This window comes from Sorex araneus, chromosome 6, assembly GCF_027595985.1.
Source record: "Sorex araneus isolate mSorAra2 chromosome 6, mSorAra2.pri, whole genome shotgun sequence".
Taxonomy (NCBI): Eukaryota; Metazoa; Chordata; class Mammalia; order Eulipotyphla; family Soricidae; genus Sorex; species Sorex araneus.
In genome coordinates this window covers 103,744,397-103,816,485 of record NC_073307.1, presented here as the reverse complement: position 1 = coordinate 103,816,485, position 72,089 = coordinate 103,744,397, and the positions used below count along the sequence as shown (strand labels likewise).

General features: G+C 39.3%; 5 protein-coding genes across 5 annotated transcripts; 4 read left to right on the top strand and 1 right to left on the bottom strand.

Annotated features, from left to right (window-relative positions):
• Positions 1-6,923: 6,923 nt before the first annotated feature.
• LOC101549849 (olfactory receptor 51F2-like) lies at positions 6,924-7,868 on the bottom strand. The gene has a single exon (XM_004618296.2). It carries the CDS (start codon positions 7,866-7,868, stop codon positions 6,924-6,926), a length of 945 nt encoding a protein of 314 aa, XP_004618353.1.
• Positions 7,869-21,668: 13,800 nt separating this feature from the next.
• LOC101549584 (olfactory receptor 51F2-like) lies at positions 21,669-22,619 on the top strand. The gene has a single exon (XM_004618295.1). It carries the CDS (start codon positions 21,669-21,671, stop codon positions 22,617-22,619), a length of 951 nt encoding a protein of 316 aa, XP_004618352.1.
• Positions 22,620-34,005: 11,386 nt separating this feature from the next.
• LOC101551601 (olfactory receptor 51E2) lies at positions 34,006-34,995 on the top strand. The gene has a single exon (XM_004618227.2). The coding sequence runs from the start codon at positions 34,033-34,035 to the stop codon at positions 34,993-34,995; it is 963 nt and encodes a 320-aa protein (XP_004618284.1). The 5' UTR covers positions 34,006-34,032.
• A 14,472-nt stretch (positions 34,996-49,467) lies between these two features.
• On the top strand, positions 49,468-50,430 carry LOC101551333 (olfactory receptor 51I2-like). Its single transcript, XM_004618226.2, has one exon. It carries the CDS (start codon positions 49,468-49,470, stop codon positions 50,428-50,430), a length of 963 nt encoding a protein of 320 aa, XP_004618283.1.
• A 15,704-nt stretch (positions 50,431-66,134) lies between these two features.
• LOC101549318 (olfactory receptor 51I2-like) lies at positions 66,135-67,097 on the top strand. The gene has a single exon (XM_004618294.2). It carries the CDS (start codon positions 66,135-66,137, stop codon positions 67,095-67,097), a length of 963 nt encoding a protein of 320 aa, XP_004618351.1.
• The last annotated feature ends 4,992 nt before the right edge of the window (positions 67,098-72,089 follow it).

The following is a 72,089-nucleotide window of genomic DNA, read 5'->3' as shown; positions in this document are numbered from 1 at the left end:
CCCCTGAGCACCGCCAGGGGTAATTCCTGAGTGCAGAGCCAGGAGTGACCCCTGTGCATCGCCGAGTGCGACCCAAAAAGAAAAAAAAAACTCACAAATTTTAGTTAAATCTTTATCTGTTTTTGTTTGAGGACAGCATCCACCAGTCCTCAGGGCTTATTCCTATCTTGCTCAGGAATCATTCCTGCAGGGCTTAGGGACTACGTGTGATTTGGGGAGTTGAACCTGGGTCAGCCACATGCAAAGAAAATAACCTCTCTGCTGTACTATGACCCCAGTCCCTAAATCTTACTTTAAAGGAAAAAGAATACTAATAAAAACTAATAAATATGCCCTGCTTCTATATCTTATCTATCTCCACTGTTCACTCCTGTCATGATCTGACTGCTAAGCCTAATTTACATAACACTTGCTATTAATATCTTCTGTACAAGTTCCCTTCCTCCTCCGCAGCTGTGATTTCCCAAACTTTCTTTATTCTTTTCTTATTCTGGTGAATTCTTGTAATTTTTTCTAAGACAATGCTACTGCCTATCTTCTCAAATCAACTTTGGATGTTAGTATAAAATTAAATAACAAAATGTATACTATAAACCAGACTCTCATGTTATGGAACCAAATTAGATGTGGCACTCGCCTGCAAAGTTATTTAGGAAAGACATAATATCTAAGAAAACAAACATGTAAGCAAACAAAATGCATTATGGACCATACACTAATGGGATACAGTATCAGTAGTGTAAAATAGAAGTTGTGGGTAATAAGAAATTAGTGGAGGAAAGTTTTAGAAACACTTTATTGGAAGCATAAGGATTATTTTTGTTGTGACCCTCAGTAAGAAGTTGTAAAAATTTTTAAGCATTTTCAAAGATATATAGTTTCAGATATATTAGAAATATCACTGAAGTATAAAATAAGAAGTACTGAAATATATTTAAATGTGACTGGGGAGAAATATGAAATTATACTGTAACCTTTAAAGGGTAAGCAATGGGACCAGAGAGATAGTAGAGGAGTTTAGGTATGTCCCTCGCACACAGGCAAGCCTTGTTTGATCCCTAGTACCACACAGTCTCCCAAGTGTGGCCCAAGCAACAATGCCCCCCAGACCCTTGCATTCAACTGCTGACATGGTCCAGTTGGCCTAGAATTTCCAGGAGGTGTTCCCAGGACCCCTAAGCACCATTTGGGACACCAACACTTCCCAATGAAATAAAAGCATAAGAAATATGGACATTCCTAATCACTGGGAACAAAATCTATGTGGTAGATCTCTTTGTTTTCTTGAAAATAGCCTCACTAACTCTTTTGTCTTTTAAAATTTATGTTCCTGCTCATCTGTATTAAAATTGCAGTGCTTAACTATTTTAAAATCTTCCTCTGTCTAAAGATAATTTAAATTACAAACAAAAAAAAAAGAAAAAGAGAGAGAAAAAAAATGCCCAGACTCCCACTGAAGGGAAGGTATCTATTTCCTTTCTTTCACCACAACTTTCAAGGACAACAAAAGAAAACAACGGAGACTCTCTATCAGCCCAGTCTCCTTTTCTTCACCAACAATTTATCTACCCTCAATAAAAACAAGGACTGGAGTGATAGCACAGCGGGTAGGGCCTTCGCCTTGCACGTGGCTGACCCGAGTTCAATTCCTCCGTCCCTCTCCGAGAGCCCGGCAAGCTACCAAGAGTATCCCACCCGCACGGCAGAGCCTGGCAAGGTACCCGTGGCATATTTGATATGCCAAAAAAACAGTAGCAAGTCTCACAATGGTGCCTGCTTGAGCAAATCAATGAACGATGGGATGACAGTGCGAAAATGCTACAGTGCTACAATAAAAACAAACAAAACAGCCCAGACTCCCTTTTATGAGCTCAGACTCCCTCGTGATGGGAGGTATCTCTTTCCTTCAAGAACAACTTACTTCCCCTCAACAACAACAAAAATAACAGCCCAGATTCTCTCTTATCAGTTCAGTTTTTCTCCTTAAGGGAAGGTACCTCCTTGGATTCACCAACAATTTATTCCGCCCCCACCTCCCCATCCCCAGCCCCCTGCAACCATATCTTTTTTTTTTTCTGAATAGGGATTGTGAGGTGGAGAATTTTGTAGATTAAAAAAAAAAATTCCCATATATGTAGAGCATACCCCTTACTACTAAGCTACATGCTTGATCTTTGTCTTTCCCATTTCCCTCCTTAACAGCTCACAACTATAGGTGAAATCACAACTATAGGTGAAATCCATTTAAATTTAAAATGAAACATATTTTCCCTAGTTATCGATTATTGAAGTAAAACCTATCACAGATTCATGATTTAAATCAAGATACATTCATTATTTAATTTTATGAATTCATGTTTGAGTGCAGAAAAAGTAGAATATATGTTGAGAATCTCAGTGAATTCTGTTCATTACCAACAAATAAGTAGTATGAGTATCTGTGTATGAGTGTGTGTGTATGTGTATGAGAGAGAATGCTGCATTTTCAATTGATAAAAGACTGTCCTAGAATTGTAAGGTACAATTTTATGTTCTTGTTTCCATTGGTTAATAATAACTGCCTCCATAAACAAAGACAATAGCTTAAACTTACGGCTAGAATACACTGTTGATTCTTTGCTAGATTGCCTTTAGCTATCCCTCTTCAATAATTATAAAATGTCAATAATTCAGCTGTAAGACCAGTCAAACTTAGGCTCAAATACTGGCTTTGTTTCTAACTGACTAATGTTCTCCAAATAAGAATTTCCAATTCAAATCTGTGAAACCGGTGGCTTTAAAACAGCATGAATTTGTAAGAATTTAACGGGATAACATTTGTAAAGAATTTAGTCTGCTAACTAGAACATAAGAGGCATTTAATAATGATAAATGAGGAGGAAGAGAGGAGTATGTTGAGGTGGTTGATGGCAGTGGTGCCAGCAAGGGCCCTGCACAATGATTTTAAAGAGCAGCAGAGCTAGCCATCTGCAAGGGCACAAAGTAATAATACTCATAATCATAGACCAACAGAAACATATGGACCAGCAACATAGATTTCCGTAAAGAACTTTCCATAACTTTCCTTAGACACCCATGAGAGCTTTTTGTAGTTACTAAGATCTTCCTTGTTTTGAATAAACAAGTTTGTATGAAGTCTGATGTTTTCCCTCAATGCATTCTTACTTACAAAGTATGGAGTAATGTTATTTCCTGTCCTGTTTGCCAGCTGGGACCGAGTAGCTGAGGAGGTTTGCTATTTAGATGTTGGTGACATATATAAGGAGCCTCTAGCTGTGGGAAATCTCTTAATTAGTAAACTCCTGGTAGATATGTTTGTGCCCTCCAGAGTATAATATTTCCCTTAAGTTTATTCTGCCTCATGCTTCCTTCCCATTCTACTTCATTACATTTACTTTCCTCATTTCCTTACAAGACTACTAATATGGTTCTTTGAACTTACATCCTGATGAAATTTTCTTAAAAGTAAATATGTGAAAAATTTTTCCAAAGAATATCTGCTATATCCATGTACTTATTCTCACCACCCCCCAAAAGATAATAAATGCATCAGCCTCCAGTATCATTGGGTGAATTTGGACTTTTGGGCTTGGGGCATTTTATTTTCTGGGGGAGAGATCACACCTTACTCCTGACTGCTGAGGGATCACTCCTGACATAACTCAGAGATGCAAAGTCAAATGCATCAAATTAACCTTGGCACTATCCATCATGCTTTGATTAGGGATATTTTAAAGCAATCTTTCCATTGGGAGGGGGCAGAAAGCCTCATTTTTTTTAAATGAAATAATTCTGTTCTAGAACATTCACTCATTAGAGCTTTATATTAGTAGCACGGAAAATAAAATTGTCTTTTCCCTCCAAGAGCATAAAATTCAGTGAAAAACTAGACAGAAAACTCAGTGGCCACAGCAGGATATGTTTATTATGAAAGCATGGAAAAGCATATATTTATCCCATAGAAAGTAAGCAGAAGATCTATAGGGAGACAATGTCATCTAGAACACATGAAAAATAAAATAAAAGTGAGTGGTAACAGTCAGCCTGTATAGCTTGGGTACCAATGGTGGAGTTAGGAACAAGTTAGACTAAATAGGGAAGCAGAATCTACTTCATCAAAGATCTTTAAGCCATTCCAAACATTTTAATCTGAGTAATATAGTATAGTGCTAATTTAAGTAATATAATATAGAGTGCTCATTATGTAGTTTTTCTTGGGCAAGCAAACACATTTCTACAAAAACTGGTGAAACAAGTGAAGAATTCAAGCATCTTCTTTCAGTTCTATAATATATTTTAAACCCTGCCAATATGTAATCCATCTAAATAATGAGAAAACCACATGTAACATCTTCTCTCTAAGCTGCTATATACCAGTTATATAAAAATATTAATTTAGAAAATATTCTCAAATGGTTCCTTATCAGCTCATTTGGTCCCAATAGAATACTCTTTCAGAGTTGTTCTCCCATTCTAAATCACATGAGTCAAGATACTGTTTTGAGCATTGACTCAGTACATAGTGCCTACAAATAATAGCAAAAATATTAAAAATGGAAAGGTCCCTGTTTTTGAGGATGTTGAATTCTCAGAAAAGCACAGCTAATAGGAGAATAAAGGTATTGCTTATCCCTAAAGGAAAAAAGTATATTGCTTTTCCCTAAAATTGAATAAAGCTGACCTAGGTGATTTTCTGTGAATAAAATTATTTACAAAAGTGTAAAAGAAATATACTTTTAAATGGATTGTATTAACATACATTTGGCTAGCTAGACTAAGTTGTGGCACTTCATGAGTCACCTATGAACAGTTTACAGCATAAACTGGAGTTGTAACTTTGATGAGAACATTCTTTAATGCATTTACTTGAAAACATACATAACAGGGTAATAACAAATAGCCAAAGGCAATAGAGCCTGAAAATTAGTCTACAGAATTAAACTTACCATGTTGGGACATGGGAGCATTAGGTTTAAAGGGGGAACATTCTGGTGGAGGGGAGTGTTGGAACGTGAAAACCTGTTACTAACAGAATTGTAAATCACGGTGTGCAGGGGCCGGAGCGATAGCACAGCGGGTAGGGCGTTCACCTTGAACGCAGCCGACCCGGGTTCAATCCCCTGCATCCCATATGGTCCCCCAAGCACCGCCAGGAGTAATTCCTGAGTGCAAAGCCAGGAGTAACCCCTGAGCATCGCTGGGTGTGAACCCCCCCAAAAAAAAGCAAAAAAAAAAATCATGGTGTGCAAACTGAAATTTAAACACAGAAACACTAAAAATTTAGTTGCCCTGTCTTCAAAAGTTTCCATTTCAAAACTATGTCTGTGTATCAATGATATTAAGTCATTTTATTTATTTAACTGCTTAGATTTAAATATGGACTATACAAATTTATTAAATAATAAATTTCTAAAGGTCAATTTTTTTCTCATGAAGTTTTTTCCTGGTTAATAGATTTCCCTTTGTTATTCTAAGAAAAGAAGGAATTTCTAACTATGGGAACCCTTTTAGTATCTTATGTGTACACAGTATAGTTCATAAGAAATTGACTAAAATGTGATTTCAATTTAGGAGGCCAGGGCGATAGTTAACACAAGGATCAGAGATCATGCTTTGCATGTTCAGTGTCCAAATTGTTCCTGGACACAAGCTGGCTCCCTAGGCACCACTAGGTGTAGCCCAGACAAGTGTCATGTCTTACTGGGGCAGTCCTGGTGGTCTCTAGCAAAGCAGGGTTCAAGCAGTACCACATCCTTGGACTCTAGTACTGTGACCCAGTTGACCAACTATCAGTGGGAGTGCCCCCCAAAATCTCTGAGAACTATGCCTTTACAATAATATATACATATAAGTGTACATGGGTATGTGCCTGTGTGCATACTCACGTAAATTAAATATGCATACAGAAACTAATACTATGTACATGAATCTGTCTTTTTAACAATATATTATTTCTTTCTCTTTCAGTAGTTAGACTGTTGCATGATAGTTCTTTCTTTTGACTTTTGGATCACACCCAACAATGCTTATACTCTACTCCTAGCTTGGGGTTTCTCCTTGGTAGTGCTAGGAGGACCATGCAGTACTAGGGGATCAAACTGAGTCTTCTATGTGCCAGATGTGAGCTCTGTTTTTGAGCTATGACCCTGACACTTCAACTTTTTTCCAATATTCTGAAGTAATTTCTCATTGTAAGGGATAATGATGCATTTAGTATCACAACACATCACTGCCTTTTCTCCTATGTTCTCTGTTTAGACACTTTTTTAATAAGTGAATCCCCAGATAATGCATAATTAAGATGACTACATTTACCTCAGGGTTTGAAGACTAGTGCACATACTCTTCATGCAGGAACTCTGGTTGATTTCTAGCACTATGTGGTCCCCTAAGCACTTCTAGTAACAAACTCTAAGCATCCAAGGTGGAGGAAGGAGAAAGGATTAAATAAAATATTAAAAATTAAGAAATTACTCTTTCCTTTCATATTTCTTATTTGTTCTGCTTATTAATGCTCTTTAGTCATGAATAATCCACTGTGGGTGATAATAACATTACCAATAATTGTTATCATTACTGAAACATAGATTTTTATACCGATCTAAATTATGCAAGACATACCTTGATAGCAAAATATACCAGAGATGGTATTACTAAATCCCAATAAATGATTCTATTCTGCATTTTGTAGGCACAGAGCTGAGGCCTTAATTTCTGGCAGACACAGTATTTGTTATAGAATTAAAGATTTAAGACATAGTCCCTGCCCACAAAGAATTCAATCTAGAATTCTATAAATAGAAAGTTGTATCATCAAAATAAAATGAAAGCTTACAGACTTCTTCAATGTAAAGTAGTAAAGGAGTAGCAAATAATCAAAAGTCAGAGAAGACTATGTATAGAAAGAATACACTTAAATTTTCCTAAATTGCCTTAGAAAGGAATATTTTGAGTATGGCCTTGCGAATTTGCTTTGTCTTCACACTGTAGATGATGGGATTCATTACAGGAGGGATAAGCAGATAAACATTGGCAATGAGAGTGTGCACAAGGGGAGGGGCATGCTTCCCAAATCTATGCACCAGTGACAAGCTGATCATGGGAATGTAGAAGATGGCAACAGCACTTATATGGGAGACGCAAGTACCAAATGCCTTTTTCCGTTCTTCTGGGGAGGCAATGCTAAGCACAGAGTGGATGATCAGGACATAGGAAAGGAGGATCAAGACAGAGTCCAAACCAGCAGTGGAGATGACAATGGTTAGACCAAATGCACTGTTGATCTTGGTGTCCGTGCAGGAAAGCTTCATCACATCCGGGTGAAAACAATATGAATGGTGCAGAACATGACTACGGCAGAAGGACAGACGCTTTAGGAGCAAGAGTAAAGGCACTAGAGCTGTGGTACCCCGAATAATGATAACAAAGCCCACTTTGATGATCCTTGAAGTAGTTAAAATGGTGGCATATCTCAGTGGGTTACAGATGGCTATGAAACGATCAAAGGCCATTGCCAAAAGTACCGAGGACTCCATGAATGTGAAACCATGAATAAAGAACATTTGAGCAATGCAGGAATCAAAGCTGATTTCTCGAACGTTAAACCAGAAAATACCCAGCATGGTGACCAATGTGGAGAAGCACAGCCCCAGGTCCGTGAAGGATAGCATGGAGAGGAAGTAGTACATGGGTTCATGGAGGCTTGACTCTCTAATGATGACAAACAAGATCATACCATTCCCAGATATAGCAACTGCATAGAGACAACAGAAGGGGATGGAGATCCAGGCATGATAAGCTTCAAAACCAGGGACACCAGTAAGCAAAAAGAATGCAGGGTGGATGATACTTTGGTTGAAGGACAGCATGATACGTGTAGGAAGCTGATTTCCTGAAGAGAAATGACCATGCCCTATAAAAAGTAGGGAAGAAAAAAGTTTTCACTTTTTTCAAAGGCATATGATTTAGGATTATTAGCAAACCTTGTCCTGTTTGTCAACAGAAGTGGATATCTAGTTTGGGTTTTTTTTTTCTCATTTGGAGCTGATTTTGAGTAAACTAAGAAAAAGGCAGGGTAAACTATATGAGGACACCAGAGTTTCAGTTAAGGTTCAATGTAAATTAATAGAAATTGAGTCTATATTGAATCAATGAACTTCAAGATATTTTCATAGATGTTTGTAGAAGAGGAGTTCAGATTAGATTGTGGTAATATATTTCCCACATCTATAAGAATGTGAATCTATGCTCATGGGCAAATAAGACATTTCTGCACAAATATATGACTACATATAAGCCATTCAATCCAACTGCTTCTCTTCTCAATTTTCAAGATAAAAATTTGAGTTTAATTATTTGTGTACTCAATTAAAGGGTGGTGGGGATATTGGTGGGGGATATTGGTGGTAAGAAATGTGCACTGGTGGAGGGATGGGTGTTGGAACATTGTGTGACTGAAACTCAATCATTTTGTAATTGTATTTGTAATTTTATCTCACGGTGATAGGTGATTCAAAAAATAAATTTTTTAAAATAGTAAAAATGATATGAAAAATTTATAGTAAATTACCTTTTTTAATAAGCACATAATAGTTACTGAAAAGGATTTAAAAACTAGAAAAGAAACAATACAATTTATACAAATAAACCACTTTGGAAAAATAGGTGATAAAATGTTTATAATGGTAATAGCTGTTGACCTAGTACTGTTCTAGAAAAGTTCTCCTGTGGAAATGTGGCCTAATCAACCTTACCACAGTAACATGACAAAGAGCAGAATTATCTAAGTAATTTCTTTTTTTTTCTTTTTGGGTCACACCTGACAATGCACAGGGGTTACTCCTGGCTTTGCACTCAGGTGGTGGTGCTCAGGGGACCATATGGGATGCTGGGAATCGAACCCAGGTTGGCCGCATGCAAGGCAAACGCCTTACCTGCTGTGCTATCACTCCAGCCCCAATTTCCTAAAATTTTATTTTTTCAAAAGAACATTGAAAATTAAATGAGGGGCTTGAATTTTGGAGTGTAGCCTCCCAGAAACCCTCACTGAGACTGCCTCTCCATTTAAATGATTGATTCATCTTTCAGAGATCTGAGTATACACTAATCCACATCAAGAAATCTATAAAATTGAGAGTCAGAGATAATAGATGAGCAGCAAAGTCTTGCATGTGTGAGATCTTAGGTTTCATTCTATATACCAACACATATTTATACAGACACACACAGGAATACCTCCCAACACACACACACACAAGTTTATAGAATAAATTATCACTGTATCACTGTCATCCCGTTGCTCATCGATTTGCTCAAGTGGGCACCAGTAACATTTCTATTGTGAGACTTGTTGTTACTGTTTTGGGCATATCAAATATGTCACTAGTAGCTTGCCAAGCTCTGCCATGCGGGCGAGATACTCTTGGTAGCTTGCCGGGCTCTCTGAGAGGGGCGGAGGAATCCGAACCAAGGTCAGCTGCATGCAAGTAAACACCCTACCTGCTGTTCTATCACTCCAACCTAGAATAAACTAATTTCCTTTATATTAGTTCTAATCCTAAATTTTTGAGACATCCTGTTTTTATCTATATAAACAAAGGTTGATTTTGTTGTTGTTGTTGTTGTTTTTGCTTTTTGCTCTTTTGGGTCACACAGTTATGCTCAAGGCTTACTCCTGGCTCTGCACTCAGGAATTACTGCTGACGGTGCTTCAGGGATCATACAGGATCCTGGGGATCAAACCCTAGGTTGGTCCATGCAAGGCAAATGCCCTAATTACTGTATTGTACTAATGGTGGATTTTAAAACCAATATTGGATTTTTAAAGAATACATTCCTCTTATTTTTTTCTCATTTATGCATATGTTCTCTCCACCAATATGTAAATACTTACAAACGTTGGTATGCGTAATGGGTAGAAACAGAATTAGACCTGATATTTACAAGGTCTTACATGATTTTTGGAAAATAAAATACTTGAATGTAAATCTATTTAGTGAGTTCCATTTCCACCATTAAATGAATAGGCAATGCCTTCAACTTTAGTGAGAATAACTGGTCACAGAAAGTATGGTGAAGAGGACATTTGAAAAAAAAAAAGGGGGAGGGAAATGCACAACATAAAAATAAAAAACAGTTGTTTCTTACTCACCTCCCTCCCCCAAATTGAAAACTTGTAAGATTTTCATTCAGATTTAATACTTAACCAACAAATTCCATGGGTTTTGATTTAACCACTGCACCTGAGTTGGATGACAACCTCACTTTTCAGCTTGTCACTGACATGTAGGAATTGGAATACTGTGCCCTTGCCTCTGTGTTCCCAACAAAGTGATTCCTGCCCTGAGAATACCTACAGCTGTCAAACTGGTCTGGTCACAGTAACAGTGCAAAACTATCTTGGAGTAAATAGACTCAAGGGGAAAGAAAGTATAAAAATGATGCCCGAAGAAGTGTAGTAGTAAACCAGAGCTGCATCTACTGAATCTGTGGAGACATAAATTCAGGGTAACAAGGATCTCCCCAAGAGAATGGGACTCCCACTCAGGTTTTCTCAGATTTCTAACTTCAGGGTCAGAAAAATACCTTGCATAATAGTACCTAAAGAGTGTATATTGAATAAATGAATGATTTGAAGCTAATAAAAATAATAAATCTTAAGCATTTGTTAACAGGTATATGATGTGATTTTTGATATTTTATTCCCTCAAGTTAAAAATAAGGTTTGGTAATCACATGCCAATAATAAATGAGATCAACTATTTTCCTGCTAGTCTCCTAGTAATTAGGAGATATACTACATTTTTATAAGTAAACACAATTAGTTTTTATATTATCATATATTCATTAATTCATTGGTGGTTAATGATGAATGGTCCAAATCAATCCTTATACTAGGATTTTGCTCAAAAATAATTCTAGTAGTAAAAACAATTTTTTCCCAGATGAAGACACAAGGATCTTTTAATCATATCCTCATTTTTGTAAAGATAAGGAACTGGGTTCTGGACTCAGTTCTCATATTATTGCAAATAAATTAAGAGATGTCACTGGGTTATCTAAGTGTTCAAGTTACTCTTCATTTAGCAATGGTAATAATTATTCAATGACTATCAACTAATTTGTGACATTCTCTTTTTCTCTCTCCTCTCTCTTCTCTCTCTTTTAATCCTTGTATTCACTACTCTACGTATTTTTTATTTGTATCATTTTACAATTCATATAATCAAAGAAAAGTGGTAGTGTTACTCCAATGTAGTGAACTCCATTAATAAAATTTGTAAGACAGAACTAGCTTTTTTTAAATCAGTGAATCTTAAGCATCCTTGGAGGTTCTTGCTCTAAAACTAATGAATAAATATTAGACAACTATTTTAGGAAATTATTTTGGGATGCAGGGATGAAGTTTGGGAGTGGTGGTTGTTGTATGCTACACCAGTGTCATTCCAGGGATGAAATAAACCAAGTTCAAAGCAAATACCATAACCCTAAACTATCTGTCACTGGAAAGACATTTTCACATGTCTTTCTCCATGGATAAGAACTATGACTTAAACATCCAGCGCCAAATTAATATAATAAGAAATGAATAATCATACCTACAGTCTACACTTTCATAACTCTTTTAACAATATGTTAATTTTTGAAGTTTGCAATATATAAATACACATTCTATATAGCTATAATCTTAGTTCACCTATTTTCTCTAACTTAATCTTGGTTTCTTTTTTTAACTATCTAAAATTTATACATCCCTGATGTGTTAAAAAGACAAATGAACTTCTATATACTGGAAATATCATCCAAAGAATTTTTTAGTCTGGAAAGAAAGAATTTGATCCTGATTCACTGATTGATGCTTTCATGCAGGGGGTGGTGGGAGTGGCATAAGAGAGCCAGAGAGAGAGAGGGGGGAGCAAAGAAGATTGATAGGGAGGGGAGAGAGAGATAGATAGAGAGAGAGAGAGAAAGGGAGAGAGACTTTGCCAACCTCACCAACTTACGGGCAAACCGGTCCTTTTGTCCTAAGGCTACAGATACAGTCTCTGATCAGCCTTGCCCTTTTAAACCATCTTCAAAGAGTCTTTCCCCCATTAGGAGAGGACACCAAGAGTCCTTAGGCATGGGGAACACTCTCAGATTGGAGGAGGAAAGCCTTTATAAGGCTTTTAGAAGCTGCCTAGTGAGAATAATTTAGCCAGAAGATAGGTAAATTCCTAGGAGAGAACTCTATATAGCTGCATCCTGCTAACCCTTTGTGCCTCAAAGGACAAACAGCAAAGAGCATTCCTTTCTAAAAAATTCACAATAATTAGCATTCAGGGAAAATGTGGATAACAGTGCTAAGTGTTCATAGTTTTATGTGCCCTTTTACCACACCTCAAGATCTCCAAAACTTGACCCCACTTTTCTTTTTTTTTTTTAATTTATTTATTTTTAATTAGAGAATCACCGTGAGGGTACAGTTACAGATTTATACACTTTTGCGCTTATACTTCCCTCATACAAAGTTTGGGAACCCATCCCTTCACCAGTGCCCATTCTCCACCACCCGTAAACCCAGTGTCCCTCCCACCCTCCCCAATCCCATCTCCCCCCCACCCCACCCTGCCACTGTGGCAAGGCATTCCCTTCTGTTTTCTCTCTCTAATTAGCTGTTGTGGTTTGCAATAAAGGTGTTGAGTGGCCGCTGTGCTCAGTCTCTAGCCCTCATTCAGCCCGCAACTCCCTTCCCCCACATGGCCTTCGACTACAATGTAGTTGGTGATCGCTTCTCTGAGTTGACCTTTCCCCGGAACGTGAGGCCAGCCTCGAAGCCATGGAGTCAACCTCCTGGTACTTATTTCTACAGTTCTTGGGTGTTAGTCTCCCACTCTGTTATTCTATATACCATAGATGAGTGCAATCTTTCTATGTCTGTCTCTCTCTTTCTGACTCATTTCACTCAGCATGAAACTTTTCATGCCCATCCACTTAACTACAAAATTCTTGACCTCCTTTTTTCTAACAGCTGCATAGTATTCCATTGTATAGATGTACCAAAGTTTCCTCAACCAGTCATCCGTTCTGGGGCATTCGGGTTTTTTCCAGATTCTGGCTATTGTAAACAGTGCTGCGATGAACATACATGTGCAGATGTTGTTTCGATTGTACTTTTTTGCCTCTCTGGGATATATTCCCAGCAGTGGTATTGCTGGGTCAAATGGGAATTCAATATCTAATTTTTTGAGAGTCGTCCAAATTGTTTTCCAGAAGGGCTGAACCAGTCGGCATTCCCACCAGCAGTGAAGAAGGGTCCCTTTCTCCCCACATCCTCTCCAACAGCGGTTGCTTTTGTTCTTTTGGATGTGTGCTAGTCTCTGTGGTGTGAGGTGGTATCTCATGGTTGTTTTGATCTGCATCTCTCTGATGATTAGTGATGTAGAGCACTTTTTCATGTGCCTTTTGGCCATTCGTATTTCTTCCTTGGTAAAGTTTCTGTTCATTTCTTTGCCCCATTTTTTGATGGGGTTGGATGTTTTCTTCTTGTAGAGCTCAACCAGTGCTTTATATACCATTGATATCAACCCCTTATCTGATGTTGACCCCACTTTTCTACTCCAAAGGAGAATTCTGGACATGACTTACAAGTCCAATTCTCTTTCAAAAACAATTTTAGGGGGTATGGTGCCACCATCAGGTAAACCTGCACCTGTGGGGCAAGCGCATCAGCAGCCCGATGGTGCCTTCAGACTTCCTGATATCCCAAATTTGCTGCTATGCCTTTGGCCAGACCCCAACAACATGGGGCCAAGCTTACCAAGAAATTAAATGGCCAGAAGTTAGGTATGTGGGAGACACACCCACAAACCGCCTCCAGCTCAGCTATATAAGATCATTTGTTGGCCTTATCTCAGTGACCCATAAATCTTTATAGAGATCGGAAGATGCAGTTAGGGTGAGTAGCACAGAGGTAGGTGGGAACCCATGACTGAGAGCCCCAGGCTCACTTGGATCAGGACTCGGCCTCCTCCCCCCAGGTCCCCAGTTTTCCAGTAGCTTGGCCATCACACCCACCTGGCACCTTGTAATCTCATCAATGGCTAAGACACAGAGACTATAAACTAAAGCTCCTGGAAGAGAGTGCCGCAGAATATCCTGACCACGGTCCAGGATGTCTTCATCACGGAACCTCAGAGGGGAGCAGGTTGAGTTTCCCTCCCCTCCCTGCCCCAAGCAAAACCCCAGCAGCTGAAAATCTCCAGAACCCAACCACCACCATACCCAAGGCCACGCTCCACATGCTTCAATGAACCTCACCCTGGAGAGCATGAGCCTCACCCAAAACGAGATGAAGCTCACCAGAGAGCAGACCGGCAGGAAAACCCAGATAAGCAGGAACCCATGGCTGAGATCTCCAATCCTGCTTGGATTGGGGCTGAGCCTCCTCCTGCCATGTCCCCAGTTTTCCAGAAGCTTGGCAGTCACACCCACAAACTGCTCCTGGCGCCATGTAATCTCATCAATGGCCAAAACCCAGAGACTATAAATGAAAGCTCCTGGAAGAGAGAATTTCCTGGACATTATATTCTATCCATAACAAGCAATACAAAACAAATCATCTAGCGTTGCCTTTTCGGTAGGTTTGAATGGTGGTGAGCCTGGTGTCGAAATACCGAATGTAACCAAAGTAGAAAGAGAGTATGGGGGAAATTGTCCTCCACACAGGCAGGGGAAGGGTTGGAACGAGGAGGGGCGGGGATACTGGGGATTTTGGTGGTGGAAAGTGTGGAGTGGTGAAGGGATGGGTGTTTGATGATTGTATGGCTGAAGCTCAAACATGAAAGCTTTGTAACTGTATCTCACAGTGAATAAAAAAAAAAGTGGGGGGAAAATAATAATAAAAGAGTTAACATTCAGAATAGAATAAAAAAATTAATGTGGAGTTCATGCCCAATTCAATCAGCTAAATCAATGGCTCAATAAATGGCAGCACTCCTACATTAAAAAAAAAAGAAAACAATTTGGGTAACCATGATACAGAGCTTTGGACTTGAGACAAAAAAAAAAAGGAAAATTAGATGTTAATGAATCTCCATAATTTCCGTATCAATCATTTGCCAGATTTGTGGCAATCATAAAACAAAGAGGCAAACTAGGGAAGGTATCACTGCGGTAACAGAGATAGTATAGAGATTAGTGTTTGCCATGCACACCGTTGACCCAGTTAGATCCTTAGCATCAGGAATGATCCCCTAAGCACTGCCAGGAGTGACCCCTGAACACAGAACAAGAAACAATCTCTGAGCACAGAGCCAGGAATTAGCTCCAAGCACCTCCAGATGTTGCCCGCAAAAAGACCTCCCCACCACCACCAAAAAGAAAGAAAAAGAGAGGTATCAATAATTACATTCACTGAAACTACTGAAATTCTATATAGCTTAATGCTTAGGTCTTTTCCTGAGCATTGTAAGTATCTTGGGAATTACAGCTAATTAATTCATAAGCACAGAAAATAACACAAAAGTTAAGTGGCTTCAACAAATTAGCAAATGAAAACGTGCTTCACATGATATGTTATAGGGAAATGACAGTTAAAATAACATGATACTACTACATGCCAATTATAAAAGATTAAATCTCAAATGTTGATAACACCAAATCCTAAACATTGCTGGGTATGGCCCAAAAAACAAAGGGGGGGAAGCCTGTATTTTTTAAAATATCTAACAGTATGATATTTGAATATAGGACTGTTGGATATCATTGGTTTGTCCTGCTCTCCTTGCAACTAGGAGCTTAGGTTTATCAGTCACACCCATCAAAGTGCTCCCGAGTCACTCCCATTCCTTTGTTTATCTGTAACCATTCCTACCAGTTTATCTGCTCTTCCCCTAATCTGACTCTGCTAATTTGTAAGGTCAGAACTTCCTAGGACACTGAATATTATAATATTGCCTTTCTCTCCTCTTTATGCCTTTTGAATAATTTACTTTAAAGCTATGTCTTTTTTGTATAGACACAAGAAGACAATATTATGTTTTTGTAACTTGGGACTTAATTGGCCTCGAATATCATTCTCTCCCGGGCATCTACTTTCTCCACTTAAGCCTCAGTTGCCCTCAGTTCCTAGCACCCCAAAAGCAGGGTCCCAACGAGGGACAGGAAGGATCCAGGGCAAGCGGTGCTACCCTGGCATCAAGATGGGCCTGGCCAAAGTGCCTAATTCTTAACTGTAAGTTAAGAGCTTCATCTTAGACAAATGCTGTCATGATCCAGAAGTAATGATGAGACTAGGACCCTGCTAGGGATAGGAAAGACTGTTCTGGCCTGAGCACTGTAGTCTGAGATTGAGATGGCCCCAGGAGAGCAATTCTATAAGCTCTAATGCATCTCTTATTGTGTCCATACAAAATGATTAATATTATGAATTCTTATATGTTTGCTGGCTGAGGAGAAGAGAAACACATTCATGGGACTCTGCCCTTGGGTGGATCCTCCTGCTGAAAGAGAATTAAGTCCTAGGAGAAGCATCCCCTGAGGGAAAGAAACCTTACCCTATTGCTGACCACACCTATGTGTATGCTCCAACCCCCTCATGCTGTGGAGATTTAACTAGGCTGTAAGAGTGGGTTGGGGGCCAGATCCACAGATCGAGAGAGAGACCGAGCTCTCCCCCTCGGCGAGCTTTAGTTTTTTACATAGGACACACAAAATATTTTCTGAAGATATATAAAAAGAATAAAAATGTTTATGTAAGAGCATAGGTAATCTAATGAAACAGGACTTCTGTGAATAACATATGTTAAGAAGTTATAGGGTGGGCTATGAATTACAGTCACACTAGGAAATGCCCCTTAGCAATTTAGCTTTTTTTTTTCTTTTTGGGTCACACTCGGTGATGCACAAGGGTCACTCCTGGCTCTGCATTCAGGAATTACCTCTGGTGGTGCTCACGTGACCATATGGGATGCTGGGAATCCAACCTGGGTCGGCCGCGTGCAAGGCAAATGCCCTACCCGCTGTGCTATTGTGCTATTGCTCCAGCCCCAACATATTTTATTTTTAAAAATCTTTTTCAGAGAGACATCCAATGGGTATATTTGGGTTTTATTTTGGTTTGGGTTTTTTTTTTTTTTGAAAAAAATTCTAAGATTACACTTTGATGATAGTTGCCACAATACCTCTGAGAATTGACTACAAATTAGTGACTCATATACTTCAAACAAGTGAATGCTAAGGTACATGAATTAATTTCACAACAGTTGTTGTAAAATAATTCAAAGAGCATAAGGACAAACATAATTACACCAGTCTATAAAGCACATAGCCATAAAAAGGAATCACAAAATAGAACAGATATAAAAAGACTCTGAGGCAAAAGAAGTCTTCTGGGAACCAAAAGGCTCTGGAGACACAGTACGTGCCCACAGCCAGGAACTGACCCCTCGGCTCTGCGCCTGCCTCGCCAACCAGGTTGCAATAAGTCTCCTTCCTCGCTGACCTTCCTCTGGAGTCGGAATTCTCCTCTGCCTCCTGAGCCTGAGTGAGAAAAACAGAACTGTTTCATGCACTCTGTAAGTAAAAGTATTTTATTCCTTCAAAACACTCTGATGTATTGAGCTGAGATTTTAAAATATTTTTTGAATTATTTTTTAGCAGAGGTTTGAGCTACACCTTTCAGTGACTGCTCTGTGCCTGGGGAAAAATGTGCCTAGTTCTTTGAATATCTTTCTGGTCTGAGATTAGACTTTTATCCACAAGGAAAAAGTTTTCTTACAAGGTACATAATAAGATTAGATTGTGAGATATGGGGGTCGAGGTACATGGTACAATAGGTATATAGGAAACTATAGCTAGTGCATAGTTTGTTCTATCCTGAGTGAAAAAAATCTATGTGTTTTTTAAAATCAAATAGTTTAATCAGTGTCATACTTTTATCAAGATTAGTGATTTGGTGCTTGAGGAATACAAAAAAAGGTATCAATGTCTGAGAAACTGAGAAACATCTTTCTATGCCCAATTTAATTAATTGAAATAAATGTAATTTAATTAAAAGTAAAATGTACTGGGCTGAAGCTATAGCACAGCAGGTAGGGCGTTTGCCTTGCATGTGGCCCAACCCGGGTTCTATTCCTCCACCCCTCTCAGAGAGCCTGGTAAGCTACTGAGAGTATCTCGCCTGCAAGGCAGAGCCTGGCAAGCTACCCGTAGCATATTCAATATGCCAAAAACAGTAACAAGAAGTCTCACATTGGAGATGTTACTGGTGCCCACTCGAGCAAATCGATGAGCAGTGGGATGACAGTGATACTGTGATAAATGTACCAATCTGAACATCTACTACACACCAGGCATAGTACCTATTAACTTTAGAGATACAGAACCTAGATCATGAAATGGTCACATTACTTCACTGTATCACTGTATCACTGTCATCCCGTTGCTCATCTATTTGCTTGAGCAGGGACCAGTAATGTCTCCATTGTGAGACTTGTTGTTACTATTTTTGGCATATCAAATACACCACGGTAGCTTGTCAGGCTCTGCCCTGCAGGCGAGATACTCTTGGTAGTTTACTGGGCTGGAGTGATTACATTATTTATAGATAAAAATATCATTTTTGAAAGTATGAGCATTAGGAATTTAAGGCCTGGGTTTAGACTCGAATTATAATGATAACTAGTTGTGTGATATCCTGGAAATATTTTAGAATATGGTTGATAATCGAGTTATGTATATAAAAAAGTTTACTTAAAGCAAATTTAAAAATATAGTTCACAACATTTTATGGTAAGAATTTTAAAAATTCGATGCTTGCAAAATGTTTATAACATTTATATAAGTTGCAACCAATGACTGCTATTGCTATGAGAAATTTGGGGTTTTTTTAGTTGTTGCTGAACAAGGTCTAAAAACTAATACAGTATTTGAGCAAGGATATGAATCCAGGTCAGTCATACAATATACCATGCCATTGATCATGTATTGAACAATATTGATAACGCCCTGTTTTCTGTTTCAGAACTTAAAGAAATAGCTTTACAGTTCAAGTTCAGCTATAGTTCATAAAAGTGATATAGAAAGTAGCATTATTATGAGACCACTAAATCTAAAGTGGTCTCATGCACATGGCAGTTATTGCTTTATGTTCATGGCAGTATTACTTTTCAACTTTATGTCCATGGCAATATTACTCACACAATAGCCAAAATGTGAACAATGCCATAACAGATTATTAGAAAAAAAGTTGTTACCCACTGGACCACTACTAGGACATTAGAAAAGATGAAAACAAATCTTTGGAACAAAATGGATGGATCTTGAGGTGATTATACCAAGTGAAATCAGAAGTGAAAGACATTTACCAAATGGTTTTATCCATAGGTGGAACATAAGTGACTCAGTTTAATTGAATAAATAATGCAAATAGGATGAAAGAGAGTGTAGGATAAAATAAAATTCATAGATAATAAAATATTCTTGTAAAATTTCAATAACTTAATTACAATTATAATTTGATTATTGGATATTATTTGACTAATAATCGTGAAAATCATTGCCATGACCAGACATAAGTTGTATTACATCAAGCTCTCTGCTCTATAATTTAGTCATTACTGTAAACTAGATGTTAAATCAGGATTACTTTATAAATATGAGCAGTATCATTATTTTCACTAATTTTATTATAATCTTTTAAGAAAGTATGTGTCCATATGTATTATGCATAAGTGTCTTACAGTTTTATTCACAAAGTGATGCTGAATAATGTCCGTGAGTATGTCAGACATGTTGCAATTTCAGCTCACCCCTTGCATGTCTGCCCATCTAAAAGTCTTGGAATATTTTATCTCAACTTTCACAAAATGTAGGAATATTTCAAACATAGCATTTCCTAGAAAGCATTTTACAAATTTTCCAAGCTGTTAACGTATAGAATTCAGGTGTTTTCTTTTTCATTTTCTATTGACTCTGGAAGTTAATTTAAAAGACTAAGATCCTGTTTCTGGAAATTGATAGTAAATGGACAGATCAAAGACTTGTGGGAAGTAAGAGATAAATTCAATTTTTAAATTATCATCAGTGTCATTCATTTAATAGATTTTCATTCTTCTTGATCAATATTAATTTTTAAAAAACAAGTATAGTTAAGAAAATGTATTTTTCAAATTTACTACACAAGTTAAAAAAATAAATACACTTTAATGTGGCAACAAGTCATGTCTTCTATAGGTGGCAGATCTCAAGAATGGAACACAGTCGCAAGTTGACTCCAAGTGTCATTTTAAAGATAATGAACTTACTGCCCTAGTGCCTGGGATCCAGGTACTACCACTGCATGTATGTTCATTAGTATCATAAGTACTATGATTTGTTAGTATCATAAGTACCACTTCTCCATTTTGTTGACTTCTAATTTATTCTCCTGCAGCTCTGTAGTTACAATCTATTTTTCTCAGAACTAACTCTACCATAAATCATACTTTCTTCCACCTATAACTATCTTAACATTTAGAGATGAGATTTGATTAGGCCATCTTGGGTAAAGTTTCTTGACTATGTCCAATCTTCTCCAGTGAGAAGACTGAGAGAAAGTTCACATCATTTAAACATAGTCAATAGTGTTTGCCTTGCAGTGGTCAACCAGGATTTGATCCCTGACACTCTGTATGGTCCCCTAAGCACTGGCAGGAGTGATCCCTGAGTGCAGAGCCAGGAGCAAACCCTCATCACTGCTGGGTGTGACCCAAAAAACATATAACTAAGAGTTTCTATGTCATAGACCAAATATATAAAGCTAGACACAACTCTGTTCTTTAGAAATTTACTTATTTCACTTTTAATACTTTATTGACAATTTCATATCAATAAACTTTTTTTCACAAAATAAGTTTGCTTTGGTTTGGAGGCCACACCTAACTGTGCTCAGGATTTACTCTTGGTTCTGTACTCAGGAATCACTCCTGGCAGTACTTGATCCAGGTTGGAATAAGAGAACGCAAGTCTTGCATGCTGTACTCTTTCTCCAGTCCTACAAGATGATTTTCATTGCCACTCTCATAGTCTAGGATTTAGGTAAACCATAATTTATTTGTCAATCCAGTGGAGCAACTCTCATAAGGAAATATACTAATCACCCACATACCCACCAACCAGTCTGCAATCTGTCCTTCCTAAATATTGCCTTTTCTGTTATCTTATACAAACTGCTTCTTGTGAGCATGCAAGGAAGAATATGATCTCACTTCCTCCTTCAAGATGGTGTTGTCATGTGTGTCTGCCAAATGCAACACACTGGCTTGCTACTTAATAAAGCCCATTCTTCACCCATAAAAATAAATAAATAAATAAATAAATAAATAAATAAATAAGCAAACAAACAAACATAGCTACAAGCAAATGGCACCAGGGAGAGAAATTGGAACTGAGGGAGGTGCATGTGAATACACAGACACACACATACACACACACACACACACACAATCTTCTCTACAAATTTAAACTTTACGATCTTTTACTAATTTAAATAACCCTTAAACATTCACATTAACATGGTATGTAGATGTCCATATTTTATTTGACTTTGAATAAAAAAATTAGTTGTGATTGTGTTCATTTATTTTAAACACAATTTTGTTTTTATTGTTCCAGAGTTCATCTTGGGATTCTTTTACTTTTAACCCAGCATGTCAAAGGTCCAGAATACCACATCCTCTTCTGTCATTTTCCTGCTAACTGGTGTTCCTGGGCTGGAAGCCTTCCACAGCTGGATCTCCATTCCCTTCTGCTTTCTCTATATAACCGCCCTCTCAGGAAACAGCCTGATTCTCTTCGCCATTGTCACGCAGCCCAGCCTTCATGAACCCATGTATTATTTTCTCTCCATGCTGTCCACCACTGACCTTGGCTTATCCATATCCACTCTAGCCACCATGTTGGGCATATTCTGGTTCAATGCCAGGGAGATCAGCTTTGATGCCTGTGTGTCACAGATGTTTTTTATTAAACTCTTCACTGTCATGGAATCTTCAGTGCTATTGGCCATGGCCTTTGATCGTTTTGTGGCCATTTCTAATCCCCTCAGGTATGCCACCATTTTAACGGACTCTAGCATAGTTCAAATTGGAGTGGCAACCGTCCTCAGGGGTACAGTAGTGTTAACACCAATGGTAGCACTTCTTAAAAGGCTGTCTTTCTGCCGTAGTCACATACTCCATCACTCTTACTGCTACCACCCTGATGTGATAAGACTCTCGTGCACAGACACCAGAATCAACAGTGTAGTTGGACTGACTGCCATGATCTCTACAGTTGGTGTGGACTCTATCCTTATCCTCCTCTCCTATGTTTTAATCATCAAAACTGTCCTCAGCATTGCATCCCCGGAAGAGAGGAAGAAAGCTTTTAGCACATGTATCTCCCACATTGGAGCTGTTGCTATTTTCTATATCCCATTGATTAGTCTGTCCTTTGTTCACAGATTTGCCAAAGGAATTCCAGCCTATGTACATACTATGATCGCTGACACATATCTGCTAATCCCTCCTGTAATGAACCCCATCATCTACAGTGTGAAGACCAAACAAATACGTAGAGCATTGATAAAACTTCTCCATTCCAAAGATATAGGATCTTAGAATTCTAGAGACAAACTATGTGGAATCATGTTATCAATCAAAAAATTGGTGCTCCTTGAAGCTACCTGTTCAAAGCTTTTTAATGAAATCTGAAATATATTTATCAAATCAGATAAATGAATTATTTTATTGTACAAATGAGAGAATTAAGAACAGGAGATAGAAATAACCTTAAACCCGGGGCTGGAGAGATAGCACAGCAGGTAGGTCGTTTGCCTTGCACATTGCCGACCCGGATTCCAATACCAGCATCCCATATGGTTCCCTGAGCACCACCAGGAGTAACTCCTGAGCATCACTGGGTGTGATGTACCCCCCCCCCAAAAAAAAAGAAATAGCCTTAAGCCCTACCTATAGAATTTCTCCTCTGCATCACTGTTTGAAACTTTGTTCATCCTGCCAACTATCTTTCTCTACTCCATTCAATTCAAAGCAGTTGTAATGACACATAATGAAAAATTTTGGAGACCTGAAAGTACTTTCTAACTGTAATTAGTATAATTCATTTATTGTTTTCTTTGTACCATCATATCTCTATGTGTTTTTTCTATATGTTAGTTCATTTTGTGTCTAAACTTTATTAGCAACTTTTTTCAAGTTGCTGAGGTAGAACACTTGGCTTTAGCCCTGATGCTTAATTTTTCTTTCTATTCCTCATCCACCCATTCAGAAAATGTTGATGAGGCCAGATCAATTACTAGCATTTACTTTGCACACAGCTGATGCGGATTAAATCCCTGGCATCCAATATGGTCCCTGGAACACCACCAGGAGTAATTTCTAAGTGCAAATCCAGGAGTAATCCCTGAACATCGGTGGATGTGACCCCAAAAAATCCAAATAATAAAAAATTTATAAAGAAAATGTTGACACAGAATTCTGTATATTTATTTAAAATTCAACTGGGGCTGGAGCAATAGCACAGCGGGTAGGGCGTTTGCCTTGCACACGGCCGACCCGGGTTCGATTCCCAGCATCCCATATGGTCCCCTGAGCACCGCCAGGAGTAATTCCTGAGTGCAGAGCCAGGAGTAACCCCTGTGCATCGCCAGGTGTGACCCAAAAAGCAAAAAAAATAAAATAAAATAAAATAAAAAAATAAATGGCAATGATACTTTCTCTAATACCTCTCTTGTTATCACCTCGATTCAAACTATTGTCACTTGGATATAAAACATAATAATATACTGATGAAATGTCCTTCACTCATTTTTATTTTATAGTTTATATTCACTATAGTAGTTAAAGCAGTTATTATGTTATTTTCATGGTTAAGTATGTTCCAATGGCATCCTGTCTGATTGAGAGTAAAATAAGTTACTATAATATCTTAAAGTGATCTTTTTGGCCTAACTCCATTCCACTATCCCAAATCCACCTCTAATTACTCTCTGTTTTCCCTCTTTTACATCTAGACTAGTCTTCAAATATTTTCTTAAGCTCACCAGCATGCTTTAGCATCAAATTCCATATTTGCTGTTCTGTTTGAAATTATTTCCCTCAGATAGCTACAAGGCTTATTGCTTCACTCGACTTAGCACTCTGATGAACTATCACGGGGCCCTTGACTTAATAATAAGTGTGTTAAAATAATATACAAATAAAAATATAACATATAAATAGTATAGCATCTATGCAGATTATAAAAACTATATGCCACATGAAATAAAATATCAGTAATAACACATCCCCCTTTATCTCCCTTGATTCCTTCCTACATTTACTCTCCTTCTTCTCTACCTTATATTTTAATTCCTAGCTCATCCCCATGTCCCATACTAGCAAATATCAGTATATTTCTCCTCTAGTTTACCCATGATATAGCTTTTAAGAATAAGGATTTTGTTTAATTTATGCAGTTTTTCAGACTTCAAGTCAAAGCTTTCATATGGTTCACAATAAGTAAGTAAATAAAGTAGTGACTTGCCTCTACTTACCTCTTAAATCACATCTCATTGTTTCCTTATACACAATGATCTAAGCACAGCAAAAAAATCCATTTTCTTGTATCATCTCACCTGCCTTGTGCAAACTCTATCTTCACCCACCAAACATTTCTTAACTCCCTTCTAGAAACAAGTAAGAAACGAATTTGTCTTAGATACTTTCCCATGACTTCACAAGGCTGTTTGATATCCTTTCCAGGTGCTTTTTAGTGCCTTGAGCTTATTTTAGATTCTGTTATAACTATTCTCCTCACTGTTGGAAATATGTGGAAAAGTTTAATTAATGTGAACTTGGACGGGGGAAATTGCTTTAAAAGAATGAAGTAAATGCTTTATGTATGTGAGGCCCTGAGTATGATCCCTCGCACTGCCTGACTCTCACCCTACCTCTGCTGAATTAGCCCCCGAGCATGCTAGAATTTGGCCCTGGAATCTCCCAGAATCATTCACCTAAAGAGTACCATATGCCAGGTCAGGCTGGCAGAGTATTGCTGAGTATTGCCAAGAGCACAGCTGGGAAGTGTCATCCCCTAAAGGGCTAGATTTTCTTTGTTACACATTTTCATAACATAGGGGAGAGTGAAAGGAAGTAATGAAGAAAAAAAGAGTGATTTGGGGTAGATAAAGTGTTTGAGGTGTTATAGGGTAGTAAAAATGGAGAGAGAATTCAGTCTATAGAACCAGACATACAAGATGCTTGTAATAGTTCTGCAGCTATTCTTAGTCTGCCTCACCCCTACACCCCCTAATATGGTCAAATCCACTGTCCAATAAACCTGAAAACTTTTACCTTTATTCCCTTCTGAAGTACACAGTTTGCACATTTTGGAAATAGATGGCTAGGAGGGCAGATGATATCTCTGACCATGGTAGACAACTTCAGTTGCATATACTTGTATATAGAATCTAAATTAAATTCTTGCTTGTCTTCTTAAGAGTCCTATAGGGGTCTGTGTGATTCAGTTTCAAATTATCTAATTCTCTCTCCTTCCTGATATCCCCCTTACTCTATGTTCCCCCTTGTTCATGCTTCTTGGGAACTTTATTTGTAGTTGCTGTTCTTCCTTGGAATAATCGTCTTCAAGAATCTCCATGGTGGGCTGGAGCGATAGCACAGCAGGTAGGGCGTTTGTCTTGCACGCGGCCGACCCGGGTTCGATCCCCAGCATCCCATATGGCCCTCTGAGCACCGTCAGGAATAATTCCTGAGTGCAGGGCCAGGAATTGATGCACCCCTGTGCATCGCCAGGTGTGACCTAAAAAGAAATAAAAGAAAAAAGAAGAATCTCCCTGTATATATTTCTCACTCCCTAATATTTCTAGGATATTTCCTTTAGGGGGGTGGTGGGAGGTGTCTTTCCTGGCAGCTTCATTTATCATTTCAGTGAGAGAATGCTAGAGGCCAGGATGAGCTACCAGTGAAATCATTTAGGCCAGCAGTGGACTGAGCAAGACTGAGCAATAACCGCAGTGGCCAGTAGGGGGCGCAGGGGCGCAGTTAGAATCTCCTCTACCAGTTCTGTCCTGGGACTGCCTGGGCCGCGCAGCTCCATCAATTCTTCCTGCCGTTCCCCTGCCTAGGAGAGTCAAGAGCCACTTCTACCTTGACACAGTGTGGGGAAACTTCTGGGGAGACTGGGTGCAGGGTGGGGCCACCGCTGAGAAAGGTAATGGGAGTCCTGCCCAGTGCAAACCCTGGGGTATGGGGAAGGGGGTCACCCTTGGCCAGTGGAGGCAAGAGAACCAACCAAAGTAGCTGACTGCTTCAGTTCTTTGCAGACTTATCACACGCAGGACGTTCACAATTTTTCCTAAGTCACTGTCACTGTCATCCCATTGCTCATTGATTTGTTCGAGCGGGCACCAGTAATGTCTCTCATTGAGAGACTTATTGTTACTGTTTTTGGCATATCCAATACTCACGGGGAGCTTGCCAGGCTCTGCCGTGCGGGCTTCATACTCTCGGTAGCTTGCCGGGCTCTCCGAGAGGGGTGGAGGAATCGAACTCGGGTCGGACGCATGAAAGGCGAACACCCAACCGCTGTGCTAAGTACTCTCAGTTAAATCTTTGACATCTTAACGTTGCTAATCACTGATGGAATTTCTTAAAATCAGTATATGCTCTAAGTTTTCCTTTTCCTATGACTGCAAAATTTGAGAACCCAAGTTTCACTCAGTTGATTGGACCTTACAGCACAGTTAATTTTATTTAAGATTTTAGTGTTATAAAGATACACTGTTTTCTTTCACGCATTTGTTTTTTAAGTCTCAGGCTGAAACCTAAATTCTGCTTACTCCAATAATAATGTGGCATAATTTTTCTACATTACTAAAGGTAGTTTAAGCAATCTTATTCAGAAATTTAAACAATTTTAAACTTAACCATGGGGGCTGGAGCAATAGCACAGGGGGTAGGGCGTTTGCCTTGCACGCGGCCGACCCGGGTTCGATTCCCAGCATCCCATATGGTCCCCTGAGCACTGCCAGGGGTAATTCCTGAGTGCAGAGTCAGGAGTAAGCCCTGTGCATTGCTGGGTTTGACCCAAAAAGAAAAAAACAAAATAAATTTAACCATGATCTGAAATACATATTTGATTAATATATATTAAATGCAAAGTATACTTGCATTGATTAATATATTAACACACTTCATAAAAATTATGCTTTCATCTTTATAAAATCAATGGTTACTTAGATGGAGAATATTGCACCATATGGTAAGGGATGTTACTATATTTGATGTCCTTTAGAAAGTTATCACACAGTCTACTGCTGTAAGACATTGACTAATACTGCCTGATTCCAGCAAGTAAATTTAGAGGGCATGTGTTTAATATCAGTCGAATAGCAGTCACTTTTGTGGTAGAGGTTCCTTTGTATCAAACATGGAATCAAAAGGCAGAGCCAATAAGAAAGAATTGGTTAAGTTAAATATCGTCAGGGAGCCATAATCTTGATAACATAACTTATAAAACATTCTTTTCATTTTTAAACTCTGTGTGTTATAAAATATGTTTTGTACTATTTATTATAACTGCACTCTCTGAGGCAGGACTGGAGCAATCTCACAGCGGGTAGGGCGTTTGCCTTGCACGCGGCCGACCTGGGTTTGATTCCTCCGTCCCTCTCAGTGAGCCCAGCAAGCTACCGAGAGTATCCCACCTGCATGGCAGAACCTGGCAAGCTACCTCTGGCATATTCGATATGCCAAACACAGTAACAGGTCTCACAATAGAGATGTTACTGGTGCCCACTCAAGCAAACCAATGAACAATGGGATTACAGTGCTATTATTTATTGACTGAACTTTACTTGTTGATAAAAACTATGGTGGCCTATGTTGGTAGTCCTTTAAAAATCATGTTTTGCAAATCCTTAAACTTTGATAGCAGAACTGAGGGGGATTTACAGGACCAAGTTTATGAGAAGGAACCCAAGGACAGCAGTTGATGAATATAGGCACAGGCACATTGGTGGTTGCTGTAATCCACACAGTTTACCTAGAATATGGAGAGTAGCACTGCTATAAATGATGTTCCCTCAATACTATCAATTAAAAAATAAATGAAATTTATATTCTGTCAAAAACTGTACTCTTATCAGATTCTTAAAAAAAGATTTTTTAAGAATGTTTGAATGTTTCCTTTACTTATTTTTCTCATTTCTCAGGTAGCTTTGTTGGAACACAGCTCACCCATTTGCTCAAAGGCCTACAGTGCTCAAAGTAAACAGCACTGGGAACCCAATGGCTTAAAGGAAGCCGCCCCAGGGTGTATGTAAGGAACAGTCTGCCCACCCTGCCCTGAGCAATAAATAGGAGCATCAGAGTTCTGGATGACATCAAATATTTATTTTTGTGGTAGGTGTCATTAGGAGGATTTTTCATTTTATTTTTCTGAGAATCTTGTGGACCCGTCAATGAATGTTTGAGGAGAATTTTTTTTTTTAATTTTAACTCCACACCAGTAGCCTGAGTATTGCTGAAAGTAAACCCTGGACCCCACCAGCACCACTTGGAAGACCCCCCTCCCACAATATTTGCATTAGGCTGCTTGACCCCGATAATTTTCTGCCATCTTCTTTTTTTTTTAATTTTATTGAATCACCGTGAAATAGTTGCAAGCTTTCATGTTTGGGTTACAATCTCACAATGATCAAACACACATCCCTCCACCAGTGCACATTCCCCACCACCAATATCCCGGGTATATCCCCCCTTTTCCCACCCTCTCCCTGCCTATATGGCAGACAATATTCCCCATGCTCTCTCTCTACTTTTGGGCATTATGGCTTGCAACACAGACACTGAGAGGTCATCATGTTTGATCCTTTTCTTCCCTTTATTTTTCTCCTTGAGAAACCTAAGAGTCTGATTATTTTTTATTTAGTCTACTGAGCAATAGCACAGCGGCAGGGCGTTTGCCTTGCACGCGGCCAACCTGAGTTCGATTCCTCTGCCTCTCTCGAAGAGCCTGGCAAGCTACTGAGAGTATCCCACCACACAGCAGAGCCTGGCAAGCTACCCCTCGAGTATTCAATATGCCAAAAACAGTAACAACAAGTCTCACAATCGAGATGTTACTGGGGCCCACTCGAGCAAATCGATGAGCAATGGGATGACAGTGACAGTGACTCTGCACCATAATGCATATGAGGTTGTTTAATCTTTACATTGGAGGCAGAATACCTGGTTCTCCAAACAAAAATTTGACTAATTAACCATGCGACCTAAGGCAAAAAACCTTTATCTTATGAAAATATAGGGAGGATCTCTTACCTCAAGATCTGCTCTATCTACTGAAAGAAGTCATCTGGGATAAAAGAAAATTGCAAAAGATGCCAGAGGCGTACTCTATGAGCTGAGGCCTGCAGGAGGCCCAGGTTCCCTGCCCAGACGCTGATGCCCCAGGGCATATGCTCTTATTTCGTTTTATGGAAGTTATTAGCAGTGTACACCCCTCTCGGATTTTCAAGAGGATGTGAATTTCTAAGGCCTAAAACATAACTTCATGCCCATGTTGCCTATTGTGTCTAACACACTGACTAATGGGGAGGCAACACGGGCCACCGTTGCCAACTGGGAGTGTTCGGTTGTTTGGAAGAGTAGGGATAGAATGTCCCAGAGCTGTGGGCCTGGCCCTAGTGTGCAAATGACCGCCCAGGCAGAGGGCCTTGGTGATTGTTCCCCTTAGACAGAAGCAGTTAGAAGCCTGTGGGAGCAGCTCACAAGTGGATATGGACACGTGAAGTCCAGTCTGCCAAGTCCCTGGGGCCTGGGGCCTGCGTCCTGGGCCTGCTCCCACAGTCGGCTCCCGTGGGCCTCCTGGACAGAGTTATAAATAGGCCTGTGCGTGCCGGGCAGGCCAGCTCCAGCCGCGCTCTCAGTAGGACCGCGCTGTTCCCTGGCGCGAGCACCCTCACCTGGGGCCAGGCAGCTCCCCAAGTCCTGACATCCTAGAGGACGTCGGAGTCAGATCTCCACAAATTGCCTCACTTAGTTTATGGGCAGGACGCAGTCTCTGTGTTCCACCCACAGCTTCATGGGCCATGAAGAAGAAATAGTCCAGAGCTACTAAGCTACTAAGCTGACCTTCCAGAAAGGCAAGTAAAAATGAAGGGTCACCTCCAGGCCCAAAGGGATACTGCAATCGGGTCTCACCAGGGCACACTTCAGCAGAAGGCCAAGCAAGGTGGGAGGGACAAACGGATTTCTGGAATAAGATCACTGGAGAGACAGGAACCCGAAACTGCTGTCAGAGAAGCAGGATAGAGGTGGTGCGGAGAGGTGAGCCAGGAAAGCATCTGAGCAGCTGGTACAGATCACCCAGAGACAGAGGTGACAGGCAGCAGCACGCCCCAGGGCCTTGAGAAAGGGAGAGGACTAGTTCCCATTGCCTGGCTTTTTCTCACCTGGGTCCCATTTCTCCTGAACACAGGCTCAGTGAAATTGGCCTCCGTCCAGGTAAGGTTTCTTGGCATTATTCCATTCCTCTAAGCCTACTGTGCTTGGCTTTCTGAGTCCCTCCTTATGCTTTCTTTGATTTGATAATAGACGCACACAAGAAACAAGCTCGCTCTTACTTCGCTAAACACATTTTTCTGTTTCTAAAAGCAGCTTTGCTTTTTCTGACAACGTCTGGATTTGGGATCTGATATTTGTCAAAAAAAAAGAGGTAGCTCATATGACCTACATCAACCCAATAAACTGTATCTGATTGTGAAGAGAAAAGAAAAAAAAAGAGGCAGCTCATCAGAGGAATGGATTGTGTGACCGTTCAACTCTGAACCTTTGCACTCTCCTGTTCTTTCTGGTTGACACAAGGTGGGGGAAGCAATGAAAGTCTCCCTCTGTCTTATTTTATCTGATCATATTTTAAGAATTCTGGTCTCCTGATTAAGGCCTCATGAAGAGCAGCTTCCTGTTGCAATTAAGATCTAGATTAGGGATGACATAGAATCCGTTGTTATGGATTTTTTTTTTAACACAATCCGTGGAATGATGTGCTTAGCTAAATATCATTGAGGAGGACACTGTCACACTGTCATACGACTGTCATCCCGTTGATTATCGATTTGCTCGAGCAGGCACCAGTAACGTCTCCACTGTGAGACTTGTTGTTCCTGTTTTTGGCATATTGAATACACCACGGGTAGCTTGCCAGGCTCTGCCGTGTGGGTGGGATACTCTTGGTAACTTGCTGGGCTATCCGAGAGGAATGGAGGAACCGAACCTGGGTCAGCCACGTGCAAGGCAAACACCTTACCCGCTGTGCTATCGCTCCAGTCCTCACAGAGTCTGATCACAGAGGACTGGTTATGTTGCACCAAGGCAATATACTTTTTACTGGGCAATAGAAATAACAGGACTCTCAATAACTTGGTTAGATATTAATTGGCAAATTGAAGGTAAATTTTGAGACTCAGTGTAGAGGTTTAAGAAGCTGGGTCATTAGGTATAGTTACCAGATAAGATCTGAACTAAAAAATATGAGGTGTCATAATTTTTTTTTCCGGGGATCCCACAGCCAACAAAGCTCAAGGGTAACTCCAGTCAGATATCAGTCCTGGAGGTGTTTGGGGTACTGTATAGGATGCCAGGGATTGAACCCAGAACGTCTGCATGCAAGGTGTGTCCCACCCGTTTTACTATCTCTCTGGCTCTCCTAGGACTTTTTTTTTTATAAATATTTGGACCTCCCCCAAGCACCGCCAGGAGTAATTCCTGAGTGCAAAGCCAGGAGTATCCCCTGAGCATCGCTGGGTGTGACCCAAAAAGCAATATATATATTTGGACCTCACACAGTAGTGCTCAGGGCTTACTTCTGGCTCTGAACTCCTGGGATCACTCCTGGTGTTGCCCAGGGGACCATATGGGATGCTGGACACTGAACCCGGGTCTGTAGCTCTTTCACATCTAACATGCCCTACCCTATGTACTATTATTCTGGCCCCCACCTGGTCCTATTTCTTTAAAGAACAAAGGGTGGTGGGGAGAGGTATTCTCCCAGAGTTCATGGGCTCCAGTGCTACTCAGGTTTGGCAATACTGCTGTCACCGAAGGGTCTTGAGATGCTGAAAATTGAACCTGGAGTCTCCCCATGCAAGGCAGATCTAGTCATTCTGAACTTCCCTCTCCCCATGAAAAAAGGGAATTATTTTTTGCTTTTTATAAGACACCCAGTTGTGCAGGGGTTAACGTGTTTGGGAGCCTGTGGTGCCAGGAATCTAACCCAGAGCATTATATTTGCAAGGCATGTGTTCCTGTCAAAACTAAAGGAAAAAAATCCTTGAAAATTAATGTGTATTAAGGATTCCCTGAGCCCTGCCAAGAGCCAGGAGTAAGCCCTGCTTACGATGCCTGCCTTGCATGCAGCCAACCCAGATTGAGGAGGACACCTGCACTTTATTCCCAAGATTCAGGCCTTATCTCAAAGTCAGACTTTCAACCCCTAAAGATAGCCAATTATCAATATTGAGGCATAGGAGAATCTAACAGGAAAAAAATTTGATTCGTTCAGAGTCTTCACATTTGGGTGTGTCAGAGAAGCACAGGGTTTAAAAAAAAAAGTATGAAATATAAATCTCTGGAAATGCCAGGCCTCAGTCAACGTTCTTGTCAAAGCAATGTGAATGACTTAGGAGGCATTTTTCAGATTTGTAGGAACCTATCCACCAGGACGACAGAGAGAAAACCCTTTATAGACTGTGCCAATGAGTAGGGTCAGCAGAGATCTGCCCTTCATTTCCAGAAATGTCACTAGTGTGAGAAGCAATCAACCTTTCATCTGGCAAACCAGATGAATTCCACTTTTCCTTAGGCAATTAATAGCTGTCCTTTTCTTTTCAAATTTTTGTAGTTGTTATTGTTAGGTTTAGGGATTTGTTTTTTGGTTTTGTTTTATGGTCTTTGGGCCATACCTAGTGATGCTCAGGGATTACTCCAGGCTCTATACTCAGGAATTACTTCAGGCACTGCTCAGGGAGCTATATAGTATTCCAGGGATTGAACCTGGGTTGGCCACATGCAAGGCAAGTGCCTTACCCCACATACAGTCTCTCCAACCCATAACAGTTTTTAAATATTACTGTGTTTATTATCTCCTTTGCTAACCTCTGGCCTGAGAACCTGGAATCTATTATATTGGGGAAGAACGAAAGAGAAAAATGGGGGCGGGAGCGGCAGCTCAATGGACTGGACACATATTTAGTATAAAGAAGGCCCAGATTCAATCCCCAAGTACCACATGATTTCCTATCATACTAGGAGAGAGCCCTGAGCACAGATTCAGGAGTAGCCCTCAAGTACTGCTAGGTGCTCCTCCACCAAAGAGAGAAAAAAGCTACCCATCCCTACTGGCCTGACATACCCTTTATTCACTATCTTGTTGCATTTCTACTTGCATTTCAAGATTAAACAAAAATTCTCTCTTGATTACTCTGGGAATGGATCCCCCAGTCCAGTCATTAAATGAACACCTTATTTGGGTACTACTTTCCAGAGATGGGTGTTCTATCATTGTATGACTAAAACTCAAACATGAAAGTTTTGTAACTGCAGCTTAGGGTTATTCAATTTAAAAAAAAAAGTACAAACACCTAATAAGCTAGAGCACATGTGCTTTGTATATGGGAGACCTAGGTTTGATGTCCGACACTACACGATTCCCCAAGCACTATAGGAGTAACCCCTAAGTACTACCTGGTATGACCCTAAAGAAAAATAAAGAAAATAAAGATAAAAATAGACCTGGACAGTAGTGACTGACAAATAAATCTTAGCTGTCACTCTCCCCTGTGGGAATGGTCTTCGGCTCTTCCGAGGGAATTTAGGTGGTTTAGGGTGGGGGAGGGGAGAGGGGTGGCAAGTGCACTCAGCTCTGGGTCTCAGGGCTGGCATCTCTGACTCTGCTCCATGTCCTAGCAGGCTAACGGGCTGCCAGTGTGACCTCAGCCTCTCAGTGCCAGCTATGAGTTCCTGCAACTTCACACATGCCACCTTTGTGCTTATTGGTATCCCAGGACTAGAAGCAGCTCATTTCTGGATCGGCTTCCCCCTCCTTTCAATGTACGCCGTGGCAGTGTTTGGAAACTGCATCGTGGTCTTCATCGTAAGGACAGAACGCAGCCTGCACGCCCCCATGTACCTCTTTCTCTGCATGCTGGCCGCTATCGACCTGGCCTTATCCACATCTACCATGCCCAAGATCCTGGCCCTCTTCTGGTTTGACTCCCGGGAGATTACTATTGGTGGCTGTTGTGCTCAGATGTTCTTTATTCATACTCTTTCAGCCATCGAATCCACCATCCTGCTAGCCATGGCCTTTGACCGTTACATAGCTATTTGCCACCCACTCCGCCATGCTGCGGTGCTCAACAATGCAGTCACCATCCAGATTGGCGTGGTGGCTGTGGTGCGTGGATCCCTCTTCTTTGTCCCATTGCCCCTGCTCATCAAGCGGCTGACATTCTGCCACTCCAATGTCCTCTCTCACTCCTATTGTGTGCACCAGGATGTGATGAAATTGGCCTATACAGGCACATTGCCCAACGTGGTCTACGGTCTCACTGCTATTCTACTGGTCATGGGTGTGGACGTCCTGTTCATCTCCTTATCCTATTTTCTGATTATACGAACAGTTCTACAACTGCCGTCTAAGACAGAACGGGCTAAGGCCTTTGGCACCTGTGTGTCCCACATCAGTGTGGTACTGGCCTTCTATGTGCCCCTCATTGGGCTCTCTGTTGTGCACCGTTTTGGAAACAGCCTTAATCCCATTGTACATGTTCTCATGGGTGATGTCTATCTACTTCTGCCTCCGGTCATCAATCCCCTTATCTATGGTGCCAAGACCAAGCAGATCAGGACTCGAGTGATAGCTATATTCAAGATCAGCTGTAGCAAAGACCCTCAGGGTATAGGCGGCAGGTAACTCCTACCATTCCACTCTTCCTTATCCTACATGGATTGATGTGACGCTGATATTAGCTTAATTACAGTTGCCCATAGGTACATCAGTGCTCTTCTCCATTTTCTCTGTTTGAAGGGAATTTGTGAAAAAAAAAAAAAAACCAACAGCAAGCTACTTTTTAATTCCTTCTAGTAATCATTAGAATTATTTTCTCTTTTTTTAAAAGGCATTATTTTATTTTCTTTGTTTTACTGATTTGTCACCGTTTGCAATAGAACTTCCAGGTACAGGTTGACACCTCTGTATGTGAATGAGATTCACTACACTTCCCCACCACCAAAGTTCCAGCCCCATGCTACCACCAAAAAGACCCCTTGGTAACCACCATAGTTTTAATCCACCCAGAACATAGTTTTGCTGGGTTTTCCCAGACCATTTTCTTAGTAGTTATCTTTCATTTTCTAATTTAACTTAATCACTTCAAATGCATTCTACTTTGCCCTAATGGTATGATATTATTTTAACAGCAAAGTAGTATTCCATTAAGTAAATGGTCCATTACTATTTAATTTATTGATGGGCATTTAGGTTGATTAAAATGTTTGGCTAGTGTGACCAGTGCTACTATATCCATATGAGTTCAAATATCATTTCAAAGTGTTGTCATATGATATCACTAACTAGATCATGTGGTTTTTCCATTTTTTAAAGTAATTGCCATAGTGCTTTACAAAGAGGCTGCACAAATTTAAATTCCCATCAACAGTGTACCTAGGTTCCCTTTTTGCACATCTTCACCAACATTTTGCTGTTTCCAATCTTATTAGTATAGGCCATTATCACCCATGTGAGAGAATGTTTTATTGTGGTTTAAAATGCCTTGCCTTGAGGTAAAAGTTTTGAGATTATAGATAAAATTGTTATTAATTTCCTTATTATATAAAAGTTTACATTTTAAGATACATCGATGTCACATTAAAAAAACTAACTATAAAAAATAGTAAAAATTACAAATGGCTTTAAATTAAAGAAAAAAATCATTTTGTCTTACTAGTAACGCAAGGAACCTATATTAAAACAGTACTTAGGATCATAGAGATAGTACAGCAAGTAAGCTGGTTTAAATCCCCAGTGTCCCTTATGGTTTTCGTTAGGAATAATTCCTGACTGCAGAGCCAGGAGTAATCCATGAGTACCTCCAAATATTTCCCCCAAACAAAGATAAAAACTAGCATTTAGCTGATTAGTAGAGTACTTGCCTTGTATGTGTCAGATCCTGGGTTTTATCCCAAGCACTACAAAAGAAATTTTAAATAGTAATTAGGCAGCATTTTTATATATCACATTATTGAGGTTTATTTTAGTATTTGATTTGGGGGCCATACCTGACTTGCTCAGTCATTTACTCCTATTTCTGTGTTAAGAAGTTGAAAATACTTAGGGGACCACATATGGTGCCAGGAATCAAACCAGAGCCACTCCCATGGTAAGGCAAGAGTCTTAAACTCCCCTATACTATCTCTCTGGTCCTAAAATTACCATTTTTTATTCATCAAAATTCATAATAAAAAAGTAAAGAAAATTGTGTTGAAAATACACATTGAACATCACACTTGGTGTCATAATAGTCAATGTATAGTAAGAAGTTTCAAAGCGTTATATGTTTGGGATCAAAGAGATAACGAACAGGGTGGAGGAGATCATGGCCCCAAGGTTGATCCCTGCCACTGCGTGACTCCACCAGCCTGACCTATCCCTCAGATCATGGGATCAAGTATCACCTGAGGTTACCCCCAGATCCTTGAGCACTTCTGTGGTGGCCCCTCAAAAACATAAACAACTACATATATTTTTTAAAAAACCACTACGTGTTTTATGCTGTAATCTGACCTTTGGAATTTTATCCCAACAGATATCCCTAAATGCAAAAAAAAAAAAAAAACAATTGTTTTTCATAAAATGAATTCTTTACCATTATTTGGAGTAATCATATATCAGTGATACTGGGGTTAATATATATAAAAAGTAAGGTACTAGTAAATTTATATATGTATAAAAATTAAGGTATTAGTAAATTTGTATATGAACCATTTATTTAGTAAAATATTATGTGGAGCCATCTATATTAAAAAAATACTATGTGGCCTTTGAAGACTCTGCTATATGGGAAGGCATTTGTCCTGCACACAACCATTCTGGGATTAATCCCTGGCACCCCAAATGGTACCCCAAGCCCTGTGACGAGTGATCTCTGAGTGCAGAGCCAGGAATAAGCCTTGAGCACAACCAGATGTGGCTCAAACACCAGAAATTGAAAGTTCAAAAGGGACTCTTCTATAAAATGAAGCATGCTGCCTGAGAATATAGCTCAGATGTGGTATAATTGCCTTGCGTATGTGAGATCCTTGTATATGTGAGTCTCTGGCACCACAAAAATTAATGGAAAGAAAAATAAAATTAGACATTCTTGTAATTGAGAAAAATGATTAGTAAACATGACCCTGAAATCATCCTGAAAACACAACTCTCTGGAGTCTTCAAGAAAATATTCTCATTTCTAGTGACTACATTACTAGTCACTTATTTTTGTTTCTTCTTTCTAAAATTCTTTATGATAGAAATGCTGTTTCCTTGACATTTATACCTTTTTTAATATGAAATTAAAAGGATAATTTACATAAATTAGTACTTTTCACTGTGGTGGTTCATTTTGTACTACCTGAGAACTTGTTGGCAATCAATATCTCGTGTGCTTCCTGGCACTATGAAAAGTATTTTCCAGGTTTCATTTGATCTTCCCAGAAAATTTATGTGGTAGGTGCCATGTTTGCTTGTCCTTTATTACAAGTGAGAGAAATTAGGTTCACATTAACCAGATTACTTAACTAAGTCACTTAGTTTGTGGGTACATTAAATTTGATAACCTTAATTTGAAAATATGATTGCTAGCTTCCACATGATATTTCTTTCTGTTTAACATCTGCCACTTATTTCCTCAGTCAATGCAAATTATGTTTACTCTCTGTTGTTTTCTAAAATGAATGAGTCTGTATTTTGCTGAGAGATAACCCTGCCCTTGCTTTGAGCAACAGATTTAGAATATGCATCATGTATTACAGCCACCATTCACCACCTACAGACTGTTTCTTTCTCAAATAGAGAAAATATATTTTATCTACCTTTTATCTCATTCATGTCTTTTTTTTCATGGTATATTCTGTACCTGTCATGCGTTTTTAAATGTCTGACTTTTTACCTAGTCATGAGATATAATAAAATTCTATCAAAAGTTTTTCTGTGTTAAGCTTATTGCATTTACATTTATAGGTACCTATAAAACTCTAATCTGATCTTTCTCACCTTCTGAGAGGTATCATTTGTTAAGAGCAAAAATGCTGAACGCATCATTCTCCACATGGAAAATCCTATGCATTTTTGTGGAAGTCTGAAGAGAAGCTACATAATGACAACCATTAATGGGCCCATGTGTTTCCTCAGTAACTTCACTGAGAAAATTTTGGCAATTTAAGCAGATAACCTATAGAGAATATTCAATTCTATATGCTCTTTCTTAGGAGAGGTTTGTCCTCAAACACCTAACCTGGAGAAGGGCCCTCTGGACAGACAAATCTGAAATATTCTAATTGAGATTCCCAGGTTAGAGGCAAAAAAATGCACTCAATACCCAAAGAAAAGGGCCAGAAAGACCAGTCCATGGTAGGAAGCTTGCCACAAGTTGTGGAGAAGTGTAGTTAAGAATGAAAAGAGACCACGGTGACAATTATAATTGGAAATGATCACTCTGGAAAAGAACTGAGTGCTAAAAGGAGATAAAGTGATATACATGATAACCTTTCAATAACAATAATGCAAATCATAGTACCTAAAAGAAAAGAGAAAGGGAGAGAGGAAGAGAGAGAAAAGATGTCTGCCATCAAGGCAGACTAGAGGGAGGGTGAAAGGGAAACTGGGAACAGTGGTGGAAGGAAACATATACTAGTGAAGGGATGGGTGTGAGAACATCATATGACTGAAACCCAGTCGTGAACAACTTTGTAACTGTCTATCTCACAGTGATTTAATAATAAATAAAACGGACTCAAAAGTCATGTAATTAGCCCAGGACAGACAGAAATAGAATGTGGGTGATGAGCCAGAGCAATAGTAAAGTTGGTAGAGCACTTGCCTCGTACCAGCCAACCTAGGTTTGATCCCTGGTATCTCATATGGTCTCCTGAGCCTGCAAGGAGTGATTCCTGAACGCAGAGTCAAAACTCAGGTCTAACCACTGCTGAGTATTCCACCTTTACCCCACCACAAAAAAAAAAGAATTATGGCTTTCTTAAAGAAATGAATGAATGTCTGGGGCCTATTAATATGGAGATTGGGTTATGGGACTTCAACCTAATAATGAGGTTAAAGTTTGGGCTTATGAGATTAATTACATGCTCTTACATATTTTTCCACAACACCCATCTTCTTTAATTTACCTGGACATTTCTTTGACTGAAGTCATACTTTCCCATCATTAATAATGGAATAGATTGACAATCTAATAGAACCTGTACATTTTGCTCCTTGAGCTCCCACTGTCTTCCACCACAGCTCATTATTCATATTTTGTTGATGTCTCCTTTTATCTTCTCTGTGCCTTAAACTATTCAATTTTCAAAGTAGTCTACTTATATCTAATATCTATAGCAGATTTATTTGCAATAAATTGGGTGTAACTAACCTAAATCTTCATCAGTGTATAAAAATATAAACAAAAATAAGACATAGAGTGGAATATTATTTAGTTATAAAAGGGAATGAACTTCTGATTCATTCTACAATGTGAGAACCATAATGTATTATGCTGAGATTAGCCCGACAAAAAGGGACAATAGTTCAATTCCACTTAGCACATTACCTAAAATAGGCCAAATTATAGGCAGAAAGAAAAAATGCTAACAGGGGCTCAGAAGAGAAAGGAGTGAAACACATGAGGGTATCACTTGTTATTGTCTAATGAGGGTAAGGTTTCAGCTTCGTATGAGAAAGTTCTAGAAACAAATAGTTGACTAAGGTTGCATACCAGTATGAATATACTTAATATCACATAATTGTAACCTAAAATATTCAAATGGCAGATTTTAGTTTATTTATGGTTTACTACAGCAATGACATCATCAAATAAATAATGCAAAATATATCATTATCAATTTTATATTAAGGACATATTAGATAAGTATATCTTGGATATGTTGGTTAAAGATATAAACTTTATGGATCTTTCTACAAGGGCTTTTGGTTATATTTTTGCTTGAATTTTTTTTTGAGAATAATATTTAAATTGGTCAACTTTGAGTAAATTTCCCTGAGTAAAGTAAGTGGACTTCATCCAATAACTTGATCTTACAAAAAGAACAAATAAATAAAGACGAATTACCCCCCCACCCCAAGAAAGAGGGAGAGAATGGAATTTTGTTGAAGGATGATCTTTGAACTTGAAGTGCAATATTTGTTCTTCCCCAGATCTCCAGCCTGAACATTTTGGACTTACTGACGCCATTAACCATGAGAGACAATTGCTTAAAACTCCCTCCCCTTCTCTCTCTCCCTCCATCTTCCTCATCCCTCCTCTCTCAGATGATCTATATATTCTATTCTTTTGGTTCTGGGTCTCAAAAAAAAAAAGTCCTCATGAAAAATAAAAGGGAAAGCATTCCTTTAAACTGCAAAGCAAGAAACCATAAAAACTAAAACCTGCTGGTCTGGAGAGATAGCTCAAAAGGGTCGAATACATCTCAGGCACTCAACCCGCAGCACCGTATGGCCTCCCAAGCACAGCCAGGTGTGGTTCTGGTGGTCTGGCCTCCAACTCTGCTGGGCCTGAATAGCACTACATCACCAGGCTAGAGCACTGAATGGACAGGCCTGGCTAGTTTTACCAGAAGTGGCCTCTGGGCACTTTGAGTGGGAGTCCACCTCTCCAAAATAAGTGAAAAATAAAGCCCCAGATATAAAAATCACACCACAGATGAATTTTTCCATCACAATATAATGTATACACATCACCAAGTTCAAGTTCATTTTTCATTAATTTGTTCAATTTTTTTTATAACCGCGACTGATGTAACAGTAAGTCTTCATGGTTTTACTTTTGAGATTGCTGTAAATGATCCATGCCCAAACCATTCTGACTAACCCTAAACACTCCACATCCTATTGAACTCCATTCTTTTTAAATCCTTCATACAGTTTCCTTCATATGTTTTCCATAGCTGCCACAAGTAATGACTCTAACTTGAGCTACAGCTATATATCTGGCCATTTTTATTTTTTAGATTTTGAGAGAATTGTAAACATGAGAGAATGAACTAGGGAGTGTTGTTTTATAAATGCCCATAATCCTAATTTGGGTTTTGCCAAAGGCAGAACTAATAGCAAGGAGCTGGGTGGAGGTTGTGTAAGTATTACATGATCATAAAAAATGGGTGACAAAGATGAGACAGATCAGAGGAGGAAGAAAATTCAATCCAGAACTAGCACTAAGAGACCACAACTGTAGATCTGGATCAGGAGTGGGAGGGTGGTATATTGGGGTTCTTGGTGGTGGAACATATGCAGTGACTAGGGATAGGAAAGACTAATCTGACCTGGGCACTGTAGTCTGAGATCGAGATGGCAGCAATTCTATAAGCCTAATGTATCTCTTAGGACTGGAGTGATAGCACAGCAGTTGGGTTTTCGCCTTTCACGAAGCCAACCTGAGATCGATTCCTCTGCCCCTCTCTGAGAGCCGGGCAAGCTACTGAGAGTATTGAGCCCGCTCGGCAGAGCCTGGCAAGCTACCTGTGCGTATTGGATATGCCAAAAACAGTAACAATAAGTCTCTCAATGAGAGACATTACTGGTGCCCGCTCAAACAAATCGATGAGCAACGGGATGACAGTGACAGTGAATGTATCTCTTACTGTGTCCATACAAAATTATTAATATTATGAATGTTTATATGTTTGTTGGACTAAGGAGAGGAGAAACACATCCACATTTACCTTTAGGCCAGTCGTCTTGCTGGATAAGAATCTGTCCTGGAAGCAGCATGCCCTGAGGGAAAGAATTGTGACCACACTTATGTGTAAGCCCTAACCCCTCATGCTTGGAGATTTAATTAGGCTGTAAGTGTGGGCTGGGGGGATCCAGATCCAGATCCAGATCCAGATCCAGAGTGAGAAGGAGAATGAAGCAGCATGGGGGTTGAAGAAGCAGGAGGAGAATCAGAGGAAAGTGGAGATAGGAGTGGAATAAACTGCAACTGAGACCAACCAGCCTGACCCTTCTTTTTTCCTTCGCCTGCCCATTGTCATCGACCTCCCTGTGGTGGGGGAAGTGACATGAGACTACTGAACATGGGCGGTAGGAGAGATAAAGCCCCGCTGCCCCTTTTTTGTGATTATACAAGTAAGCCTTGAGCACCACCAGATGTGGCCCCCAAACAAACAAACAAAAGCCATCTCTGTTCTCTGGAAACTCAATGGCTATTTGTACAAGATATTGTTTAGCCTACTCTTATTCTATCAGTTACAATTTTTCCCAAAACTCAAGTCAGCTCTCACAAACTGGGCATTTCCATCACATGATATATTCACAGGCTCTCTAAAAGGAAATCCAGTCCAACAGAAAGAGAAAACAGTTTCATGACCAGCCAGTTGACCTTCCCTGAATTTTATTTTTTTCTTCTCTATTAGAGTTGATAATAACAGTGTATACTCAGTGTTTTTCTGAAGATTACATGCAACATAACCTGTGCAACACTTAGCACAGTATTTAGTGCATAGTACAGCTCAGTTAATCCTCATAATTATTGTATTATTACATATTTGTCCTATTATTTTATTTAAGAGCAGATAATAATCTTTCACAGGGATATTGAGGGGATAGAAATGTAGATTTCTTTAAGAAAATGTATGATTTTTAAAAAATAAAAGCAAACCAAAAAAGGAAACCCAACTAGTCACATTAGCCTGAGAATTTGTGTTAAAGGACTGGGCTTCCCTCCCTCTCTGTCTCTCTCACATTCCTACTAACACTGACACTAGAATATTGAGAAAAGGAAAGGAGCTTGGTAAATGGGGGAAGTGGGATTCAATGGGATTCAATCGTAATTGAAATGGCCTAATTTATGCACAAAGCAAAGGAAACCATCCTAAATAACATGGCTTTTAAAGATCCTACATGCAGATTGATGACATTCTAGAAGATAGCAAACTACTGGGGTTTGGCCACCACTTATGTGAACAAGTATCCTGGAAGAGCGTGTGTCTCCCCATTCCTACTGATCTGAAAGGATCTCATGAAAATCCTTAGGTGTTTCAGAACAGAGAAACTCATAAAAGTGGTAACAGACAGTCCCTACCATGAGAGGTGCCCAAAACACGGAACAGTGCTTAGTGTCGTGAGAGTGGCTGTTCCAGTGAGAGCAAGTCTCTAGGGACTGTAGTTCCCAGCTTTGCTTATATTGGCTTGGTCAGTGTAGGGACCAAGTTTAGGCAGCCACTTCCCCCTGAGAGCCAGAGCCTGAAGTCTCCCTCTGAGAAATACAAGTCCTATCTCCAGTAATTTCACCCCGCCCCTATCTGAGTCCTACTTTATTTCCTCAACTAGATTGATAAGAAATAAAGACAGAACATAAAGGTATCTGTTTCTGGAGGGTAGAGATTTACCCAGAATTTTGTGGTGGTTGTTGTTATTGGAAGGAAGAAGGAAAGATTTACTCTTAATAGATATTTATGGGCAGAGACTACCAACATCACATGCTTGGGATTCTTTCCCATCATGTTCACCACCAATTCTCCTAGCTAGTGCCAAAATCCTTGACCAACGTTTATTTCTTTCCTGTAAGTCAATGTTAAATAATCAAGAATCAATGTAAGTTCGCACCATGTAAGAGGCCAATAAGTTCACATCATCATCTTTTTTCTTTTGGGGTCACACATCATTTTTTTTTTCTTTTTGGCCAGGAGTTAACTCCTGGCTCATGCACTCAGGAATTACTCCTGGTGGTGCTCAGGGGATCCCATATGGGATGCTGGGAATTGAACCTGGGTTGGCTGTGTGCAAGGCAAATGCCCTACCTGCTGTGCTACTGCTCCAGCCCCTCACATCATCATTGACTCCTAGCACCACATGGCCCCTGGAGCAACCCTGAAAGACAAAGTAGAGGGTAGCCCCCAAGAACTTCTGGTTATGCCTTTCCCCCAAATCAATCTATGATAAATGTTTAAGACCCATTCGTTCAAAGAAAACCCAAGAAACATATAGTGGATTTTATAGTGCTTGTCAGATATAAAACCACATTTATAAATGCAGGGCCCCAAGATTCCATAGGAGCTTTTTAAGGTAGAACGTGACTCAGAGTTAGGGAAAAAATGGCTTTTGCAGAGAAGCGTCATGCATATGAGGCTCTTAAGTTGAGTCTCAGTGTGTATTACATGGGATAAATGAGGAAAGTCAACATGAGCACACAGAGGTATGATACAGTTACTAACACTGTAAGAAAAGTTTTCATATCCAGAGCTTAGTCTGTACCTTTATTTGGGATTCTCCGAAACAAAGTCTTTTAGGTTGAGCAACAAGCCTAATATTTTAAACTTGGAACTGAATAAACTAGAACTCCCCAAATTCCAAGAGACCCAAACAGGAAAAGCCTTTATTAAATGCCTAATAAACAAAGGATGAGAAAAAGGTATCCTTGAGAACAAAAGACTTTAAGGCAGTAATTTATGTTAGCCAAAGCTCATAGGAATAACAGTGAATCAACTACTGACTCCAGCCAACAAATAATAGTGTTGATCTTAGACTTAAAACTCCCTAGGCTTTGTGGAGGGGCTCAGTATCCTCTATGAAATGGTGTTAAGAAGTGTCAAATGGGCAATTAATACTTAATTCCTCATAATCAGGCAGTTGTGAAGAATATCTTCTCCCACAGTATAGTGAACAGCACATAATATGTCTAGAATGTTTACCTTCACCTGACAGTAATGAGGTACCCATCTTTCTTATCTGGAGTGAAATCAAAGAGATTCAGGACATTCTGCATCACCCAGTATTAATGATGGCACTGTCTCTGTATTGTCATAAGGACTGCATGGAGAAAATCCTCATTAAGTAGTGATGCAGAGTCTTTCCCCTTCACATCCAGGAAACTAGCTTTAAATAAATGTAATTATAGATTATGTTCTCCAACTATGATCTCATTACAAAAAAATCCTTGGAAACAAGACAACATATCTTTAAATAATTCATGGAAATCAAAGAAATTTCAGAGAAAATTAAGAAATTACTTCTTCAAAACAAATGAAAATGGCCGGTTTTCTACTGTGAATTCTACTAAATGTTTATGGAAGAATCAATCCCTTTCAGTGCACCATTATATAGCACTATCTTTTGCAAAGACTGGCTAGGAATATAGGCAAATTCTGGGTTTGATGTGAAGCTTGCATCCTGGTTTCTTTCCCAGAATGACAACAGAATTTAGAACAGGTTCTGTGCATCTTTCAGAATCCTACTTGTCTTCAAATAAACAGCCTTTCCTAACTCCTTCAGGCTGAGTTAAGTCAAAGCTACTACCCTTCTAGCATACGACTCTATATCATGACCCTCTGCAAGACTGCTAAATTTGAGAACTAAACCAGGGGCTTGGCCAAGCAGAGTCCTAAGGAATATTGTCCTGTATCATGTTGAGTGAAATGAGTCAGAAAGGAAGAGACAGATATAGAAAGATCACACTCATCTGTGGAATATAAAGTAGCAGAATGGGAGACTAGCACCCAAGAGTAGTAGAGGTAAGAACCAGGAGGTTTGCCCCACAGCTTGGAAACTGGCCTCACATGCTGGGGGAAAAGGCAGCTGAGACAGAGAAGGGAACACCTAGTAGAGAATGTTGGGAGGACCCTCTCGGGTTGAAAGATGCGTGCCAAAAGTAGACTATAGACCAAACATGATGACCACTCAATACCTCTATTGCAAACTATAACACCCAACAGGAGAGAGAACAAAAGAGAATGCCCTGCTGCAGAGACATGGTGGAATGGTGGGGGTTGGGGTGGGGGTGGTGGGAGGGATACTGGGAACATTCGTGGAGGAAAATGGGCACTGGTGGAGGGATGTAAACAAAAAGCAAACATAAAAGTTCATAAGTTTGTAACTGTACCTCAAGGTGATCCACTAATAAAAATTAAATTAAAAAAATTTTTAAAAAGAATTTCAAACTCAGAAACATTTTCAAAGTTAATTGCCTCCGAATATAATATTTTTAACTTGGTAGAATTTTATGATCATGTCCCTTTTATTTTTATTTTTTGAGAGGAAGAGGGTAGATGGGGTTGGGGCCACACCTGGCTTTTCCGAGGACTTACTCCTGAAGCTGTGCTCAACAATTACTCCTGTTGATGCTTAGGGAACCATATGTAGTAAATGGGATTGAAATGGGGCCTACTGCTTGCAGAACAAACACCACTTTACCCTGTACTATCTCTCTTTCTTCTTACTGACCGAAAGGCTATTCTCTTCCTTCTTACTGAACAAATCATGAAAGAATTCCCCTGATTTTAGAGTGCCAACTTTTTAATTCCCCCAGGATCTGAATGAAGTGATTCCATGGTGGCCTAGATTTGGTCTTCCCTGGAGACAGAAACTGCTGAGATGTCTCCACGCATTGGGATAAAACTCCATCCTCTGCCACAAAAGTATCCTGAACTTCAGGATGTTGGATGGCAGAGAAGACTGGTACAACGACCAGGGTGAGTTACCTGGGGTACTTATACACTCGTTCTCCATTACCAGCTGGGTGATAGCTAATATTCTCAGTCACAAAAGAGTTGTTAGTGGGAAGGGTCTAAAATTTTTGCAGATGTAAAAGTAATCAGTAGTAGAAAAAGAGAGACAATATTCCCCTCCCTGATTCAGGAAGATTCGAAGGAAGGTGATTTCCTGAACTTCAGGACGTTTATAGCTCAAAGACTAGATGAAATCTAAGACCACGTTCTCAGGGAGGGATGAAGTCCTTTGTCTCCCTTGAAAGTGAGTAGAAGTGTGTTAAGTTATCTTTCCATCTCACATTTTGAGCACTAGTCTAGCAGTAATTCTACCATTCTTTCTGTCTAGAATACTCTCCAAAGGCACTCATCATCTGACCATAGGGCACCACTGTGGCTATCTGATGCTACAAAATCATCCTGATTATCAGGACTCTAAACAAAATGTATAAATGTATGAAGCTGCAAAAGTCTCACCTTCCTTCAAGTTTGTTATTTTGTTTATATTTTGCCACACCAAGATGAGCTCAGAGCTTACTCCTAGCTTTGTGCTCAGAGATCACTCCTGGCAGGTTCAGGAGACCATATGAGGTTTTGGGAATCAAACAAACCTAGATCAACCTGTGATACGATTGCCCTGCCACTGTACTATCTTTCTAAAGTTTCTTGTTTTTCCATTTCTGCCTTATATCTCTGCATCCGGAATATTGCTGGGGAAATTTTTCCAGAAATCAATCTGTGTGTTTTGTTTTGCTTTCAGGGGTGGGGGGAGCACATCCAATTCTGCTCAGGGCTTACTCCTGGCTCTGTACTCAGGGATCGTTTCTGGCAGGGCTCTGGGGACCACATGGAATGCCAGGGATCAAACCCAGGCCAGTTAGTTACAAACAAGGCAAGTACCATAACCACTGTACTATCACTCCAGCCCCTACAAAAATCAATCTGTCTTTTGCAATAGTGGAAAATACAAGAGAGGGAATAATAGAGTTGATTGTTTCAAAATCATTCTGTTTGAAATCCTGATCTCCATTCTTGCTTTTATCAACTCCCAGCTCTTAATTCTTTTGAAGTAGATCTGTGACCTAAATTCTCTAGAGGAACTTAATCTTCTCTTTATGCTAGTTTCTAACAATTTTTTCCATTTTTATTCTTCAACTGTAATATTATTGAAATACCTTGCATTGTATATTTTATTGTCACTGTGAGATCATTTTGTTCACTGTCACTGAAATGAAATTTTGGAGAAATAAATTTAAAAGATTTCATGCAATTTGTCATTTTTAATTAGTAAATTTTATATTAAATGTTATTTGTTGTTAGAAAAGAAAGCTTCTGATTTTCTAGACATTAACTATTAAAAACATCTCAGAAATGCCGAAACTTAGAAAGGCATTTGTAAAGTTGGTCTTAGAAAGGGCATTTCTAAAGTTGATCTCTCTAAACCTCTATCCAGCTACCAGCCCATAGTCATTTTCACAGTTTAGCTACCCACAATTTCTGCCATAAGTGTTTCTTACAGTTTGGTCTACTATTTTTTTCATTTTTATGACTTCTTTTATTTTATTATAAATGCTTTTAATTTGGTTAATGATTTAATTTAAAAATCTATTAAAAATTACTTTTGCTTTCTTGAATAACCCATCTCCAAGAGCATATCCTATGTATTTCTGACTTACTTTATCCCTTTAAAATATAAATTATGCCTTTACAAATTTTGTTCTGCAATTTTTGTGCTTGTTATTCATCCTTGAATGACTGTATAACTGCAATCTAGGATTCATATTTGCTAAGCAATGATGTCAATGAAGGAATAAAGGATTAAAAATGTACTGTGTCAGCATTTTCACTTCACTTTTCTTTTTAAAAATCACCTATCAAAATATAAATAATCCTCTGCATTATTAATAGAGTGCTTGCTCCTTCTAAGAAAACAAGTTCATTATTTACAGAGTTAGCTGGTTGCATTAAAAGATATTTTGATAGCTATTTCCTTTTATTTGCCCACATTTAGGGATTTCTTTGTGGGCTTATTAAATTCTATATTGGTTTAGAGGTCTTTTTTCCATTTTGGAGGGGGTTGGAGGGGGGAAATTGGAATATTAAAGAAAATTCAAGAAAGAAAAAAACAATAAGCCTGTGTTTCAACCCTTTAGGATTCTTGGGTATATAATTTATTACCATGAGATCTCTGTTTTTTATTTAAAAATAGTATTTTGTTAAACTTTTGAGAATCATCTAACATATTTTATAAAAATAATTGCCTTCCAGGGCTGGAGTGACAGTATAACAGGTAGGGTTTTTGCCTTGAAAGCAGCAAACACAGATTTGATCCCTAGAACGTCATATGGTTCCCCAAGATTTCCAGGACTAAATCCTGAACACAGCTGGGTGTGACCAAAAACAATGAGGAATTTCCTTCCTCATTTTAGAAGGATGTCTGTGCTTCATAAAATCAAATGATACATTCACAGGCAATAGTTTAAATTATAAGTTATTCTCTAGTTAACCTTTACTGAAGTACATTTAAAAGTTTTCACATATTTTATAATTAATGTTCTGAGTTGAAAAGTTGTCACTGATTACCCAGGGGGAAATGAAGTTTGCTTTTTTAAATAATTTAATCTTATCATTTATTTTTGTGCTCAGATTAAAGATTTCACTTCTCTCTGGAGATCTCAAGTGGCTTACAAGAATGCTTCCTTCAAAGTCTGATGTCAATACTTCCTTCTTCCAGCCACACTCCTTCCTCCTGATTGGCATCCCAGGACTGGAAGCTGTTCATGGCTGGGTCTCCATCCCCTTCTCCTCCATGTACACCGTGGCCCTCGCTGGGAACTGCCTGATCCTCCTGGCTGTGAGGAGGACTCCCAGCCTGCACCAGCCCATGTACTACTTCCTGTCCATGCTGGCCCTCACAGATGTGGGCCTCACCATGTCCACACTGCCCACCACCCTGGCTGTGCTCTGGTTTGACTATCGGCTCATAGGCTTCAATGCCTGCCTGGCCCAAATGTTCTTCCTCCACTCCTTCTCTGTGGTGGAGTCCTCCGTGCTCCTGGCCATGTCTTATGATCGTTTTGTGGCCATCTCCAACCCCCTGCGTTATGCCACTATCCTCACAAACAATGTCATCATCAGGATCGGACTGGCCATTGTAGCCCGTGCTACCCTATCTCTCTTCCCAGTGCCATTTCTGCTTAAACGTCTGAATTTCTGCCCTAACAAAATAGTCTTGTCCCATTCCTTCTGTTTCCATGCAGATGTCATGAAACGAGCTTGTGCTGATATTATTGTCAACATCCTTTATGGGCTATATGTAGTTCTCTCCACTGTAGGTGTAGATTCCTTGCTTATAGTCTTGTCCTATACCCTGATTCTTCATACAGTGATGAGTCTTGCCTCTCCCAAGGAACGTGTCCGAGCCCTCAACACTTGTGTTTCTCATATCTTAGCTGTTCTAGTGTTCTACATTCCAGTTATTGGTGTGTCCATGATTCACCGTTTTGGGAAGCACCTGTCCCCAATGGTACATGCTTTGGTTGCCTATGTATACTTGGTGGTGCCCCCAGTTCTCAACCCCATCATCTACAGTGTGAAATCCAAGCCCATCAGGGACGCCATGATAAGAGTAATAAGGGATAAGAGGCAAGGGTGATGGATTCAAGGAACAGTGACAGATTCTGAGGGAAAACACAGCCCAACAATCACTTTTATGACCATAAAGCCCTAATTCAGAGACCTGACACAAAGTATATGGAGTATAATAATTGGAAACCTTCAGTCTGATGGGTAAACACTCTTTCCTGAACTCATCAACTTCAGATTTCATTCAGTGTTCTCTTGTGAAAGAATCAGTACCCATTACCCATTATTGGAGATCTTAATATGAAACATCTATGTTTTCCCTACATGGGGCACACAAACCTATCAATACACAATTATAGGAAGTTGCAATGTGGCTGTGATAGATACACTCTAAGTGCTTTCAGGTACTAGAAAAGAAACTGGAGAAATAACACGGGGATTAAAGGTACATACTTTGCATGAACAGAAGATGAGTTGAATCGTTGACTCCACATGCCCCCCCCCCAATATCTCCAGGTATAGAGGTATAGCACTAAAGGCTCCCTAAATACTGCCAGGATATATATCCTAGTGGTCCTTTGTACTGCAGGTTCCAAGTAGTACCCACCCTTGAACTCCTGCAGTTAATTCTCCTGCCAAATTAGCAAAGTGTCCTTTGATGCTTTGAATAGCCTCTGGCCCTCTAAAAACTGGAAAAGACTCTCCTGACCTCAGAAAAAAAATCCTAGAATGTTCACTGCCCTCTCTAGAGAAAATGACAAAGGCAAACAACAGTCAGAAGAGCTGGACATTTCTTTCACAGATAGACATTCCCCTTCCTTTAAAATTGGAAAGATTGTAAAAGCAAAAATGAAAACAAATACTAACATGCAGAATAATTTGGTGCTTGTGAAAAGGTGATTAATCAAACTCAATCAAATTTGTATTTGTTGGAAGCAAAAGTATAGGAAATAAATAAGACAGTGGTGGGTAGTGCTAACAGTTTGAGGACTGGCAGAACTGATTGATATAATAGGTCTTAATTTTTATTTATTGAAAATAAAGTAATCATAAAAGGTCTATTTAATTGCCTGAGTATGCAAGCTTAACCATGTGTTGTAGATTCTAAGATGACATTAGAAAAGAAAGCAGGAAAACTCTTGAAGCGTTTTCTATAATAAATAGTCTTAGACCTTGTAACAGTCTAGAAAAAAGATCGAAGAAACTAGAATTAAGTCAGTGCCATTAATATTGGGAAAAGTAGGGGCTTTTTAATGTGTATCTTGATTCATCTCTTTTCTGTCACATGAATGGGCTTAGAGCAGTTTCACCAGCAGCAGTGAAAAAAGTTTATGCCTACTTATTGGTTTCTAACACTTGGAAGAAACTTGGATCATTGGAACAGTGATTAAGTTCAAGTTAATATCAGGAAACACATAAGATAATAACGCAATAGCTATACCTCCCCGCATTGAAGTGAAAGAAAATTTATTGTAAAGAAAGAAAATTACAAAACATCAAAACTCATTTGAAGGGGTAACCAGTGTTCAAAGACATGCCACTTAGAACACTAAAATAATTTGGGGCCAGAGCAATAGTAACACTGTCACACTGTCATCCCACTGTTCATTGATTTGCTCTAGCAGGCACCAGTAAGGTCTTCATTGTGAGACTTGTTACTGTTTTTGGCATATCGAATACAACACGGAGAGCTTGCCAGACTCTGCAGTGCAGGTAGGATACTCTCGGTAGCTTGCCGGACTCTCCGAAAGAGACAGAGGAATCGAACCCGGGTCGGCCATTTGCAAGGCAACTGCCCTACCCACTGTGCTATCGCTTCAGTCAGAGCAATAGTACAGAAGGTAAAATGCTTGCCTTAAACACCATCCACAAATTTAAATCCCCAGCCCAACATATGGGCCCCTAAGCACTGCTGCCAGTAGTGATACCTGAGCACAGAGCCTGCAGTAAGCCCTGAGCTCCACTGACTGTGGTTCTAAAACAGGCCTAAAACATACAAAAAACAGCAACACTTTGGATAGCATATAACCAGTTAGGAATGTTTAACTCACTCTCATATCAAATGTGAGTCTATGATACTATTGAAAGAGTGAAGAGAAACACAAAAAAATGACAACTTCCTTATAAAAGAAAGCCATGATTTATATGCTAAGTATTGCTATAGAAAATAATTTTTTGTAGTTTTCAATGTATTTAAAACTAATCAATAAATGTTTGAAAGTTACAGGGAAATAATTCTCACATGTCTTAAAGTATAGCTGTGCAGCTTATTAAATAATAAAGACGGGCCTTAATAATAAGATTAACTCATAAAACAAGTAGAACAAAAATTTCTATATTAAATAAGCAACAAATGTTACTACTAAAATAGAATAATATGACCTATGTAATTTCTGGTATAAACAATAATGATGCAACATCACAGATGTAATATTTCCATCAAAAATGTTTAACTTGGGTCTAAATGAGAGTAAGTAACTGAAAAAGCACTCAAATATTAGAACAACATCTGCACACCTATGCAAACATTCACATAAATGTGATAGTATGAAAACTGAAAATCAATCTAGAACTAGGACTTAGCCCACTCCAACCCTTAGTCAATTCATAGACTTCAACAGTGATCTCTGCAAATCCCTTGTTTTCCTCAATTATATGAAACATAATTGTGCGATTCTATGTGTAATTATCATTCAGTAAAAAATATTTTTTTTTCTTTTTGGATCACACCTGGCAATGGACAGGGGCTACTCCTGGCCTCGAACTCAGGAATTACTTCTGGGAGTGCTCAGGGGACCATATGGGGTGCTGGCAATCTAACCCAGGTCGGCCGCGTGCAAGGCAAATGCCCTACCCACTGCACTATAGCTCCAGCCCCAGTAAATAATACTTTTATGGATGTTTAAGTGACAGTGAAATAGTATAGGTTAAGACCTATGAATCAGAAGTGAAGCTCTCTGGTTGGAGGGTCTAACACTCCTCCTCCAGATTTACTCCAAATGTAGGCAGCAACCAAAACTACACAATTCCAGGATGAAAATCTCTCACTGCCCTTGCTGATTCTTTACCAATTTTTCTCTCTTAACAGAAATATACCCTTTTACTTCCAAAAAGAGAATTCTGTCTCTGTGTCATGACGATCTGCTCCATTTGTGGCTTGTTTATTTCACTCTCAAAACACTTATCACTTGATATTAAATTATACTTTACATTTATCTACTAGTCTAGGTTCTTAGAGTACTAATTCTACTAACACTAACTCTACTAACACAGCTCTAACACTACACTAACTACTAACACTAACACTAACCCTACTAACACTAATTCTACTAATACCAACTCTCCTAACACTATACTAACTCTACTACCAGTAACTCTACTAACACTAGCACTAACCCTATTAACGCTAACACTAACTCTGCTAACACTAAATAGCACTAACTCTGCTAACACTGTCTCTATTTCATATGACATATCTTCTTTTATTTATTTATTTTGTTGTTATTCTTGTATTTTTTTATTGAATTGGTGTGAGATACAGTTACAAGCTTTCATGTTTGAGTTTCAATCATACAAGGATCAAAAACCCATCCTTCTACCCATGCACATTCTCCACCACCAATGTCCCCAATGTTCCCTACCTTTTCCAACCTTCCCCCTGCCTCTATGGCAGACAATTTCCCTTATACTCTCTCTCTACTTTGGAGCATTACAGTTTGCAATAAAGATACTGAGAGGCTATCATGTTTGGTCCTTTATCTACTTTCAGCACACATCTCCTATCCCTAACTATTCCTCCAACCATCATTGACTTAGTGATCCCCTCTCTATTCCAGCTGCCTTTTCCCCAAGCTCACGAGACAGGCTTCCAACAATGGAGCAATATTCCTGGCCCTTGTGCATATGGTGTATATTCAATAGTGGAAATGGAAGGACCAAAAGGGGATTGAATAAGGTTATTTAAATAAACCCAGTAATAAATAATAAGTTCTGAATACATATACTAAAATCTATTCTCTCATTTAAGCAACAAATAGTTACAAGGTTTATATTACATTTTACCTTTTTTTTTCTTTTTGGGTCACACCTGGTGATGCTCAGATGTTACTCCTGGCTTTGCACTCAGTAATATTATTTACTGGGGTTTTGCACTCCTGGCGGTGCTCAGGGGACCATATGGGATGCTGGGAATCAAACCCGGGTCAGCCACATGCAAGGAAAACACCCTACCCACTATGCTATCGCTCCAGCCCCATTTTTTCTTTTTTTTTTTCTTTTTGGGATATACTACATTTTAAACAACGAAAGTTCTGGATACTTTCATTAAATCAATGAAGCAAATATGTGCAAGAATGGCCCTTTGGGGCTAGAGAGATAGTTGAGGGGCTAAGGAGCTAATTTTGTCTGTAACCAACCACAGTTTAATCGTTGACACTGCACATAGTACCCTGAGCACTGTCAGGAGTGATCCCTGAGCACAGAGCTAGGAGTAAGCTCTGAGCACTGCCAAGTGTGGTCAAAATAATGAAAAAAAAAAGAACAAAAATAATCTTTTGGCTTTCCACCATTATCCAGTATTATAAAATCACTCTTGATTATCTTCTGCCTTATTAAAATTAGTGTCACTGGATTAGGAATGCCTTCATTTCAAAGTCACCCCAGAAATCACTTTAAAAAGTACTTTCTCATTGAGAAGGACATGGCAGAAAATTGAGTGGATAAATTGAAGCAAAATTTGGAAAAAAATGTTTGGAAATATAAAATGTCAAGATGTTCAACAAATAACTCTTCAAAATTCTTTTATGAATTATTTGCTCATAAAATTACATAGTGAATATTATGAAAATGGAAAAAACTCAAAATATTTTATAAATTCATTGCAAATTTTATCTTCAATTGTTCACATGAATAGAATATTTTACCTCAAGTTTGCATGGAACCATAGAAGACACTAAATAAACAAGTTACTATTGAGAAAAATTATAAAAGGTACAGATAACAGCATCACTCATTCCAAATTATATAATAGATTTTTAGCAATTAAAAACTAATATGCTTGCACAGCAGGTAGGGCGTTCGCCTTGCACGAGGCCAACCTGGGTTCAATTCCTCCGCCCCTCTCGGAGAGTCCAGCAAGCTACCAAGAGTACCTCACCCGCACGGCAGAGCCTGACAAGCTACCTGTGGCATATCCAATATGCCAAAAACAGTAACAAGTCTCACATGGAGACATTACTGGTGCCCACTCAAGCAAATGGATGAGCAATGGGATGACAGTGATACTGTGATGCAGTGATGCTTGCATGGAATCAGATGAATAAAAGGAATAGCTAAAACAGAAATAAACAGAAATAAACTCGATACATATGTATGTTAAAGTATCTTACTCATATTTTATTAAAAATAAAGTAATTTGTGATTAAAAGTAGTATTCATAATAATTTTTATAATAATTATATAATTAACAATATTATCAAGAATGTTAATATTTTATTGATAATATTTCTTACTAAAGTGACAAAACCTTGCTAGCATTAAAAAAGCAAGAATAGAGGCACCAGCCCCTCCTGCCGCTGACGAGATGTGACCCCGGGGGCCACATGCGTGTGCGGCCCCTCTGCAGCTGCACGAGTGTGAATCCAGACCCAGCTGAACCACTTTCTACACAGACAGCTACTGGCAGAATGTCTCCAGCCTGAGAACTAAGCCGCGACCCCATGCCCGCCCAGGAGGGGAAAGGTATTTCTCTCTCTCGCCTGTCCCTTGCCAGGAATGAAGGGCGTGGGGACCGCCATATTATGACAACCACAGATAGGGTTTGCAAGCTTGCAATGATCCACTATCTGGAAAAAATCTCTCTGGACTTGGATGTTAAAGTACAGAAATCCAAAACCAAGCAGAAGAGACCTCATTTCTCTTCACAACAGGTCTGACTCTAGTGGGGTGCTCCTAACAATGATGGTGAGGTTTGTGTTGAAATATTGAATGTAACCAAAGTAAATAGAAAGTAAAGTGAAATTTATCGGTTACAAGGTGGGGTGGGGGGGTGCGGGGGTGGGTGGGATGGGAGGTGTACTGTGGTAGTTTTTTTTTTTAATTAGTGAATCACTGTGAGGGCACAGTTACAGATTTATACACTTTTGTGCTTATGCTTCCCTCATACAAAGTTTGGGAACCCATCCCTTCACCAGTGCCCATTCTCCACCACCAATAAACCCAGCATCCCTCCCACTCTCCCCAATCCCATCTCCCCCCACCCCACCGTGCCACTGTGGCAGGGCATTCCCTTCTGTTCTCTCTCTCTCTAATTAGCTGTTGTGGTTTGCAATAAAGGTGTTGAGTGGCCACTGTGCTCAGTCTCTAGCCCTTATTCAGCCCGCAACTCCCTTCCCCCACATGGCCTTCGACTACATTATGGTTGGTGATCCCTTCTCTGAGTTGCCCTTTTCCCAGAATGTGAGGCCAGCCTCCAAACCATGGAGTCAACCTGCTGGTACTTATTTCTACAATTCTTGGGTATTAGTCTCCCACTCTGTTATTCTATATACCATAGATGAGTGCAATCTTTCTATGTTTGTCTCTCTCTTTCTGACTCATTTCACTCAGCATGAAACTTTTCATGCCCATCCACTTAAATACAAAATTCATGACCTCCTTTTTCTGACAGCTGCATAGTATTCCATTGTATAGATGTACCAAAGTTTCCTCAACCAGTCATCCGTTCTAGGGCAGTCGGGTTTTTTCCAGATTCTGGCTATTGTAAACAGTGCTGCGATGAACATACATGTACAGATGTTGTTTCGATTATACTTTTTTGCCTCTCTGGGATATATTCCCAGCAGTGGTATTGCTGGGTCAAATGGGAATTCAATATCTAATTTTTTGAGAATCGTCCATATTGTTTTCCAGAAGGGCTGAACCAGTCGGCATTCCCACCAGCAGTGTAGAAGGGTCCCTTTCTTCCCACATCCTCTCCAACAGCGGTTGCTTTTGTTCTTTTGGATGTGTGCCAGTCTCTGTGGTGTGAGGTGGTATCTCATGGTTGTTTTGATCTGCATCTCTCTGATGATTAGTGATGTAGAGCACTTTTTCATGTGCCTTTTGGTCATTCGTATTTCTTCCTTGGTAAAGTTTTTGTTCATTTCTTCGGCCCATTTTTTGATGGGGTTGGATGTTTTCTTCTTGTAGAGTTCAACCAGTGCTTTATAGTGGTAGTTTTTTTTTATCGGTGGTGGGATATGGGTACTGGTGAAGGGATGGTTGTTTCAGCATTGTATGACTAAGACTTAAGCCTGAAAGCATTGTAATTTTCCACACGGTGATTCAATAAAATAAAATTCTTATTTAAAAAAATAAATTAAAAAAAGCAAGAATATACAATTAGAAGAGAGTTTCTTTAGTAAATGGTGTTGTAATAGAGTTGTATAAACACAGAAAAGATTAAGGTGAGCCACAAACTGACACCATAAAAAAATTAACTCAAAATGATTTAAACACTTGAATGTAAAACATGTAACCATAAAACTTCTAGAACAGAACTCGGGCAGTAACCTTACTAAATCAATGTTGCCATGATTCTTTTATGACTTTGAAACAAAGGGAGCAGAAGGGGGTTGCTGGGGTACTGGAGGCAGGGGAGGAGAAGGAGGGGGACAGTAACTACATCAAACTAAAAGGTTTCCACAGCAAAAGAAACAGTAAACAAGGAACCAGAGAAATAGCAGAGGGATAAGGCCCTTGCCTTTCTCCCAGCAGACCTGGCTTTGATCCTGGTCACTGCATTTAGTTCCTTCAAGCCATCCTAGAAGTGATCCCCCAGCATAGCTGAGTATGGCCAAAAACAAACAACAGAAACAAAAAGTGGAACCTTCAGAAAGGAGGAAATATTAGTGTGTTACGTATTTGATAAGGCTTTAAATGATGGAAAATATAAGTAACTCATAAAAAGACATTCATTTGAAAATTGCAGAGGATTCCAACTGACATTTTGCCCAAGTGAACATACAGGTGATCAAGAGGCTCAAGAAAAAGTACTTAACCTCACTAATCGTGAAGGAAATATATTTCAAAACCACATAAGGTATCATATTATACCTGTAAGAATGAATATCATCAGAAGACAAGAACTCATATCAGATGAATTTGAAGAAAAAATAGCCAATCCTTGTGCACTTTTGTATAGAATATAAATATGTAAGGCACTATGGAAACAAGTGTCAGGCCACAGTATCATAATTTTTAAATATCAAAACTAGAACTACTAATAGTTCTACTTCTGGATTTTTATCCAAAGAAAACAAACAAAAAATAACTCTAAAAATATTTGGATTTTTATGTTATGTGCAGCAAGATTCATGACAGCCAAGAAATTGAAATAAGTGTTTTTCAACAAATGTATTTTTAAATGTTATAAACACCAAAAATCAAATATTTTTTCATGTAGAAAAGAAAAATAAACATTTGCAGAAAAAGATATTGGTGGTGATGACAGTTTTGCATTGAAGTCCAAGGCTTTCCTGTGCAGAGAGGCCAAACTGCAGAAAATTTCAGGTACACCAAACTTCTTTTTTTTTTTTTTTTTTGCTTTTTGGGTCACACCTGGCGATGCACAGGGGTTACTCCTGGCTCTGCACTCAGGAATCACCCCTGGCCGTGCTCAGGGGACCATATGGGATGCTGGGATTCGAACCCGGGTCGGCCGAGTGCAAGGCAAACGCCCTACCTGCTGTGCTATCGCTCCAGCCCCTCAGGTACACCAAACTTCTGACCAAGATCTCTAGAGTCATCTCAGAGTGGGCCAAACAGCCACCCCTCTTCCCAGACTTGCAGAAGGCCTGGCAGCCACGCCCACATCCAGAACCACAACAAGGTAAGCTCATTTATCAGCTTAGCTTTAGAGACTCATGATTAAATCTCAGAAGATATCAACTAGTGGCAAAAGTTCATGGATATACCAGTTTATCCGTTGAAAACACTGGGGCGTGCTCAGAAGGGGCAGGAGGGGCAGAGTTCCAAGTCCCTGCCCTCCAGGCCCTGAAAACCATGCCCACACCCCATAAAGGCCAACTTGTAAACTCACTTCCCAGTAAAAGTTTCTAGAGTTTAGGGTCTCATTTATGGCAGTATAAAATTCTACAATTCTCCCAATTTACAGCATTGCTATCCCAAGTGGAGCACACCAAATTAGATGGGAAAGTAACATAGAAGTCAACTAATCTTATAAACAAAAACATTTACACATAAGGCTCAACTAGTTTAGTTGCAACAATAGTTTAGTAAATCCTCAGACAAGGACTTATTGTCCCCTGGTGAAATATAATAATTTTCACAAATTTTCTTCAATTGAAGAATTTATTTTTAAAGTTCTATTAAACATTTAGTTGTAACAAGCAATACAAAATAAATGGTGTCTGCTTAGCGCTCCACCAGGGCCATGGGCCAACCCCAGCAGGGCAAATCCTAGGGCCTCACTAAACCATCCAATTGGTAGTAATGACGGGCGGTGTGTACAAAGGGCAGGGACTTGATGCAAGCTTATGACCCACACTTACTAGGAATCTGCAGAGTCTAGCAAGCTCCCTATGGCGTATTCGATATGCCAAAAGCAGTAATAATGACGGGTCTCATTTCCCTGAAACCCTGAAAGAGTCTCCAATGCGGCACCATTGGGAAGGACGAGTAAGGAGAGGCTGCTAAAATCTCAGGGTTAGGATGAACAGAGACGTTACTGGAACCCACTCGACCAAATCAATGAACAACGGGATGATAGTGATGCAGTGATACAGTGACAATGTCTGCTTAGGGGGCAGGCTTCTTGGGGAGTGGTTGGAAAAATAGGGGCAATGAGAAAGGGAAAGTCACACTAGTGGTGAGACTGGTATTCGAATATTGAATGCCTCTAACAAACGTATCATGAACAACTTTGTAAACCACAGGGTTTAATTAAAATGGAAAAAATAAAGTTCAAGTCTTTCTTCTTTACTTACACTTATTTCACTCTTTAAAAAAAATAAAAGTGAAACCCCTGGGAATAGAACCAGATAGCAAGAGAAAAGTTCCTAGGCTAGAACATGTTGTATCTCTAAGATCAAAGAAATAGATGAGGGGCTGAAGCAATAGCACAGCAGGTAGGGTGTTTGCCTTGCACATGGCCGACCCAGGTTCGAATCCCAGCATCCTATATGGTCCCCTGAGCACTGCCAGAGGTAATTCCTGAGAATATAAGCCAGGAGTGACCCCTGTGCATCGCCTGGTGTGACGTAAAAAGAAAAACAAAAGAAATAGAAATAGATGAAGGTGATCTCAACATGTCTACCTCCACTCAGATTTCTCTGCGTTGGGAGGTTTTTCTATCCCATATATATCTCAGATCATATTATCCACATTTGTTATGGGATAGAATGAGCCTCTTAAATGAGAAAGAGGGGCTGCTTAATCAGTGTAAACAACCAACATGGCCTAGGAAAAGGAATAAACACAATTAAACCTGAGTCTCAGAAATGAACTTAAAGAGGGCAGAAAGTATTATGTAACTCCCAAGATAAGTATGTTATCACAGAAAAACACAGAAAAGTAAAAGTATAAGGTACTTTTCCACACGTACCAGAAATTTTCCAGTATATGTGGTAGAGCAGATGGACACACAGAAATAATGCATCTAATTCTCCCCCCCAACAACTTAGTTGCTCGAAAGTCTTGCATTCTGTGTATGTCTCTCCCAACATACATATCTCATACATTTTTCATTGACCATGAAAACCCATGAAAGCCTCTCGTCTGTGGTCTGTGGCTTACACATCCCTGGGGATCAGCAAGTCACTAAGGCATTCTGCCAATAGTATAAAGACAATATCTCAGTTGAAGAGTTTTCTTGGGCTCCTTCAGGATGTTCAGAAGCAGAGGAGACTGTGACGGCATGCAGGGTAAGTATTTGGGGGCACAATACATTCTATTCTAAATAAAGAATGGGGGAAAATGAGCTACTCTATGATCTTCTCTCTAAGATGCCACCAATTGGAGAGACCAATGGGATGGAAATTAGCATATCAAAAGCAGTAAATAAGGAGAACTGGACTTCTACAGGTGAAAGTTCTACATCCAAGATAAAGAAGAGAGTAGAAGGCCATTCTCTGTGGGGCATAGATTTCTGGTAATTGTTCACAAACCCAGACTCTCTACGTCCAGGCAAATTAGTACCATTTATTTCTCAAAGTAGGGCAAGAATATGAAGGTAACTTAAGAGCTTCTTTAAAACTAGTTGAATGTTTACTTGCTTTTAAAAAGTACTTTAAAAAGAATGTGGTCGAAGCTCATGCGGGGGAAGGGTGATGCGTGCCAAATGTAGACTAGAGACTGAACACAATGGCCACTCAACACCTTTATTGCAAACCACAACACCTAATCAGAGAGAGAGAACAAAAGGGAATACCCTGCCATAGTGGCAGTGTGGGGTGGGGGGAGACGGGACTGGGGAGGGTGGGAGGGATGCTGGGTTTACTGGTGGTGGAGAATGGGTACTGGTGAAGGGATGGGTTCTCGAACTTTGTATTGGGGAAACATGAGCACAAAAATGTATAAATCTGTAACTGTACCCTCACGATGATTCACTAATTAAAAATTTAAAAAATTTTAAAAAGTACTTTAAAAAGTACTTACTGTCAACTCTTACTGTCATGGAGGAGTACTGAAATAACAGTACTTCATAAACTGCAAAAATGGATCAACACAATGTTAGAAATACTCCTCTCATGTCCCATGATTACATTTTTTTGTGGAAAAAATTAAAGAAATTCAACTAATTTTGAGGGGAAAAAATTAAGAGCATTGTACAGTTAGCTTTGTTTATGAACAAATTTTCTTTTCAGACATTCCAGATAACAAAATCTGAAAGTACTAAAATACAAATGATTTAATTTCCCAGCAAAGGCATTAAAATCTTTAAATATTTCAGGACATTCAATGTCTTAACAATAAGTCTAGAAGAGCGAATATGATTTGATATCAGGAATAAACTAATTAACATATTGCTTTTGGAATTTATGGGTACCAGAAAACATGTCAATACAACTATCTATAGAAGTAGGCATTTTAATAAAAGGACCAAGAGAAAATATATCCTTTTACACACATAATTTCTTCCAATAACATCAAACCATCTTAGAACTAAACTCCTGGTAAATGAAAGGTTGTAAAAAGCACATTATGGCAGTTCAGATAGAGAAGGGAATGCCAAGTAAAGTGTGGTGGGAGGACCCACTCAGGATGGGAGAGGCGCACTTAAAGCAGAATACAGACTGAACACGATGGCCACCCAATAACTCCATTGCTTACCACAGCACCCAAAAGGAGAGAGAGAGAACAAAAGGGAATGCCCTGCCATAGAGATGGGGCAGGGGGGATGGGGTAGGAGGTAAGAGGGATGATGGGGTCATCAGTGGAGAAAGGGCACTGGTGGAGGGATGGGTTCTCAAACTGTGTATGACTGGAACACAAGTACGAGAATATGTAAATCTGTATTTGTACTCTCACGGTAATTCATTAATAAAAAATTTTTTAAAAATTAAAAAATAATAATAAATAAATAAATAAAAAGCACATTTTCTGAAGAAAAGGGGTATTTTTTATTAATTATATGAATTGCTCCAAATTTTGACATGTTTTATGATAAAATCTTTGTGAGCTCAAAATTTTTTGAAATACTTAGTTTCTGTATTTTTCTATTAAAGCCAATAATAATACATCAGACAAATAACTCAAGCTTGTTGACCTACATTTATATTATTGGGTAAAGGAAAGTCCTGTGACAAGGGATAAAGAATATGTAAAGTATCCAAAAATACATAACTCAATACAGGATAAAAAAAACTGTGACATTTATCCCAGACAAAATGAATTTGCATATTATCAAATTAAATTGTAGAGCACAGAAATCAGACCCTATTCTGATTTAAATTAATTACTTCAAAGGGTTTCTCCTAGATCCAAAGTAAAGACAAGTAAATTGTATATAGTACATATTAAGTACACTAAAAGTGCCATGAACTTTTAATAAATAAAATTATGTAGTATCAATTGTCAGCATACAAATGTGAGAAATTCTTTGTTAAAAATTAAGGTAAAAGAAAACTTTTTAAAGTAAGTCTTCATTTAATTTTTCTCATTCTTATTAATTCGTTGATTGTCCCTGAAAAAATAAATAGAGGATAATAAATTTGAGCCATCAAAATCAGGGGAATACTATTTTGAATTCAATAAGGTTTCTAAATAAATGTGACAAAAAGAAATGAGGAGGTGAGTAGCACCCTTAAAGACATGTGGCTTTATAGAAGCCTTGTGACTTTATAGTCACATGGAAGAAACCCATGAAGTTTTTTCAGAGAAATATGATGGAGCTTCGATTGTATAGCCATAGTTTCGTTCAATAGAACTTTATTAGAAAATAAGCTCTTCAGATAATTTGCTTCAACCATTATTCCCATCTATACCTAAATACACAACACTAAAAAACCTCTAATATGAAGGTTAAGTTTTAATTAATGGTCTGTGGAAAATGTTTAAACCAAATAGACACTGATTTGAATTCTACCTCCCATTTACAGATGGCCTTATTTACCTCACTGAACTGCCAGCTCCACTTCATCCTCACTCTCTCTTCCTCCACCTCTTTCTGGTCCCAGTTTCATTTTTATTTTGTTATAAAGATACAGTAAAGCATACTTTACATATATCTTTTTTGAAAGTGATATATTTCTTACAAATAAAAAAGTAATATTTGAACATAAAAGATACTCAGTGATTGACATGATAGTAAATTTATTAGTTCAATATAAGACACTGAAATGAGTTATATTACTCGACAGTTGACACTAAACTCTAAACAAATTTATGTCTTTTGATTTCGATTTTCAGTAGGTGTCTGTGTAAATTCGAACTTGGAGGTCAGAGTTCTTGGCCTTACAACTGTGGTACTTCCAGGTACTTCCAATGAGGCAGATGACAAAACTGAGTTGAGTGACTTATAGCAAGGCACATTTCAGAATAAGTCAAGATCGCAGGATTGGTGTGCTGAGAGGCCAAGCAAAATGTTAACTAGTAACTATTCCAAAGCTGTATGGAATGAATGAGTATTAAATAAAAGTAATGAAAGCAGGATACTTTACACACAATATAAAGTAATGTGTGGCCTGGACCAAAAGGGCACTCAGTGATCCAGGATATTTTATGAGCTAGGCATAGATGAACTCCAAATATTTCAATGTTCTAAATACCTAGTGAAAACTTGCCTGGTACTTTTAGTTTCAGCTTGGGACTTTATAATTGCCAGAAATTTACTTAAAGGAAATTTCTTAGGATGTATGGTAATCCTTCTAAACAAAAGTTACTCCAATGCTAATAGCTGGCTCAGGATTCTCTGGGAAAGAATTTTCTTTGCTTGCACTTCAGCTAAAATATTATCCTTCTTCATCAGCAATAGAATCAAAAACTAACAATGTTAAAGTAGTTAAAAAACTTAATAGTGCAACAGCAACAAAACCATAATGACCAAGCAAAGACTAAAAAAGTTGGTGGTAATGATAATGCTGAGCAGTTGGAGAGTACTCTTTACATATCATCATCTATTACAAAACACTGTATCAATGTATCACTGTATCACTGTCATCCTGTTGTTCATGATTTACTCCAGCTAGCATTAGTAACAGCTCTATTACACTCAGCCCTGATATTTTAGCAGCCTCTCCTTACTCGTCTTTCCCAATGATTGGAGGCTCTTTCAGGGTCAAGGGAATGAGATCTATCGTTACTGTTTTTGGCATATCGAATACGTCATGGGTAGCTTGCCAGGCTCTGCCATGCGGGTGGAATACTCTCGGTAGCTTTCCGGGCTCTCCGAGAGGTATGTATTTATCTTTTACTGTATTTGGGATATGAATACGCCATGGGTAGCTTGCAAGGCTCTCCCGTGCGGGCAATAGACTCTTGGTAGCTTGTAGGTTCTCCAAGGAGAACAAGGTAATTAGATGTCATGCACTCGCAAAGTGGCCACGCGCTTCCAGGGGCTTTGTCTTATAGTCTTTGGATGTTGGCCGTTGGTGGGATTACATGGCACTGGGGGCAGTTCGTGAGTGTGGCTGCCAAGCTACTGGAAAATAGGGGTTCTGAATGGAGAAGGCTCAGTCCCAATCAGAGCAGGTTTGGAGATATCAGCCCCAGGTCCCGCACACCTGGGTTCCTATGCTAGTGCCTTCATACGTGAGGCTTGTTCGGCCATGTGGAGAGTGGTCTTGAGCATGGCTGTGGCTGGGTTCCAGATGTCTTCAACTGTCAAGGCTCTGCTTGAGGCAGGGAGGGAAAGGCAACCCATCCTCTCCGAGGAGCCCTGGTAAAGACAGACAGTTCTTCTTCTTACAAAACACTGCCACTATAAAAACATCTCCACTATTGTATAGAAACAATACAGAATTTATAATTATAAACAATAAATTTTAATTACATCTCAGTCATTAATCAAGAAATTCATGTTAATCAAGAAAAAGTTCAACATATCTCCTACATTCTTCATATTCTATATTTGTCTTGGACATATTTACTATCTTATAGACATTGTAAAAGAATTATTAGCGTAATTTAAGAACCAAAGTATAGGAAGCAAAGAATTAAAGTAATACACAACACAAAAATAGTTATTTTCCAAGTGGGAGATATTCTACCAGTGTTTCTCTGTTTTCCCAGATTGAAGAAGTTACTCCTTTGTGGATACCTCAACTGAGTTCTGAGATGCTCCCCTCCCAATCTGATGTCAACATCTCCTTCTTCCAGCCACATGCTTTCCTCATGATTGGCATCCCAGGACTGGAAGCTGTTCATGGCTGGGTCTCCATCCCCTTCTCCTCCATGTACACTGTGGCTCTCACTGGGAACTGCCTGATCCTCCTGGCTGTGAGGAGGACTCCCAGCCTGCACCAGCCCATGTACTACTTCCTGTCCATGCTGGCCCTCACAGATGTGGGCCTCACCATGTCCACACTGCCCACCACCCTGGCTGTGCTCTGGTTTGACTATCGGCTCATAGGCTTCAATGCCTGCCTGGCCCAAATGTTCTTCCTCCACTCCTTCTCTGTGGTGGAGTCCTCCGTGCTCCTGGCCATGTCCTTTGACCGTTTTGTGGCCATCTCCAATCCCCTGCGTTATGCCACTATCCTCACAAACAATGTCATTATCAAGATCGGACTGGCCATTGTGGCCCGTGCTACCCTATCTCTCTTCCCAGTGCCATTTCTGCTTAAACGTCTAAATTTCTGCCCTAACAAAATAGTCTTGTCCCATTCCTTCTGTTTTCACCCTGATGTGATGAGAAGAGCCTGTGCTGACATCACCATAAATATCCTCTATGGGCTATATGTAGTTCTCTCCACTGGAGGCATAGACTCTCTGCTCATCGTCCTATCCTATACTCTCATTCTTCACACAGTCCTGGGTCTGGCCTCCCCCAGGGAGCGAGTTCGTGCCCTCAACACCTGTGTCTCCCACATCCTGGCTGTCTTCGTTTTCTTTATCCCAGTCATTACAATGTCCATGATTCACCGTTTTGGGAGGCACCTGCCTCCCATTGTACATGCTATGGTTGCCTATGTATACTTGGTGGTGCCCCCTGTACTCAACCCCATCATCTACAGTGTGAAATCAAAGCCCATTAGGGATGCAATGCTCAGAGTTCTCAGGGGGAAGAGCAGATACTGATGACACAGAACTGTTACAAGAATTTAGAGATCCAAAAGAGATGGAAGCACTCAAATAAAAACAAACACACAAACAAAAACCCGGATAGATTTATTCCTGCCTAAAGCTTTGCTATGAGCATTTTCACAAAGAGACACCATAAAATAATTTTAAAAGATTGCATTCATTGTTCCCTATATTTACTTCGAATGTTTTTTAAATGCCAATGGAGTACTTGTCCTTGAGAAGTATGTGCCCTTACAAGATTTGGGGACTTCTAAATACTAAGAAATGTTCTGATACAGAGTGCTCATGGCTCTCCTCTTGTTTGTAGTCTTATAAAGACACTCAAGTTAATTGACAGTCACTGATACTACAAACAATAGTCCTTTGCCCAAGCTATAAAGGTTTTTTGGAAATACATTGAAGATGGGATGGTAAGCATGAGTGGACTCTGCTCAAACTACCCTGATCTGTATGTTTCTGGAGAGATGCAACTAGCCTGCCATAATCAGAGGGAAGTGTCTTAGCATCAGCCTTCCCTAGGAATTTGTGTGCATAAGAGATCAATTCCAGAAATTAATCTGTGGCTAAGTCAGAATAGTAAGAAAGCTGCATAAAACTTAAGGACCAAATTCAACACTCTTGCCTTTTACCTTAATATAGTTTAGGGCTCCAAAGCAATGTACAGCAAGTATCTGAATACTATGGAATCTCTTGAGTGAAGATGACTACAGGGTAGGATAGACTCCAGAGCCAAGTCCTTGAGACATGGGCTGTGGTCTCTTTGTCACTGACTTAGCTAATTGTGAAGCTTACCTAGTAAGGTAGGCTTGCAAGTACTTTAATGCTAAAGATGAAACCGGTCAACCTTAAAACTACAAAGCTCACATTAGAATAATTATAAAAATTAGATCAATAATGAAATGTGCAGTATAATGTAACAATGCAATGTTAAAGGTTTGTGCATATTTCTGTGTAGAAGAAGATAAGTCTTTTAGAGGAAAATTCCTTTCTTTCAATGACATTGGCATTGTTCATTTCTGAGGCACTACTGGGTGTTCAATTTAGTTATTGGTCCCAAGTGGTATCATTCCATTATTATTTACTCTGTATCCTCCAGCTAAAAATATGAGTAACATATTAAGTAAATTCCTCAGAGAGATGATAACCTGGGAAAGGACCAGAAAGGTTTTGAATGACTCATGATGCATTCTGATCTGGAATTAGAAAAGGACAACTGTCCTTGTCCGAAAAATTAGACATAAAAAGAGTTTGTCCTCAGTTTACCTTTCCCCAGAAGAACAGTTTTCTTCATTTTATCCTTCCTGCAAAACCTGGTAGAGTCAGGAAGATGAGGAATTTGATGGCAAGTTTGGAGAAGCAATAAAATTAAGATATAATCTAAATACATTACTCTGTTATCAAATCTCAAGCAGCCCAAAGACATAAACACTGAACCCCTTTTGAAGAGGCAAGAATTGGGGTCTTAAAGACTTGAATGTCACCAATACTAGCCCAGAAAAGTTTGGATCCTTCGGAAGATAAGAAAAAACTTTGGCAGGATGGGGCTGGTGCTATAGTACAGCAGGTAAGGTGCTGCCTTGCAAGTAGATAACTCAGGTTCAATCCATGGTAACATATTTGGTCCCTCCTATCCCACCTGGAGTGATCCCTGAGCACTTCCAGGTGTTACCTTTAAATTAAATGTATACATTCAGCAGAAACAAAGGGTCAGTATAAAAACTTGGAACACATCATAAAGTTCAAAATCCTGTAGTCCTTTTTTTCCCTTGATATCAGCCTAGTGACAGACTCTTAGCTACATTAAAAAGTTCCATGTGGTGGTTTGAGAAAACCTTATTAAACCAACTTTTGCAAAAGCAAGCAGCACACATTTCATTATAGAATTAGACATATGCCAAATTAGAATGGCATTTCTTTTTCTTTTCTTTTTTCTTTGTGGGATATCTTCTCTTTCATTTCTTCTCTTTTTGTCTAAATGAAAACTTTTATACTTCACTATTTTTCCTCCTCTTGAAACTCTTTTCTGTAAAAACAATTAACCTAGGAAACCTGGAGCAAATTCTTTTTTCCAGATCAATCACTTGCTCTTTCCTGAGGACACAGCTTCAGCAAAACTAGGGTGGTGAGATTCAGTTAATGTATCACATAGATCAAGTGGACCTCAAATGTAGTTTGACCACTCTCTTGTTGGACCTTAGGGTTGATGCTGTGCAATTATTCTTGGCAGCCTTTGCCAGTTTTAACCACCACCATCACCCCCAACCTCCAGAATCCCCGCCTTCAATCCCCTGCATTTCTCAGGGCAACCAAAGGGGATATAATAGGAGAACAGTGTCTCTCTCGGTAGAGGCATCTATTTCCTTCACTTCCCACATTTTTTTAACCTACATTGTAGCTCATACTTTATTTAGGTTTTCAGATGAGAAAGTGTGCCTCAGGAGACCAGACCATAAAGAGATTTTATTGTTCATTCTGCTGTCCACTTTGGACCTACCAGATTTTTGCCAGTAAAGCTCCTTCTCAACCCTTCATTGTATTTCTCAACTGACTGGCCCCAAAGTAGCAGTGGAATTAACCTTTGAGTTTACAGTTCACATTTGTAAAACAGAGAAACATAATGATTATTCAGAACTCTATTTTAATGCACAAATAGCCCATGGCCTGCCTATGACAAAAAGAAGCTAACAACCTTTGCCTACTTTTTCATAAAATCTGGGTTCAGAATGTCCATAATTAATGGAAGACGTTCCTACTTTTAGCCAGCATACTTTTTTTCTCACTGTGAGAATAAGTATTCTTTTATACTTTGAGATTCAGCAACTTCTATAAATCTTTTTGAGCTCTCATACATTATTCTTGATTCATTTTCATTATATCACATACCTAAGATATCATACCTAAGATATGATATCCCTAGCATAAATAATAAATACACAAATAAAATACATAAATATACATAAATAATATACATAAATGATAAAGATAAATTTTTGCAAATTACAAATGTGTCTACTGGTTTTAGCGTGTACTGGAAGTACAGCGGGTAGAGTGTTTGCCTTGCTTGAGGCCCTCCCAGGTTCAATTCCTCCATCCCTCTCGGAAAGCCTGGCAAGCTACAGAGAGTATCCCGCCCACAAGGCAGAGCCTGGCAAGCTACTCGTGGCATATTCAATATGCCAAAAACAGTAACAAGTCTCACAATGGAGACGTTACTGGTGCCCACTCGAGCAAATCGATGAACAACGGAACAACAGTGCTACAGTGCTACAGTGGTTTTGATGTAGGCTGGCAAGAAGGGAAGGCCCCCTTCCTCAAGGCAATGGCAATGAATTTCCTGGGAGGTAATGATCAGTAGCCCTGAAGTTGCAAAAAGCCAACTTTGCAGAAAACAAGAATTAAAGCCTCAAAAGACTTTCACCTGGCCAGCAATAGACCCAGAGAAGTCTGGACCCCCTTCTTCAGAAAAAACAAAAGGGCAGGAAAGGAATTTCAAAGAATACCATCACCACTCCATATAGAAGCCCTGTAAAAGCCACCTTGAACAAAGGAAAGACATGCATATGCTGCATATGCTGCCTGAATCCATGTGCTGCTTGTTCCCACATGGCTGAGCACAATGTGGCGCCAAAGCACAAGTGTCCCCTCGCACCTGCCCTCTTGAGATGTGTACTTTCTTGCTTCCATATCTTAAGCTGGGGTGTGTATAGGGGCTCCGACCTAGGAGAAGCCCGGTTTCCTCTTGAGCACATGACTCTCTCCCACTTTTTCTCTCTCCTTCCCCTCAAAAACTTTCAAATAAAAATCTGTTTTTAGTTAACTGCTCATCTACTCCTAAAATTCTTTTCAATGAGGAGACAAGAACCCGGTAACTCTGAGTCCCAGGGTGGCCGAGGTGGATGGGGAGAAAGTAGCCATCTTTCTCCTCCTCATTTCACATAAGCCACCATTGAGGCCCATCGACATCAGTTTGAATGTCAGTCAGATCAAAAATAGAACAGTAAAAGCAACCCCTGAGGTTTCTCTTGTTTTGATTCCTCATCCTCATTAAAGCAAATCATCTACCTTCACAGATTAGTTCCATAATTAGTTCCTACTATGAATGCTATACAAAGTAATCATGTTTTATTCTTTTTTACTTTATTTTATTTAATATTGCTTGTGAAATTAATTCACCTATATTACCATTGATAAGGATACACCACTATGTATCCATTCTACTATGGCTCCATGTATGAGTGGTTTTAAGTACTCAGTCATTCTGAGTGAACAAACCCTCAATGACATCAGTACACATTTGTGCACATGTTTCTTGACTAAACTTAGAAGTACTGCATTACAATACATGGGCATACTTAGCTCTAAATAATTTTCAAAAATGCTCTGTCATTTTATGCTCTGACTACCATTAGATTAAAATTCTACTTCCTCCATATTCTTATGATAGAAGAATGGAAAATAGAAAATTCAAAATGGAAAATGCCTCTTTGGAAAAGATGGAGTAACTGCAGTCCTGGGCATTGGAAGTTGCTGATTACTGTGAAACTATAGATAACCAGATCTGAAATAATGCTAATGGAGGTCTCATTATTTGTATCCCTTTGATTATCATTACAATCAGGGGAAGCTTCATTCCAAGTTCTGTGTTTACCAAATCACACTGTTGTCTCACTATATGGGAGGCAATAAGAGACCTCAGATAATAGTTTTTAAGTAAGGTAGTAAAATAACCAGATTTGTGTTTGGTAAAACTTCTGTAAGCTAATTGGGATGTAGGACTGGTACAAAAAATTGCAAGGTAAGATGAGTGTGGTTGCCAAAAACAAAAACTAGTTAGAACATTGGTAGTCAGAATGGAGCAAATAAGACATATTTATAAATCTTTTCTAGATAAAACCTTTTAAGAAATGAACAAATGAGTTATAAACTGAATTTAATATTATTCAGTCTTCTCCAGGACCTAACTAAGGTACAAGTAGCTAGTACAGA

Coding starts and splice junctions, on each gene's coding strand:
- LOC101549849 (XM_004618296.2), bottom strand. CDS start 7,868: ATGCTGTCCTTCAACCAAAGTATCATCCACCCTGCATTCTTTTTGCTT.
- LOC101549584 (XM_004618295.1), top strand. CDS start 21,669: ATGTCAAAGGTCCAGAATACCACATCCTCTTCTGTCATTTTCCTGCTA.
- LOC101551601 (XM_004618227.2), top strand. CDS start 34,033: ATGAGTTCCTGCAACTTCACACATGCCACCTTTGTGCTTATTGGTATC.
- LOC101551333 (XM_004618226.2), top strand. CDS start 49,468: ATGCTTCCTTCAAAGTCTGATGTCAATACTTCCTTCTTCCAGCCACAC.
- LOC101549318 (XM_004618294.2), top strand. CDS start 66,135: ATGCTCCCCTCCCAATCTGATGTCAACATCTCCTTCTTCCAGCCACAT.